Below are 60,948 nucleotides of genomic sequence, written 5' to 3'. Positions count from 1 at the left end.
ACATTATAGATTATGTTGGAACTCCATCCACGATCGAAGAAATGAAAAAATTTACACAATATCTTTATTGGGACATAAATTAGGCCAGGCATGTTTCCAATGTTTGGGGTTAAAGGATACGGGCATTCTTCCCTAGGGAAAGTCCCTCATCTTCTCTGGAACATATCCTGACATAGTCCGAGAATTGATGATTACCACAAATGGCATTGTCTGGAAGGTTGACTGGTGACCAGCTGCGTATGGTTGCGAATAGTAAAAGTGGTCTATGCTGCATGAAACCTATGACGGCTATTTTAATCGCAACCATACGCAATTTGTGATTGCTATGGTGTAAGGGCACCTTAAGGTTGACAACCCCATTGCTGATTGGTATCAGGTGTTGCTGTAAGATTAAGAAGTAACTGTCAGTGATTAACAGGAAAGCTGCCAATTAAAATTCAACTAAACAATTAAATTAGACGGGAGATAAGTAACAATTAAATTCAACACCTGCTTGGTATATTAATTCTTGCAGAGAGTTACAGAAAATCTAGAAAAACTTGAAAAATTAGTTGCATTCTTGCTGAATTTCAAGCTTGATTCATATAACCATAGATCGAATAATTGGTCATGAAATTGAAACAGCATCTAATGAGATCTTCAAAGGGTGGGATGTAGCTCAGATGTTAGGAGTTTGTAGAATCTTACGACGTCATTGGCTTAGTAATAAATCATTAAATTTGTAAGCCGACCGTTTGAAAACTGGTCATCTTTCTTCACAATTGCAATCCACCTAGTTGATTTATCATTCGATTGGTTATTATATTTCGTTATTAAGGAATTACTAATAACACTTCTGCAGACCTCGTCGTAATTTATCGTCATGATCTAAAAATGAGTCAATCCCAATTTAGAATAGGAGAAAAACGAATCTTGAAGTTTTTCAAAGTTTATCAATCAACTTGTCATCATAAAGGAAAAATATTTCTTTTATCTTAGCAAACAAAAACAATATCTATTTATTTAATACTAAAATAACTACTTTTTCATTAACATTTCGTAATAAATTTCTTTTATCTTCGTGTGGTTTCAAAGACGGTGGTATCGAGTGCTCTCTATGCAGTCCGCGTCCCAAAACAAATGTTTGTTATAATGCTGAATGCTTGCTGTATTTTGTACTCACTATGCAGTCCGCGCTTGAATGCAATGACTACTAACGAAGACACAACTCTTACGATTGTAAAGTTATCCTTCCACGCTTCATTTCCCGTGGGATATGGTCATCTGATTCTCGGAAAGAGTCCAAAATGAGAGTTACTGTGAGGATCGAATTTGTGGCTTGGAACAGAAGTGGAACCTCCGATCGTAGAGGCAACCTGCAAATAACTAATGAGCCACAACTATGTAGACCCATCAAAATACTGACGTATAGTTATTAATTAGACATTCCTAGTTTGATGAGAAAAATACTAATTGGTGTAATTTCTCTAATTTAGACTCGTTAATTGGTTTCTGGGTTTAGAGAATTATAATTCAAGGTAGTCGAGTCGAACACCTGGATGGATTGATAAGTTTGAATCTGCTTTGGTTAGTTTTTAGTACTGAATTCATGATTCATCCATTGGTTTTGTATCATGGTTTGTAGCACCTTCCGACAATATTAAATCTCCTGGTGAACCATATTAAGTCTTCAGAGTCCTGTAATTCGAAGCATTGCACCGAGGTACTATGAGTACCTCTCAATATAAGAGAATACCCCACGCACCCTTCTTCTTCTCCTGTCCTTCCATCTAGTACTTTCTCACTACATTCCCTTTCCACCTACTACCCCCTACTCTATCTTTCACTCTCTTCTCCAGTCTCATTTCTCTCTTCTTCCGTTCTCCAAGAATAAACACTGTGTCCCATCTATCCTCTTCTTCTTCATTCTGTCTCCTCTTCTTCCTCTAAATCCCAGACTCTCTTTACTACCTCTACTTCTCATTCCATCTACTACCTACTATGAGTTCTTCCTCTCCTGCCTTCTCTATCTCATCTACCACCTACTTTCATCTCCTTGCTCCATTACTTTTGACTCCGCGGTGTTTTCCGTCTTTCCTCCATCCCCTCTGCTCTTCTAAGAGATTCTCCCCGCAGATGTGTTGATAGGTGTTTTCTGTCTGAATTGAATAATGTAACACTATCAGGGCGTTAAATTACTGTCGAGAGAATTAATGGGGATTTTAATTTAACACCATTTTAATAGATAGAGCAATTTCTTGAGTGCCAGCCAAATTTTGTATGTTTTTAAGTTCCAAAACTAGTTTTAAAAACAAGATTGTGAAGTTTGTGGTTAGAGATACAAGTTGTTTCTGTAAGATGTTATGAGTGTGGGTCGAGTTTGTCAAGGGGCGAGGGGCGAAGTATACTTTGCCCAGGACGCAAAACGTCCATATGATGACTGAATAGAATAGGTGATCATATCAGGGTCGCAAGGACAATGAGGGTCGTACATGCCTAACGTTCTACCAAGGTGCACAGGCGTGTGGAAGACTAAAGAAAAACAGCCCACAGCTGGAACAATATACATGACCCTTCTTCTGTATATGATTGTCTGAATAAAAGAACCTCAGCAAGTGGTACTAGCGTTCATGGTTAAAACTGTAGTATTCTGCTAAAAACACACACGTGATTTACGTTTAATGGAGAAACAATTTGTTCTTGTAATATGTTTTGACACCAATACTTGAAATTCATCCAAACCATATTACTTAACTTGACTTAATGTGTGAATTAACTCCAGTTGGCTGAGAGGCTGGAGTGCCTGTTGATATTTTTTCTCGGTTTCAATGAAATTAAATAGTGTTTTATGTCCTGTTTTTCTGAACCGTATTGAATATACGGAGAATTCAAAGACAGTAATGAATTCAAGAGAGCAGAATTACTCAGAGAGCAGATTTTCAATAAAAGACCATCCCTTTTTTTGACCATAAACTTACTGAGCTACATTTAATACTGAGTATTTAAATATATGTGAACTTTACATCCTACTGGGCAACGTCTCTCTAATTATGTGAAATGCAGTCATATTATTTTGCAGGGTGAAAGCTAGCTGAGTTTTACGCATCAGCTAATTGTCCCAAATTTTCTCGTTTCAGATGAAACGAAATCTAAATTGAAGAAGAAGGAATATGAGAATATTAAACTGGAAGGCGAGGTACGATCCCTCCAGAACCAGCTTCAAGAGTTGAAGGAAGACACTGAGCTCCAGGAACGAGAGCTTATGGAGGTAAAGTACATAGAACATGTGTTTTGGGGGATTTGGAGTCAACACTCAGCACTAGTCCTAATGTTTGGTACACCGAACAATGGCGCGATTGTGGGTTAGCCTACCCCGTCGAACGTACAAAAAGTATCTATAGTGTAGAATAGTTGAATGATTTTGATTTTTATTTACAGGAGATTGAAATGATACATGATAAGAACGCCGTACTGAGCAATCTGCTGGATATCGTCAACGAACGCGCTGAAACGGCCGAGAAAGAACTCGACCAACAACATTCGGCACCATCAGAGCGCAGTCCTAGCGCTGTCAGTGCTCTAAGTGGTGCCAGTGTTGGAAGTGACGATGTTTTCCTAGTGCCACCATCTCTGGGAGATAAGACAACGAGCTCCGGTAAAGATTGGGATGTGAGTATATAAAATGATTTGATTAGTTTGTATATAAGCAGCCCGACAAATCAAGGGAGGTAATAACTAATAATGGAGTAACTTTTTACTGCTCGGTGGAAAGTATCTGTCGAATGTGGGGTTTGGTCGTCGTTAGTTACGGTACAGTCCCCTTCTTGTGGCCACTGAAATCTTGGCTATAAAAATAAGCTAACGATTTTCCCTTTTCTAACAGAGCCAAATGAAGAAACGAGTGAACTCTTTAGAAAGGCTCCTGGCCGAGGAGAGACAGAAAGTCCAGACTGTGGAGAAGAAGCTCCGATTGGCTAATCCAGATAATACCACTTCCGGTATGTCTGATGACGTCAAACTTCATCTTCGTGAGAAGGAACTTCTTCAAGATGAGGTAGGTCGGTTTTAAGGTGACTTTTTAAAAAAATAGTTTTGCCATGCCATGAACCATAGAAAGGTATTCTTGTGAATTAAGTGAAAATGGTTCTTTCTGTCAGTGCGCATGTCAATAGACTAAACCATGTCGCACTTTCATCAATTCTGCCCTTTCTTGCAGTTATTGGAGCACCAGAAAATGATGCGGATAGCTACCGACCAGATAAAGGGATTTAAAGAGAGGATTTCTATCATGGAAGAGGAGAATATTCGAGTCAGGATGGATTATGGTAAACTTTGCGAGGAGGTGAGACCATTCTATTCCTACTCCCCACTTCCTCTTCGAACCTCTGATGCTATTGAAAACGTTTCTCCAGGGACCGTCTTCTGCAAGGGAAAAATAAATATTGAAGTGATATATTCCAGGCACTAAACCTGAGTAAATTAGACTGACTAAGCGCTTATCGTCTAGTCTAAACCACTTTCCCTTTGCTTCCTCTCATCTCTGTGTCATAATATGTAACTTTGTTATTATATGTTTCAGCTGGACAGAAAATCTTTGTCAGATCACCATGAAAACTTATTGGAGAAATCAGCGTCTTCGTCATCACTTTCAGCATCACCTCGACTTCCTAGACCTCGGGTAGGTACTCTGGTTTTAGCTAAAGACACCCTTTATTTTTGGAGGACAGAGGACAGAGATCGAATTTATTATGTGTTCCACTACGATAAATACTGTGGCAGAATTATCCTACCACACATCAGATACCACTCTGAGACTTGGTTTATCAACTTTTCAGATAGTCCATATAGAATTATGTTTTGTATTTCCAGTCACCCCTCAGCGACACAGCTGATATCGGACGACTGAAGGAGCAGTGTGCAAAATTTAAATTGAAGGCAGAAGAACTAGAGTATAAAGTCGAGGAGGTAGGACTGCTTGTGATTCTCATCATGGTTTCCATCCTTTCATCTCTGGAACCAGTGGATGATGGACAAGTCTTCCTTCAACAAGATTAGCATCATCATCATCATCATCATCATGAATCACCTACAAGATAACTGACTTCATTATCGTTTCCATCACCATTCATCATCTATCATCCTTAATCACCATCATCATCATCATCATCAAAAGAACTGACTTCAGAATCGTTATCATCATCATCATTTATATCATCATCATCTTCACAAATTGATCCTTCAACACCAGTCCCTTTTCCTGTCTTACAGTTGAACGGAATCTGGAAAGATAAAAGCTCCACGTCAGAGAAGGAGAAGAAAGCTCTGGAAGAGGAACTGAGGAACCAGTCCACGGAAATGGCCGTCATGAGACAAACGCTGGAAACTCTCAAACGAGATCTGTGCGACAAGGAGCTGAAGTTGACAGAACATGAGACCACTATCTCCGAGAAGGATTCGATGTTAAACAAGAGAGAAGACTTCCTTCAAGAACAGGTACAACATATATTTAAGTCTCGACGGGCACGTCATCTGATAGTCTATTGAAAAGAATATTTCCACTTCCACGAATTTCTTTTGGATTATGCTTAAGGGGTTGGTTATTCTTTAAGAACATGTATAGCATTGGTTAGTTTGCTTTTCAATAAATGAATAACACAATGGGAAATTCAATTTTTCTTTTATTGTCCATTTCAGGACGATGTTCTTCGTCAAAGAGACACAGACTTCCAGACGCTTTTGGAACAAGTTTCGCAGCGGGAGGAGACAATCCGCTCATTAAGAGAGAATCTCAGCAACAGAGATGAACGACTCAGAGAGAAGGACGAATATATCGAGAAGCTGAATAAGAGTTTGGAAGAAAAACACAAGGAAGTGACGTCACTTGGAGACGAGTTGAAGGACGCTATCGCGAGCGTAAAAGAAAAGGAAGTGATCATAGCCATTCTTCAGCAGCAAATTGCAGAAAGTTCTATTCGTGACAGTGGTTCGGAAACAGACATCGAAAAAGAAAACATTAGATTGAAGGGTGTGTATAAAACTTCACAGCTGGAACTTCAGAAATCGCGGGAAGAAAAACAGAAGACTCAACATGAACTAGACAAATCGAAAAAAGCTTTGAACGAAGCCATGTTGATGTGGGAAAAGAATCGAACGGGTCTTCAGACTGATATGAATATCTTGATGGAGAAGCTTCGCTTGTATGAAATCAACACCACAATGGATCGGTCCGACATCATCATGACATTGAAGTCGGACGCCCAGAAGAACTACGACGAGAAAGAGAAACTAGCTTGTGAGGTGCACAATCTTCGCCGAGAACTTGAGGTGGATACTCGGGATCTTAAGGAACAAGTGTTATCTCTGCAGGGAGAGTTGGTGGATAAGTGTAAACATTTGAAAGAAGAGGTGGAGATTGGAACGAGGTTACAGCAAGAAGTTGATCGACTTTCTTCACAGGTACGAGGTTTTGTTTTTGCATTAGGAATCTGGTATCCTGTTTTAGACATGCGCAGCTAATTAACACTACCAGAAGGGAACTGCGACGCCTGGTTTAAATAGTAACAAATCGAATTAAAAAATCAACGGTTTTTGCTTTGCACTTACTTGGTACATTTACCTTACTGAGTTACTGCGCACTGCAAGGCGTTGTCCATCTTCATTACCACAATGAAATAGCTTAAATAACGCACGTATAACAATTTTATGTTCTTTTCATTTGACAGGCTGAAATGGCCTACAAATTTCAACAAGAAGAAAAGATCTTACGAGCAGAATATTTGGCAATGAAGGTCCGCTATGAAACAAGGCTGGATAAAGTGTCTCGAGACTACACTAAGATAATTGTCCAGACGGAGAGGCTGGAGAAGGAGAAAGAGTTGGACAAGGAGATTATCCAGGGCATCCAGAAAGGAATGGCTCAGTTGAAGGAGAATTATCAACAGGATTTGATCCGCTGGGAAGATGAGAAGCAACGTCTTGAGAAACACAGCAAAGAGGTGAGACAATACTCAGGGGAGTTTCTTGGGAGGGAGAATTTCTTAGAATATTGCATACAGAACAATTGCCTGTACAATTTAGGGTTCGTTTTGCGTTTCGGATCTTTTGCACTTCCGAGTTTTTGGGTTTTTTTTATACATTTTTTTGAAGAACCATCTCTGCATGTGTGAAACTGTTACTTTCAGATTGAAGACTCGCGAAAGTTGACGTCAGAAATGAGAAAGAAGCTGGCAGAATTTAAGGAGAGAGTTTCGGAGCAGGATCGCCTCCGCTCAGAGCTGATTACAAGATTCGCTACCCAGAGAACTACCAACGAGATTGAACGAGCCAATCTTCAGAGCAGAATTAATCAGGTCGGTGGTCAAGAAATAAAATATGAATAAAGCAATGAATATTTTGACTGTTAAAATATATAGTGACCAAAACATCAATTGTTGAGCGATATGGTAGAGGTTCGGTTTTGATAATGAATAAGTCCAACATGGCCTGGCCTTACGATATGATGATCCTATATCCTCATTAGCACAAACAGGTGCAACAATTAGGACGTAAAACTCTATTCCACTTTACGATAAGATGCAGCCCATCAAACAATCTGTACAGATGTACTATGATTGTAGTAACGCACCTAAAAACTCAAAACGTAGTAGTGTATACATCTGTTTTGTAATAAGGCTGATGTTTTATGGCGAGTCTGTGTAAATAATTAACACTCTAACCGGGGATAATGATAGTAGTGTTCCTCACCAGTTTACTGGAATTGTCTTACATACGGTGTCTGTTTTTTAAATTCCCCACAAAAGGGTGGGCCTACATACTCTTGTACATAGTAGTTATTTGACTATGGCTATACAGTAACCAGTTTTCGACTAGTTCGTCTCTATGATTTGTTCTTGGCGGACGGGAAATCGCCTCTCAACGGTTAGACTTTTGGGATCCGCTTTGGAAATGCAGCAACATAAGCTTGGTACTAAGTGTTTCGACTATTGTTTTTCTTCAACAAATATGTAACACAAACCGGAAGTATTCGAAGGAAATTAATTAGGTGTTTTTTTTTTTTTTGGTTGTAGTTGAAAGAACAATTGATCCTGTCCAACAAAGCTCAGAGTCAGGCTAGAGACCAGCATCAGCACATGGATACTACGTGGGAGAAAGAACGTGCGGAGCAAACCCGCCTTCTGTCGTCTGCTCACAGCCTTGCTTTGGATCTCCAGCAGCAGATGAAAGATCGTGACCTGGAATTCTCGTCTGCTAGAAAGGAACTCCTGAACCAGCTGGAAGCAGACAGACTGGACCTAGAGAAAGCGAAGAATGATCGGGAAAGAGCTTTGGCGGAGGTAAGGCAACTTCTGCCATCTTACTGAAATAATGCCTTACCATAGGGTTGCATTTCTTTATAACGCTTGTTACAGGCGTAATGATTGTTCAAGATGCCGGTCTTTAGACCCTCATTGAAGTGGCTAAAAAATAAAAGCTAATAATAAACGGAACGAAAGTGTTGTCCTTTTTTAATTTGACTGTTTAATCAGAATTCACAAATTGATTCTTTCAGCTGGAAGTGTTGGGCAAGAAGTTCGTCAACCTGCAGACGAAGTTTAAGGAACTTCAGGAGAAGAACGAGAAGGATCAAGAGATCTGGCTACGGGAAAGAAATGAACTCCGACGTCGTGTGATGGAGACGCAGTTGGCCCATACTCGAGACACCAAACGTATAGATGACATTCTTACCAGTGTGAGTATTGAATTCACCTCTAAAATTATGCCGTGTGATTCGAATTGTCCCGTCTTCGTAGCCCAATTAGATGCCGAAAATTTGGACGTAAAACTCCATTTAAATTGCTGGTAAAAAGTATAAATTCTCACAAATTCTCAAAATGCAGATTCTCTTATTCTTAGTAAGTGCTCAATGTTTCCTAATCATTTCTTATCTTCTTCTTAGTTGATAAAGTTGAGAGAAGTTGGAGCACTGATCGCAAGTGAACCGGAAGCTACGTCACAAGGTGAAGGTCAACAGTCACGTGATCTTCAGAGGAACATTCTGAGGTACATCAAAGAAGTAAGTGTTGATAACTCATGCTTTGGCTTTGTAAGGAAGATCAAAACATTATTGGTTTAACAATTGAGTCAAACACCTTATCCAAGGGCCTAAGCTACCAGCTTGTGTCACACTGTCCTCAGAATGATGCTGTTAATAGACCTTGAGAACAACCTAGTTTGTTTATGTGTGTAACTTTATGCCATGATTCTCGACGATGAAGTAACTATGTTTATATTACATGTATTATATTTTATTGGCTCACATTGCCTCGTTATTACCATCTGCCTTGGTGAATCTTTGCCAAGTCGGTTTATAACTTCTCTTGAAACCAGTCCCAAGAAGTTTTTGGGTTCTGTGCGTTATTTCTAAAACCAAGTGGACAGTGTTTTTTTCTCTCTTGAATATTTTCAAAAAAGTTTTGAAGTGTTAACTCGTGAGCTTAGATTTTGCTTTTTTTTAATTTGGTCTCTTTTTGAAAAAAATAATTTGGAATGTATGGCTGTTGTATTTAGTGAAAATAATTGTGATCTGTCTCCGTTTACAGTCTGTAGCGGAAATAACACAAGCCGCGGACCAATTGGCCAATCAAACAGATGCAGAAATCAAAACACAATTTCGAAGGTGAGTCGCCATTTTGGAAATTTTCTTTTTATAAAAATTGTAATGCATGCGTCTCAGAATACGAATCGAAGCAATGCTCGTATGCCGTATTTACATGTACATACAATTTTTACCATAAAACTGTAATGCATGCGCCTCTAAATGCGAATCGAAGAGTTCTGTTCGAGTAATGCACGCAAGCGTAGTCGTACCAATATAATGTCATTCATGCAAACTTTAATGCATGCGACTTCTAAAAGCGAATCGAAGTGTTCTGTTTGAGTAATGCACGTTAGACGTAGACCGATAAAAAGTTAATGCATGCGTCTGTTATCCGAATCGTAACATAACTAATGCACGTAAACGTAACTTTAGACGTAGATGTGGCCGTAACAAATTCTTAATCTCCACTCACTCTTTACGTCTTCTTCTTTCAGAAGTCTTTCCAGTTCTGAGCTCAATCTTTTGAAAGAGCAACTTTCGAGGGACAGGGAAGTTACTTCCACCCTGACAGACACCCTGACTGTTCAGACTTCCATTCATAGAAGCATTACTCACGACGGAGTCACCCCCTTCACATCCTCCCCTAATTTTATACCTCCTTCCCTAACCTTCCAATCCAATAGACTCACTGCCGATCGCCACTCTTGCTATTCCTCGGGATCTCGCAGTGCTTCATCATCTCGTGCTCACACACCGGAAATAGAACGTCAAGTTACCGGAAGTACCTTCCACTCACCAAACCCCACCATTCCAACCCGAATTCCCTCCGATTCCAATAATCCTAGACCTAAGACTTTGACGAAGAGTAACTCTTTGGAGACTCCACAGACCATGGCGACACCTACCGTGACAACGTCTTCCATATCACTGACTACTACTCCGACCACACCGACGCCAAATCCTGCCCAGAGGACGTACAAAGCCTACACACGATCCCGCAGTGATGACAATGTCCTCAACACACCGACACCAAACTTCAATCGACTGACCCCGAGATCAGCGAGAAGAAAGTTCTTTGAGACCCAGCCTCCACCTTCTCAAGGTTTCGGCTTTCTTTCGTACCCGGATTACAGACAACCATTGATGTATCACCAAAAGCAGACGGGTTCTTCAGCAGGAGACCAATGTGACGTCACTCAGACGTCATCGTCATCGTCACAGATGAAGACGTCTGCGTCAGTTGACGAGCGACTTCACCATCGGGAGCCTAGTAGCTCCGACAACTTGGACGCAGCTATAAGACCGAAAACCGTACCCGAAGAAGCAGAGCTCGAACAGGCTCAGGCCAAGTCACAAACAGCAAAGGAGAAGCGAAAGTTTTTCAAGAAGTCGAGCAGTTTGGATTCGACAGTTGGTTCATCCATTGCTAAGATCGGCATGCAGGCTATTCCACCAGCTGCACCAACTGGTTTCACCCCTACGGATTTTTTCTCCACAATTAAAGAGAAGCTGAAAGGCCGGAAATCGAAAGACAACCAGAAATCCAAGGCAGATGCCGGACCAAGCGACGAATCATCCATACCAGACACTTCATCCAACCCACCCGAATCATTCCAGGACGAATCGTCCCATTCTCTTGACGAAACACACCCAGATTCAGAGGATTCGGTAAGTGATGATCTTTTCATTTTTTCAACTACTAACTAAGTTACCGCATACTTCATCACAATCAGCCCTGGCACCGTTCCTCAAAATTTCTTAGATCAATTCTCTTCGTAGGTCCAAGTGTGCTAAATTCCACATTTACAAGAAAGGTTTTTCGTATTTTTTGTAGGATATAAAGCGTCCCGAAGGCTAAGACTATCTTTGGACATGAAAGTTAGTGTAAATGTCTTCTTCCTTCTTTTTCAGGCTTCTCGAAGATCTTTAATGCCAGTCGGAAGTGACCCAAAGAGATGGAGATCTAAATCAGCAGACAGGTCACAGCGAGTAGCCAAGCCTGTCATGATTCACTCGGATGTCATAACCCCTATACAGGTGTGGCAATTTAGTGAAACTGCGGTATAGGGAGGATTCGCGAGGCACATCTTACCGAAACCCTGAATAGACCCACCTCGTAGTGGCATTCTGACCTAGTCTCAATCTTCAAGTTCAATGCAGTCTTGATTATCAAGATCATCATCTGGAATATCTACTTCAGAAAGGTTTTATCAATCCTCTACCTTATGACAATAATTTTTTAAGATGTTTAACCCTCCATCCGTCCACAAGTGTGCGTATACGTGCATCATATTGTGCCGTCCATAGTCAAGGCGCCCTTATAGAAAATCCTTAAAACCAAATATTTGTTGTCATTTGTGATACTCTGTGTGCAATATTCTCATCTGTTTCCTAATATACATTTAGTGTTTCTTAGTGTATCCTGTGCTAAGTGTGCGTATATCATTTTTATCGGATTGGCTGTTATAGGAGATTCTCTTTTAAGAGGCACTGGCCTCCAGGATGCTGATGTCAATTTCAGTGTTTAAGAACCAATTTAGTCATTGCTTTGCTAAGGATCAGTACACCAAAGCTGTATTTTGTTTGATTTGCTGCAATGTATGTGCTATGCAAAGTCGAAATATCAAACCTACCTACATGTCTTCAGTGTTTATTGCATTTTGAAATATTCAAGTATTGGAATTAATTATTAGTATTGAGGTCGATTTAGAAAAGTTACCTCTTACCTATTATTGAACACAATTCTTGTGTTCTCCTAAAATCTTACCATGGAATTTTGTCCTGAGATATATTCTTCCCTCTATCCTCTCTATACAGTTTCATCATAAAAATTCCCCCGAGCAACAGAACAAGGTTTTTTTGTTTCTCTGAATGTTAGGAGTCTTTTATTGTGTGTTATGTTTTTGATATTTATATATTTATATAAAGAGTTACCCCCCTTATTGAATTTTAAATTATCAGCCGCTACCCTTCTTTACCGATGAAATTAACATTTGTTTTTTGATTTGAAATTCTTTAAATTTCGATTCACTTTTTAAGGCAATTATGATGGAAATCCGGCTGAAATTTCGATTTGATTTGAAAATTTAAATCGAAGGGGAATAACTCTTGCAATACCATGTAACTTTTGAAGGAGGTGTACTTAACTTTGTAAGATTGTAAATAATGGCAGTTTGGATGAGATGCACATATCCTCTCCTTATTCGAAACATCGTGTTGACTTAAATATCATCATTCGATCTTCATGTTTGGTGTGGCCACAACAGTTGACTTTTTCAATCGAGCGTAGAGTTTCAGACGGGAGAGGATGAGTGCGTTGTTACGTAAGTTGTGGGTTCGAATCTGTTAATGAAGATTGTATATAGTAATTGATGTATAATTACGAGTGAGTTTGTATATTGTGAATATTATTTATTTGTTGTGGTAGTACAAAACAGGTATAGTTCGTAACCTCAACGAAATGAAATCAACCAATCCTAAAAGGTGGCCATATCGCTCACGGACCTTTACGTGCCTTATAGAGGTGGATTATTCCTTTATCTTTGACATATGCACATTTGTAGATGTTTTTAAAAATCCTTTACTGATTTACTTCACATAGATCATTGTAGCTCCCATAACAAAATATTTCTGTTATTCTGGAAAGGTTCCTTTACGATCATGAATCGATTAATTTTATTTTTAACTATGCAAAAATGTTCTGAAGCGTAGCGTAATATTGTATAGATTCTTTACAACAAGACAATTGGAAATGATTAAATATTTAAACAACTATGTGTTTGTATTGTCGTTAGCGAGTCACAGCTGATAAATGGGACTTACAGATCCACGAAGTCCCGAATTCGCCACCTCAAGGAAAGAAAATTCCATGTATGTGATCTGGTTGATTGTGAAACAACTCCTTGTGTTTGTTATATTTTGTATTGGTGGAGGCTTTACTATCATTTAATTTCCTCAAATGATTCTATGTTTTAATTTGTATAGGATGAAAATGAAATTATGTCTCATTACGAAGACGCGAATTCATAACAAAAGCTTCAGTTATGGAAGAAATGAAGGTGAGTGTGTTATTTAGGCCACATAATTATGTGCACGTGCATTTTGTTACGATCATTGCAATCCATTGCTTATTGTGGCTAGAGTCCTTAAAAATTGCAGATGGAAAAATCTTTTTCTGCACAGTCACCTTATCACATAGTTTTGTGGTTAGGCATATTTAGGTCAATCTCGACTTTACACGTGCATAAAACACATAGAATAAAGTTCAACATTAATGTTTTAGAAAGGTTTAATATAACAATAATTTTAACTATGGACGGATTTAACAATGATAGAAATATGGACGGGAATTGTCAAAAATATTGATAACAAATAACAGCCTAAAGAATACTAAAAAGAGTACTTTTTGGGATAGAACAAGGCACAGTCAATATCGAGATTAATAAAGATAGATAATTTAAATGTTGCACGTACGAGTATCCAAAATTCGACCTTTTTATAAAAGTATGATAACATGTAAATATTAAAATGGTTAATAAAAATAGACACTTCAGCAAAGACTGATTAAGTGAAATTAGAATGCACGTACGAATATCAACGTCGACTCTTGTAGTAAGTAAGATAGCATATTGATTTTGCAAATATTGGCTACTTTCTTATAAGTATAAGATTGTACGTGCGTTTGTTTTCGATGTCGACTCTTTGACAAATAGATTGTGCGTACATTGCACAGAAGAAGATAGACAGGGCACTTTTATCGTCGACTTAAAAAAGAAAAAAACAGTATAAGAATACTAAAGTAAAATATAACGATGGCACTTTAGTACTATGTCCGTTTTCCACGAATGGATAAATTAGCCAGGGAGCCAAATTTATCTCTGTACGTTAACATTAAGAATTTTGCAGCATGAAATCGCCATGTCTTGAAAGAAAAGTGTACTAGCAATGAAATCTGATTGACGGTCTGCCTTGTCAAGCTCAAAAAGTCGAAAGCTTTGCCCCTTTTTCGTGAGTGAAATGAAAGACGTAAGCCTGATTTAATAAATCGTAATAAAATTTAAAATGAAGATCAACTTTCGCTGTTTAAAGGACCATCTCATGGAAAACGGCAAGACCATAAACCCGACAGGAGAACTAGAAAGAATAGTTATAAGGCGGAGGTGGGGACCAAGGAGCATCCGGGTTGGCTGTATAGGACGCATTAGGGGCTGATGGTTGGTTGCCTGAATTATTCGGATTCCAATTCGGGTCAGCAGGTTTAGAACAGAGTGGGACTTTACTGTTGGATCCGTTCAGGTCAATGGACGAGTAGCGAGGAGGGTCGGAGAATTCCAAATTTGAAGGCGAGATCGGACCAGCTGATCGATTCGAATCTGGTGGTGATGACATACCATTTGGTCTGCCTTGATTTGACGGTTGTCTTGGTGGACCCAGTGACGAATAGGACGGTGGAGGATTAAATCCATTAGCAGTTTGTAAAGGAGTATTGTTGAATTGTACCGTACCGGACTGAACGTGGAACACACCCTGCATGTTCGGCCGAGGGATCGTTGGTTGAGTTTGATTGAACAGTCTCGTCGTACTGGTGTGTTGATGCGTCTGTCCGAATAATCCTCCTCGGTTTCCGAAACGGAACGTCGTCGATGGTTTGATACTTCGATTCTTAATCCCTTTGTTTAAACAGCAGCAACAAATGGCGCCGATTACCAGCGTCCCAGCACCAATACTTCCAATGGTTGCTCCCAACGTTGCGTCGCTTCCATGTCCTGTACAGAAACGACAAACAAGTTGGCATTGGATCATTAAGGTACGAACACCCCTCTCCCAGGAATATAACCCGAAGTTTTATAATGCCTGACCAACTTATGGAAAGTAGGCTACTACAGTGAACCACTCTCTAGAATATAATTAGTTGGATGATGTCTGGTGTTTCTATAAACTACACGTATAATAGTATAACATTCTCTGTTGAAATAAACATGCATTTTTGACAAAATATTTAAAAAAATGTGCGCTCTTAGTTCAAAGCTTCTGGGTTGTTCACTCACCTGCGGATGGCGACGTAGCAGACGCATATTTGGCGGCAAAACCACGGAAATGATTCTGTTGGTTCGAGGTAAATGTGACAAACATATAACGACCGGAGCTGTAAAAGGTCGGCGATTCATCTACTCCACAAAGGTTGGCCATCTCGGTTGCGTTGGCATCCTCACCTGGAAGGACAGATGGTTTGAAATCAGAAAAATGGTAAATGAACCAATCAGACTGACAACAATAAAATAGCACCCTTGTCCGTGCTAATGCTGCTGTCCTGGCAAAATTTCACTCATGGCAAACAGCATGCCGCTGTCCGTCCTATAGCCAAATCCCAATGACCTGGAAAGGGAAGGGGATGGGACTGCTGACTTACCATCGTATACGGTGATGTAATCCAAACGACAATTGAGGTCTTCCTCAATGTGCAGTAAAGTTATGTGGAGATTCACGACCTTGGAACTCTCCTCTGTTTTAATCTGCCAGGAGCAAAACTGGTCACTGAAATCAGAATTCAAAATTGGCCGTGACAATCAAAATGGCTTCGGCTATATCAATATTATTGTGACCTACTTAAGATATACATGTATATTTCAGTATGAGTTATTTCCCTTATAGTGAATATTCATTTTATGTCAATATTGTTGTGACCTAGTTTCGAAATATAAACATGCTTAACTTTTCAAGTACGAGTTATTTCCCTTGAAGTGATGCCAAAATCAAAATATTATTGTGACCTACTTTAGATGTATACAAGATAAATTTTGGTATGAGTTATTTCCCTTGGGGTGAAAATCAATTCAGATAATTAATTTGACGGTGTTCTCTTGCCTGATGGGCATGACTATCTTGAGTGATATTTAATACTGAAGAATTATTAATTGGATAAAATTATCAGATTAACTATTTCGACGATGATATTTTCAACATCATTGCTAGAAATTTCCAGTAAGAGTAAGATTATTGAACGTTGTATAGCGCTCATTACTGTTCTGTTGTGGACATTGTCCGACATTCGTTGGTAAATGATGGACACAGCTTATACCCCGACCCGAAGTTAACAGAACATCCGAGGACCACCCACATATTTAAATTGTCATACTTACTCGTAATAAGTATAATTGGGGTGTTTGGTGCTGCCTGGTGAATAGAAATAATTCACAATACCAAATCTACCAGCAGTTAAATATTCAACACCATCGTGTGATTCACATTCACAATCTGGAAATAGAACGATCATGTAGTAACAGGCCACATACATTTTCAAAGGGGGCTAGAAGGCTGTTACCTTGTGTATAATAATGGTGACATTTGAAAGGGGGGCAAAGCCGGGACAGCTTTTAATCACGAAGTGAAGTGGGAATAGAAACGCCAGATAACGCCCCGACATCCAGGTACACATTTGTATTTACTGATGACAAATCGGATTTCAGATTGTCATCCTGAAAAGTGATACGAATAAGACTGGACTGTCTTAGTCTATTTTATATAATACTACCTATATTTGGTATAAAAATCAGCAGTATTCCCAGGATCTGAGAGACCCAAGATAGTCTCCAATCTTTCATTGTAGTTGTTTTGAGAGTATTAATATCTTCTTGGTAATAGTTACATGTCTTCTTCGATTGGCATCTGAAATACAACAGAATATATTTTAAGATGTGCCGTCCGATCGGACAGACTTGGTTTATGTCCCAATTGACTGAGGGCAGACATCAATACGTATATGCCTACCAGCATCTGATTTATTTTAAGATGGACTGTCCCACCAGACAGACTTTACAGTCCAAAACAGTTTGAACTAGCCAATCAAATCAAACCTTGCCCTTCTCGTTCTTCGGTCATGGTCCGTGTATCTCTTCCAAGGAACCGGAAGAACCAGATTTGTCGGCCTTGGTTTTCAACCCCCTTCCTGCCCCCTTACAGTTGCGGGCCTGAATTCATAGTGTAGCAATAAAAGAACACAACAGGGGTCCAGTTAAATCGAGTGCGTGCTATAATTAATATTTGTGTAGCAGCTAGATATAAAGGAATGGATACTGTGTATGCACCCAATCAATGGTTTTGAACTAAGAACTTATTAGATATAAATACAATAACCTACTCAATGAACTAGTACTGTACACAAACCATACATTATGCATAATTTATATTGAAAAATGTTTCCATCACAATGAAAAACAGAATAAAAGGTTTGTAAAAACGTAGGCCAATTAAGACTTGTAAATAAGTGCATGTTTTATCATGGTGTATAGCGTTATCGGTTCATGGTAAAGATTGCATGACATAGAACAACATCCAGAAATAACCGTGTCTCTTATAGTCAAAGATCACAAAATTCTATGAATGCCTTCTGCAGTAAATCGATACGACGAGAGTTATATTTTTAATATTTAATGGTCATCGATTTATGATACGACTTTTGTCTTGTTGCATTCCTATGGAATATGTCCACCGATGTGGAAACTTTCAAGATACTTTTGATATTATTGAACAGTGCGTTTAACAAGGTTCATTTCATCAGAATATAATATGAACTGTTTTACGATGACAACATCTCAAGTTATACTTCATAAGCTTTTAACAATCATACTTAGCTGTTATTTGTCATTCCACACTTGTACCAGAATGTAGAAAATAAATATCCACTTCATATTGTTTTTGAGAGCAAAACAACTCTGGTTATAAGTCTATGAAGACGGTTACAGCGTTAATTTCTTTACATGACGTCATTTGCTTGGTTACGCCGAACAAAATCTGTTCGTTGGTTCTAATTTCGGTTGGCGCCCGAGTCATCTTTCCTCATGATACCAGTTAGATAGTCAAAAGACTTCGCCAAGGATTAGCTGGTAGACATGATCCTCGTGAATCTAAGTTGTTATCATCGCAAAATTTTCTGACAAGCACTAGCTGATAGACATGATCCTCATGAACCCAAGTTCTTATCATTGTGAAAGTTTTGGCAAGGACTAGCTAGTAGGCATGGTCCTCGTGAATCTAAGTTGTTATCATCGCAAAATTTTCTGACAAGCACTAGCTGATAGACATGTTCTTCATGACCTAAGCTCTTATCATTGTGAAAGTTTTGACAAGGACTAGCTGATAGACATGATCCTCATGACCTAAGTTCTTATATTCGTAAAAAAAATGTTATTTCTTCTTTTCAATCTATAACTGTGTTTTAAGATGATATGAAATCAATAAAACTGTAGGAATTTTAAACTGTGTATTGTGAGACATGGCCCATTGTTCTTATAGGATATTGAAACAATGGACCGACTCGATCCCTCGATCAATATACATATATACAGATTGAGTTCCTAAAGCTTGGGGAGACGGAGGGGAGGGGAGGGGGCAGAGAGTAATTGAATCGAATCTATGGATGGAGGTTATAGTTACAATGGACCGACTCGATTTCTCGTTCACTATACTGGATTCTGGATCTGCTAAGATGCTGTTGCGCCAGCATGAGAGAATAGCTATCCTGGATCAGTCAGGACTTTTTCATATTGTTTCTTCCTTGAATTCGTCTCAGTGATTGTCCTTCTGTGGCCCATATACATATATACGAGTCAATTGCGTGATAATTTTACCATTCCTTGACGTTCATCTGGGTTATTTGATCGTGGTGAATTAAACCAAACATAACATTTTAGTTTACCAATTTTCTTGGTTTTTTGTTTACTGAATTTCTATAGCTGAGAATAATCATGGAACAGTATTACTTATACTTCCTTTGCCCTTCCCCCATTTTGAAAAATTCCAATCACCTTTTAAACCGCCATTCTTTGACGTTGTGTCTGTTGCCCCCTGAGCTCTGGATTTTGAGTTTTGATCTACGATAAGGACTGTCGTATGATTATTACGAGTTAATCTATATGTATGTACATAACTCACCTTTACCGTTTGTCCGGTATCCGTAAATATTATTCTAGGAATGGCTTCCCTCTCTGAAGTTGTTAAGGTATTGATTGACAAGGTACTGCAGCCTACCTGTTCCAATACTGCTAGCCGACTCTTAGTGGCGAACAATCAAGCTAGAGAAATCCATTGATCGGTGCTTTGGAACCTGTTTGATTCGTACATAGCTTGATCAGGTTAGAAACTGTAAGGCAGGATCAGAAAGTTATTATTAGGTTCTTGTGCTGTGAATAATAAAATCTGTTGATATTATGTATATTTAAAAGAAACTTTAACTAGAGTCTGTCAGGCATTTTATTTTTTCATCTATGCTTTTCAAATTACAATGTACATCACATTGCATCTGATTCATAAGAACGGTAACCTTATCCGGATCAGATTGTTGATCAATCAAACAGACCATGATTAAGAGGCGTGTTGTCGTGCAATAACAATCTTGAGACAAAAGGTTGTTAAAGGTACCAATGATGGTTGGGACGTCCGATAAATCTTTGAAGCCGGGGGCGTTACGTTTCATCAATACGTGCCAGATAGGTTGAACGAGGATTGGATGACAAGCTCTTAGCCTAAAGGGTATCTCAATCGGATTAAAGGGGCAATAACTAAATAGAGAAATAAATAAATAATATTCGCATCCCTCGTAGTTAATATTGGACCATTCTTTAACTTTGTTATCTCCTACCATTGCACATGGTCCCCTACCACCGAAACCAATCTTCTCAAACCCACTTCCGATCTTTCTGACACCTTGGTACTTCAACCCGTTGATGATCACGTGGAAATTATGAATCTTACTTCTTTCAATAAAGTATTCATTTGTTGGAAGAATATTTAAAATCAGTGACAATGTGTTGCTTGACAACCATACGCCATCTTGTATAGAGAAGAAATGTATAGACTCTTGTTTCCAGTCATTCAACAAACAAATTACCTTTTTAAAAAAATGTCTGGTTAACAGAGAATCGATCAATTGTCAGAATAAAGGAAATCAATAATAGAGTTTTAAATCAAACAATGGACGACTTCATTAAAATCGATTGCTTACAGGAAATGGCATTAAAGCTCTGGACAATACAAGCATTGTCTGATGCTTAGAGCCATATGATTGGCTCATTTTCATGCAGACGTGTCAAGAGCAAATCAAACACCGGATATACCATTCCGATTCGGATAGGTTTTGATTTGGTGAGATCCGTTTAAAGCTTACTGTTGTTTCCTGAAATCGATTAGATTTGATTGGGTTTATAACTCCCTATTCCCTAATACATCAGCTGGGAATGGACTTATAGTGCAGGAGCATAAACCAGCCTTGACTAACATGGCGGCCATCTCACAGACAATCCCATAATGTATCTACAAAGCAGGACCAAAAGGATGAAGCTTTGGGCTTACATGCTCACATCGCAGAAAATAGCAGACCTTAATATATATTTGTTATTCTTCAATTACAAACAGACTTTGATGTTGCCGGGAAGTTCAGGATGGTGGTTGGTGTAGGCATAACTCAGGACATCGAATAACTGGGGATCGTGCTGACTCAAGTAAGATCGAGCTTGAGCTTCAGTAGAACAAGGATGGGAAGTACCACACCTGAAATTCAAGCCAAAATTGTAAAGCACAAGGAAAGAGTTTACTTTTTCTGAACGGAACACCAAAGGCATCATTTATCGTCGGGTTAACACCGAGAGGAATAAGCGAAAACGTGATTAAGAAAAGACATCCCCAATTGGAACATTTAAATCTGTATTTCAACTTTGGTTGCAGAAGTCAACATTAGAAATGTGAAAAGAGAAATTTGAATCTGTATTTCCACTTCCGGTTAGTTTGGTTGCTACTTACATATTGGTACCTCCTGTGACGTCAGTTCTGGTTGTTGCCATGAAGAAAGCTTCAGTGGCCTCGGCCCAATATTCAGCTGAATTGGCTGTAGCGTAGACACCGGGTTTCCAGAGTCTGGCGTATTTCTCGTGACTGTATGCAGCATTGATCTACAGAGGGAAGACGTAGAAATTTTAAAGCGAAGGTCATTTGATTGACAAATGTCTGTTCAACAAACTTGAACATATTATGGATTGTCTTAAGTATTGATGTCACCAATTCCCAAAAATTAAAGATGATGACTTAGAGGTTAAGAATTCTCAGAAATAATCAATAACAGTAAGTGTGTCCTGAACTACCCACCTTGGATCTCCATTGTGAAGGCATGTATCCCATAACAAGATGACCGAACTCATGGACCAGGATGTTGTCGTTATGGTGATAGGGGTCATATCGATCACACATGACCACGTGATCTAAGACCACACTTCTGGAGTTGGTTAATCCAGCAATGCTTGACCATTTTCTGCCGTCGAATGTACAAGTATGGGCACAGCTTCCGGAACATCGACCTGAAGAACAACATACGCATATGACCTGCGGACAGCATTTGGGCGTTCAGAATGTGAATCGAGATGAACAAGTAGAAGCTTGTCTAGATAAGGATGAAGTGAAAGATGGTCCTACCTCTACATTGTGGGGTGTCAGCCAGATTGTAGTTCTCGGGATAGGCTGCCATAGATTCAGCCTGGGTGAAGATTCCCAGACCGTGAGATCGGCTGACACCATAGAAGACCTCGTATGGCATGTGTCGAACCATTAGGCTCACTCCATGAGCTGCCTGAAAATATTTAAAAGCATCATTTAGCACAAAATAATAGACCACAACAGCCTGGGACTAAAGTGGTATCCATGAGTAAGCTACTACAGCGCGGCATCATCTGGAACGAAATCCGAAGCTAGTTGATGTGTTCCTGTAAACATACAAGAGTGACCACTCCTCAGAACATAATCCAGAATAAGTTGCTACTTGCTGTTTGAATTTCTAGTTTGTATCTCTGGGTTTAGGGATGTCTGGTTCTTCTACAAGCCGAAATTGTGTCCCAAACTGGGTGGATTATTGCTTCTTCGAACAGGTTGTACATAAATGAACCAACAAGCTCGGGCCTTACCTTGTCCAAGGCTTGGTCGCTACATCGATGGGTGGCAGAGACGACGATATGGGCAGCGCTGGGTTTGCTGCTCACAACGGCCCCACCTTGTAAAACATATCGTTCTTTAAACGAGGCTCTCTTCAAGATATGAAGGGGGAGGGTGTAGCTGAAAATGAAATGTTATGAAATTTTACGTCCTACTTATCTTCATATATGATTAATGCTAAGAGCAGTCCTTTGTTGGTAATTTTCGCCAATGTGGCATGTGCCTCTGGCCGTATTGACCTCCACCGTCTGATGCCAATTCGTGCCACGGTCCTACAGAATGCCCAATGCCATACTGCTTTGTGTAAAAACAGAGAAAAGCGATGCGTTCAAACTTTAGGGAAACACCATCCCTACCACCTTTGTTCCGACGCCTTTGCCTTTTCTACTTACTTTTGATTCAGAAAGTCATACTCCTCTGGTCGAGGTGGAGGAATAGCCCATACTCCTAAAAATAATAAATTGATCCTGTGTAAGCCTGCTAGATGAGTTGTATGGTACTGTTGCAGGTCAACAATCATTACAAATTATCTGTAAGCAGGACATTGGACTCCAACTTGTTCAACATCGATCATCATCGAAAATACATTTTTTGGTAAAAGCGGACTTAAGTTAAAAATGGATCAGTTGTTTGATCCCTTTGCTGCCTAGAATGAATGGAAGGAGTTCATAATAGAGAACCAAGCCGGATTAGGGAAAGAACACCAACTTACCGGCAGCAAGTGCCACCAAAACCAGCGTTCCTATCATTCTTGTCCTGACGATATTTCTAAAGTGAGTAAACGGGTGACCGGGTCATACGAAACAGTTCAAAGATAAGGCAAAAAGGATTGTCAACTTTGAAAGCTATAATGTCATCCCAGTAATTTCATTGGTTGTTACAAAATTGGTTTGAAAATCAGCCAATCGATGAAAGGAACGTTCCTTCCATGACCAATCAGGTTGGACGCACCTGTTCCTCTGATAAATAATTTGGCAATGGAGATAAGATAGAAATTATGAATGGCCAGAGCACATTATATTCGAAAAAAGATTTCTACCATACTGCTCTAAAAGACGACCATCTGAACCAAACACTGCCAAAAGAGATGTTTAAACAGCCCTTTGTATCTGACTTCGAATAATGTTTTACTGCTCTGAATATTACGATCAATTGAGTCAATGGACACTGCCAAATGGAATGATCATACTGCCATGCTTTACTGGCTCCTCGTTATTGTCAGGATCCATTTAGATATTCAATGATAAAAATGTATTGTATAATTCCAATGATGAAAACTTGATTTGGAATTCACTGACTATCACCAGAAGACAGACTGACAGAAATAAATCAAAACACTCAGTAAAGTCCTGTATTTGTTTATTCAAATATTGATTTAGATACAAACACCAATATTGCCGGCTATTTCAGGATGGCTGTTGGTGTAGGCGTAGCTCAGGACCTCGAAAAGCTGGGGATCGTGATGCTTCAAATAGGCTCGAGTTTGAGCTTCGTTGGAACAGACGTGAGACGTTCCGCACCTGAAAAGATAAAATGGGTTTATTAATAAATACCTCAATAATATCATTGTCAGATTTATCGAAATCTGATGAAAAATTATCAAACAGACAACATTGGCGTTTGTGTACCACAAGTATGAACGGTTGATCTGCTGTTGCCACCGATGACGATGTTAAGGTGCTGATGATGCTGGTGCTGTTGATGCTTCTGCTACCGATGATGATAGTGATGATGGAGCTCTCAATGATGCTTCAACTCTTGGGTAGACCTCATTGTAATGAGTATTCTACCGGATGATAATGGAATAGTCTGTATCACTTACATGTTTGTTCCTCCAGTCACGTCAGTTCTTGTGGTAGCAAAGAAGAAAGCCTCCGTAGCTTCAGCCCAGTATTCGGCGGAATTGGCTGTAGCGTACACATTGGGTTTCCAGAGTCTGGCGTATTTTTCGTGAGTATAGGCAGCATTGATCTGCAAGCAAGGAGAACCTGTTACTACTAGATGAAATAGGTTTTAATGTAATAGTTTCTATGAAAAGTCTAGTTGTCTGAAAGTGTCAAAAATTGGGATGCCGAGACTGTGAGAAGATACGGACCAATGATGATGCTGTGCTAATGAAATTTTACAACGTAGCGTTGTGTTAATTACTTAATTGTCATTGATCCAGACAGGAAGTAACACTCCACTCCATTTACCTTATTTCTCCACTGTGAAGGCATGTATCCCATAACAAGATGGCCGAACTCGTGGACGAGGATGTTGTCTTGGTGATGATAGGGATCGCGACTATCACATAAGACGACGTCGTCCAGGACGACAGCTCTAGAGTTGGTCAATCCAGCGATGGAAGAGAATTTTCTACCATCAAAGGTACAGGTGTGTGCACAGCTTCCAGAGCATTTACCTGTAAAACGAAAGGACAATACAAAATTACCCTCAAAGATATGAGTTGCATAGTGATAGCATGTGCCCCTGAAGAATGATAATTAGGCTCCCACCATAGTAAATAGACCCTCAGAAAATATTTTGAGTTTGCAAAGTGGCAGCATGTGCTGCTGAAGAGCCGCAATAGAAATTATCATTGCAAAGCAACAATGAGAAATTTCTTTTTTGGCCAACGTACTTTAAGAAACCTATTTAGTACATAGATTCAGATATTTTGAGAACGTTCCAAACTTCAAGCAATCGTATCACAAGAAATCGTGTTGTACCTTTACATTGTGCAGTATCGGCAAGGTGGTAATTCTCGGGGTAGGCTGCCATGGTCTCTGCTTTGGTGAAGATACCAAGTCCATGTGATCTGCTGACTCCATTAAAAACTTCAGTTGGCATGTGGCGAACCATCAAACTTATTCCATGAGCTGCCTGTCAAAATAAGGAAGATAGTAAGACAATATTTATAGACTAGACTAGACTCTACAAAAAACAAAAACTATCATCAGAAAGAAAACGCCGTTCTTAAAAAATGGTCTACAAATAACTGAAGTATGAGATATCTAAATACTCAGTGCTTAATGACCACTCTCTGCCAGATAGACCCATGTAAAATTATTAACCGCTTTTTTGTTAGAAGTAGAACTCAAAATTAGCAGATGTGATTATCTCACCTTCTCCAAAGCGTTATCTGAACAGCCGTGGGTAGCAGACACCAAGACATAGGCACTGCCTGGACGGGTCCTGACCACGGCTCCATTGTGAAGTACGTATCTTTCTTTGAAAGATGCTCGCTTCTGGATAGGCGATGGTAGATCGTAGCTGTAACCGAAATAATTAGACATACGTCCAAAAATACAAGACTTGGGGCCTTGGAAGGATGAGTTAATACGCATCTGACTCGTGGACATTTGGCTGACTGACTGCTGAACGTCAATAGGTCAGACCAAACTTAAAACTCATTTGGGTTGATGCAGAAATCTTGGATAATAGGCGTATTTCATTGGTCCAATATGGTCTTCGAGTTGTCGAACAATGGAGAATTGACATAAGTCCAATATTGTATTCAGCTGTAGGGCGTATAACTTTGGGCAATAATGTACAGAATTATGGGACTTGTGCAATGCTTTATCAACAAAGTAATACAGTATGCAAGCAAACACTGATTAATTTCTAGGACTTGTCGACTTACTCTTGGTTGAGGAAGTCGTATTCTTCTGGTCTAGGTGGGGGAATACCCAATACTCCTAAAATAGAAATGGAACGTAGTTTTGCGTCTTTCTATAGAGAAGTCATCTTCAAATGGACATGATGTACAGAATTGTAGTCTCAAAAGCTCTGACTTAACATAAGAATTTTCTTGCTTACAGGACACTGCACTGAATCAACGAACGAACAACCAAACTGACAAAAAGTTGACGAACCGGAAATGACGACCACCAAAATCAAAACTTCCTTGATCATGCTCCGTATTGTTGTGTGCATCGTGTAAAATCGGTAAGTTTGCCTTTTTATTGAGTATTAAAGATAAGCCCGGTCATAACCGCTATACCTAATCTTCTTCTGAACCAATTAAAGCGTTTTCATTGGTGGAAGGTTTACTACAATATGAGCTGTAACAAATAATATTGTAGGATTTCCAAACTAATGTGGGCCTTAGTTTGAGATTTGACTTAAGAAATGATTACAAGATAAGACATTATGCTGATTCATACAGATTATATGTCAACTTGTGGGTTGTAATGAACGTTGCAAGCTGCCGAACATAGATAGCTAAAACAACGACAAGCCGACGATGATATTAAACCGTAATTCAAATAGTGTTGCAATTTGCGCGGATACTTTTTGCGAAATGGTAGTCGCGAGCTCTAATCTTTATCAGTTGTAGAAAGACTGATGACCTCGAGAAGGTTGTCTTGCCCAAAAAACTGATGACCTCGAGAAGGTTGTCTTGCCCAAAAGACTGATGACCTCGAGAAGGTTGTCTTGCCCAAAAGACTGATGACATCGAGAAGGTTGCCTTGCCCCATTTATTTAGTCAACCAGCTAAAAATGAGCCTTGAATAAATCATTATTACTCAGTGTTCCAGTGCACCTTGATTTAACAATTCAACTCCCTTTGATGTTATATCCAAAACAGTAAAAAATGCGACCAAGGATTGCTGGATAAGATAGAATGAGTATTTAATTATATATTCTGAAACTGGAGGATGATGACCTGAAATACTTTCAGTAACTAATTGTTGTCTTATTCACGACTTGGTTTAACTCAGTTACTGCCCTTGAATTGTATTTACGACACGGGGCTTTCACAAGACGTGAACACTCTCTCTGACTTCATCCGCCATAGTTTGATTCCATGTAGAACAAATTGATTTTCTGAATCCGTACAAATTACAATACTCTGAAAGTTGTATGTTATCGTTTCAAGACAGAGAATAATGTTTTGTCAGTTGGTTTAGAATTTCCGCCAAGGGAGAAATAAAAAATTAATTAGAAGTCATGTCAGGTTACTTTGACTCAGATCATTGGCTTTTTCCATTTTCGAACTTGGAACATTCAAAGTAACAATATCTGGACGATTTGGACATTTGACATAGGTCTATTTATCTGAATGACTAACTGACATATGAGCAAAGTTGTGACGACTCGTTGATTTACAAACTGACTTATTTACTCACAGACTAGCTCATTGACTCACAGACTAGCTCATTGACTAGCTCATTGGCTCACAGACTAGCTCATTGACTCACAGACTAGCTCATTGACTAGCTCATTGACTCACAGACTAGCTCATTGACTCACAGACTAGCTCATGGACTCACAGACTAGCTCATGGACTCATAGACAGACTCATTTTAAATAATTAAAGAATTGCCTTATTGGCAATAGCAATATCTGGTGGAAGGAGTAATCTCCTTAGCAGTCCTACCACTTAGTAATTCTGATTGTTCCCAGACAATGCATGTTTCTTCGTAAACAAATATCTATCGCTATTCCGCGTTTACTGTTATTCTATTTTTAAAAACTCGACTAGTCATTGGACAGATAATCGAGGTCAATTGGGTTGAAAGGTCAAGGTTAATATTATTGAGTGGGACATACTAGATTGACGAAACGAAAATATGGAAAATGAATAACGAATCGACGGTTAAAATGGATAAAGAGAAAGCTCTCGACTGGATATAATGAAGAGAAATGTGATATATGCCCTAGTGATAGTTGTTATTGCCCTGGTATATTCAGCATGTGGGAAGGAATCGACTAAGCGTTATAAAGGTGAGATTAAATCGACTTTGTTCTCGTCTACTCGTCGCTTTATATTAACTATTTACACTATACGCTGTATTGGTTGTAGTCTCGCCGTGTAATCATGAATTATGTGTGAAATAAATTTAGCCTACTGAAAATATCACCCTATGCATTCGCCGAACAGGTTTTGAACTTTGTTTTTGGGGTTATATGTGGTCTCATCGAGTGTATTCGCAAATATGTGTTTAAGAGTTTTAGAATACTGAGAATTTCATCCTTTCGGCCCTATATTTTCATCACTTCATCTTTTTAAGCTCAGTATTGTGTCTCAGTAGTTTGTTAAGTGAAAATGTTACGTTTCTTTTCATACTGATCGACATTGCTATATGTACCACAAAAACGAAGCTGAAATATGTCCTACTTTTGGATTGTTACTTTCTACTCGTTTATATTATATAATAAACTAACGAAATAAGGCACATGATTCTGTCAGGTCCGGAAAAGTAACACGTAAAGAATTATTTTGTTGTATTTCTGAAAAGTGATTCCGTCTAATCGGAAGCTTATTTTTTTTTCAGATGAGTCATTCCCGGATAGTCTGGAGGTATTTAATAGAACTATAGCGTGTGGGGATCACACCCCTGGTAGCTTCCCCTCCAAAACATGGACTTGTGCCAACATCAGGTATGCTTCCAGTCAGTGGCGGAGCCAAAGGGGGGACACTTTTTTTCATGTGTATTGGGGACAATACAAGCATCGATTCAATCTATTCCAATTTCCAATCAGACGTCTGTGGCTCTTGTCATTCCTCTGTAACTAAGCGTTTTATGACGTCACTATCACAAAGGGCCTTAGATATTATTAGCAGCTTTTGAAACAGTGACGTCAGGGTTTTTGTTAGGTGAAACTAGTTAGTTATGCGAATGACATGTCGAGTTGACAAAACCCACGTAAACATTAAGTGTAGTCTCATAAAAAAGTAAATCGATATGAATATAGTTATATAATATTAAAGAAAATATTATAGATACTTCTTTCAATGCAATATCCACAGTTGTTAAGTTATTCTTAATTTGAGATCTTTTTTTTCTACTCGAGGTCGAGTGATATAACAGATCTTTGAATATATGAGGGCTAAATTGATATTACAAGCCTTTTTGTGGGTTAAATGCTTTGAACATGATTTTTTTTTATTATAGTGTTGATGGAAATCGTCTAGCGTTTGGATACAGTGACATAAGCATTGGTGAATGTACGGATACAAAAGGCAAACACGAGTTCATGACTTTGTGTAAGGAAATGCTGAAGCAAATCGATATCTATAATCCAATATGGTCGGTTTATGTAAGTTATTATTTTTAAGAATAAAGGGGGGAATAACAGAAAGTGCTTAATACAATTTAAAAAACGATGGAAGCTAACTCTGGGCATTCTGTGAAGAGCAACATGTTAACAATATTGTACCAGCATCACTGCCTCTTTACTAAAAATATCATACAAACAGTGCGGTTGAATTGGAACAGGATATAAAATTAACAACGCATGCGCATATTGATAATTAACTTCCGTTTCTTTCAGGTACCAAAACCCACTTGCAAAAAAGATCTAAACAAAAGAGCAATACTGGTTAAAAAGGGAAAGAAATATATATGGGAGGATAAAGAACCAGGCAAAGGATACGTGTTGATTCTACAGTGTATGATTCAAATATAACCTTGACCTTCCGGACCTTGACCTTTCGGCGCCTTGGCCTTAATTTAAACCGAAAAGTCGCTGTTGTTTCTTTTTTAATGTATATGGATTAATAACTATGCCCTTTTAATGCTAATAGAACCAGAGATCACGAGAGACAAACAAAAAATGACTTATATCTTTAACGTTGTTCTTATGACCTTCACCTCTTGAGAGCTTGAACCTTGGCCATTGATCGAATGACTTTTTAAAGACCAGTGGTATAAAGTATCGGTATGGTTTCTTTTAACGAATCGGGTTCTTCCTTATTTTTTGTTGTTGTAGTGTTATTTACTTGGCATGTTTTGCCTTAATGTTGTGTTAAGTTACCTTGAACTTGTGGTAGCGACCTTGAACTTGTGGTGGCAACCTTGAACTCATCTTATCATTCCCATGTCGTTTTGTGAGACTGTAAAACATCATCGAAATCGCAATAAGTCTTATTCAAAAGTTTATTCAATTTGAAACTTGAGAAATTTGGTCTTCCTTTTTATCAACTGGACTTTTGTGATAAAAACTGTCTCGTGGATGACGGAGTACAACATGAATTTATTGAAAGCAATAAGTGTATCCAAACAGAGTATATTTTGTCATTCCGTATAATTTGGGTAGTTAATCATTTTATTGAAATACTTGATAATGATGAAATAATAGCCTTTACGGATAACCTCCCACTTTGATTTTAGTTAATGCTAGGCCAGGCCAATCCAATATGCTGGTTGGGGTTGTTGGTGTGGGTGTCGCGACTATTATACTTATCCTAACTTGTCAGAGGGGGTCGAGAGTGTACTTTATTTAAAAGTTTATCAAAGTGGTATCTGCACACTGTATATGAAATCTATGCAGCAGATAAACGCACACCCATTAAACTGTTGCCATTATAGGGGAATTTTGTGGAAGTTTGCCACCAGCTATGCTAGAAATATAGAGAAAATAGCAGTAGTCTGGATTAAATGGGTAAATATAGAGTTATTCCCCCTCAATATAAATTAACAAACTTGATGTGTATTCATTTATTACATCGGTATCCAATGATGCAAGAAAAAGTCACTGAAATCCGCACTAAATTCATTACGTAGTTGAGAATTCGGTACAACGAAATGTCGGAAGTATATCACAGTTCCGTTGGCGAGAAACGCAGACCACCACGAAAACGTACCGACCGTTGTAATTGAGTGGTTCATCGACGTCAGGATCGCAAAATCGACTTCTCTTTCGTTTCCGGTCATAAAGATCGCGTCGTTTTTTCCCTCCAAAGCAGTTTTCGTCCATTTCATATCGTTAGAGCAGACGATGAAAATAACGTGCGGGTACCTATCACGAAAATATTGCATACTTCTGAATATATAATGTTTTGGTGCAGTTCGATATCCGTACAACTTCTTTACCTTTTTTATATAATCCCCACGTCGGACGTGCAACCCGACAAATACCAAATCGTCTGGCACTACGTCACCGATATCTCCATAATGCCTGGCAACGCTTTGACGTAGAATTTCAGTTCCCTTGTCCATAAATGGTTGCCTGATGACGTATTGCTGTCTGATGTCATTGATGACGTTTTCAAAATATTTCCAAGACTGGAGAAAATTTCTTATCCTGTAGTCTCGATTTGGCTTAAAATCATACACATGTGGGTCAAATCGACATGGCTTTTCTTCCACGATAACTTTCCTCCGGCTACATTCACACACGTGGTTGTAGGTCAAAGGTGGAGGTCGCATGTCAAATAAAGTCAGTATATAGCTCCTCCGATCAATCACGAGACCCATACCTTTGGATTTTGCGATCCCATAAGCGGAAGCGTACTGAAAAAGGTGATTTCCAAGTCCCCCTTCAAAGTAGATACACAACGTATGCTGTGGCCATTTTAAAACTTCTTCCCGGACGGCGATTGGTGAGTGAACCTTTGGATACATCCGGGAATTTAACATGGCGATCAGTCCAAAATTGAAGATGAGACTTATTACTAGCAGTCCTTTTTGGAAATCTGAAACAGAAATGATAGCGGATTAAGCTGGGTTTGCAAACTAACTGCACCAACAGGACACTATAAACAGCATCCATCCGTAGAAGGACATAGTAGTGACAGTTTTAAGACATCCATACCATTTTTACTTGGGGAGATTCTCTGTTTTGAATACAACTAATGCAGCAGTGGTATTCAAAGTACGTGTTTTCAACAACGGGTCTCGTTATTTGTAAACAACTTACATGGATCGCTGATGCTTTGAAGTATTTTGGACTGAGCATGTTGAACTCTTTCATGATTGACCCAATTCTGAAGACTCTCCTTGAAGTTTCTAAGATGTTGTAAAATTCCAATTGAGTTCCACCATTTTGCCCAATTGTATGAATCTGTTAAGGTTTGGTAAACTTTGTCTCGAACAGTGTCCATCTTGGGCGCGTTCGAAATTCATGGTTGGGTTATTTCGATTGAAAGCGCGTATATTCCGCATCAATTGCTTTTACGTGCCTAGGCGCGTTCGAACATCTACCCCAAGAACAAAATATAGCACACGCTGTTCGTCTGAAAGAGGTATGTATTTCATTTAATTAAAAAATTTGCATGTGCATTTATTCCCATGAGTTCAAAATGCCAAGAGGATATTGCTCCTGCCTTCTTTGAATGTTTTATCAAGTTTTATTTCCGAGATATTTATATACAGTCCGTCTCAATCCCAACAAGAGTTTACTCCCTTGAATTGAGAAAATTAAAACTTTGAAATATATTTACTCATCCACCTAGTTAGTACCATCCTTGAATTGTCTAAAATCTTTAAAAATAATTTGAAATATGGCCCACTTCGGAAGTAATGAATTCAAATTTGTTATAATCGTCTTCAAATATAGGTCATCGCATCAATATTTTTTTCAAATTTGAATATGTTCGAAATGCAAACAGAGATTGTAACCCATATGTGACATCCTACAGCATCATTCAAGTCCAGGATGAACTCGCATTATCTGAAGTTTGACTGTATGAAATTATTATCTAATACTCAACTGATAGCAACTGGTACTTATCAACGGTTATCTCCCTTACTAGGTTACGTTATCTGTGTTTAAACAATGGCGGGATTAAGCGGGTAAAGATCGTTATCACGTTCTGTTTGAAAACCAAACAATGCATTGATAATGGCTCTATATTTGTTTAGACGTATCTGAAGATTTCCAGTGCCGTCTTTAAAAACCAGGAAGACGTCCTTGTAATAGTAAGGATGTAGGACTATCTTGTCACAATGTCCTGGGTTAGTGTCCCATGTCTGTAGTGTTCATTTGATACACTAGCGCATTTTGGAGATATTTTTCAAAGCCTGGCAATAACTGTTTAGGTGCAATAACACGGCAAATTGATTCCCATGCCAAGGGGTTAACAAATTTGACAGTTAAAACGTCAAAGATGCCAGCCATCTGACGCACTTGTTGCTCCACCTATGATTGATGTCTGCACATCTGCATCATGTCAGCGCACGTACTTTTCATGCAACTTGTAAAAAAGACGGCAAGTGTGAATAAAACTATCAATTGAAGTCTAAAATTGGGAACAAAAATATATATCAAGGGCTCCTACTTTGAATAAAAGCCATATTTTTCTCCATTTAACCGCAGTTTTATGTCTTCATGCTGTGTGGTCGTATTGGTGGTTTTACTTCTTTTTGCTCTTAACAATACTTATTCATTGAACGAACAATTTAAAGAAAATTTGAGTTTGAAATTTAAAAAAAAATGGCAGACGATAACAATAACAAGAAACAGAAAGAAGTAATTGAAAGACATGAAACATCTTGCTTGACTCAAAAACATGGAGAGACTGTCGGATCGTTAAAAAATCATCGACATTATCACATGTTTAATTATCAAACACTCCTGAAGAAGTCGTTCACAATCTTATTCTAATCCGTTATCGGCCATTTTGAATGATACGGTTGATATAAAATATAGGATTGTAGATAAATTTTCCGAGACGAAAGAATAATTATCAAAATTATCAGGGTTTTTGTTTAGTGTAGTGAATGTAGAGCCTATCTAACAATGATTAATATAAAGACCATATTTTATAGCTATTACGATAATTCCCAGCCATTCTTGATATAAATATTTCAAATTATACTTATATATTTTAGTTCACCGGTCGCACGTCGTACTGACGACGTCGTACGGTTGTTGTTACAAACGACGTGCGACTAGTAATAGTTTTTGATTGGATTACACTACTTATATACTATGATATGCCTTGACGCTTTATGTCACAAATTGTTGGGATTAACGTCATCTTGACTTGTGCTTTACGTCATCTTTACGTCACATATTTAATGACGTCATAGCTGTATGTGTTTTTGCTAAAATTGTGTTGATGACCTTGTGCTATTGGATATGTTATACATGGATTATCGCTTGGATTTTAATGTCGTTACTTTGGTTACAATTTCTTTGGATTTACATAAGATGGAGATACTCCTTTGTAGAGTAACTATCCGAATGATTGTTCTTTGATTTCAGATTTTAAAAAATTGGATTGTATCTATTATTGGATAGTGCAATAATGGCAAATCTATTCTATTTCGGGTGTGGGAAGTCACATTTTCTGCAGTGGTTCACGCACTGTATAGAAATGCATAACTTGATTAACCTAATCATGTTAAACCGGAAGTGGTGACAGATGATGAACCAGCTCCTCTTGGAAAAAGAGATGACAGATCCAAAAGAACGACATCCACCTGCTGTTAAAGTAATGCCCAGATCAGCTCCAGGGGCAAAGCGACTTCCGCTTACAATCATGCACGGGGGCGTCTTGTGAGATATTTGCCGGAAACCATCAGATATACCTCCAGATAGTTGCAACAAGATGTAGTGATTACGAAGAGTAATTTTGAAGTCGATGATCAAGATATGTAAAAGTTGACGTTTTACATCAGATTCTGAGGAACTGTCGGTGTTGTTACTGTCCATCAAATACAATTCTCTACAGAGAATAGCTAGCTGCTGTCGAGGGAGGTAGGATACCTTTTTGTTCTCTTTTCTAATGTCTGCTTCGGAAAGACTTTGTTGGATTTTAGCTACGCTAGGGTAGGCATCTCTTTCGGAAACTCCAAATGGCTTGTTTAGTTTGTATTTTAGATTTTTCACATCTTTTTCATTATATGTATGCACGTTACTTTGATAGTTTTGTGGAATTTTGTGATTTGCTACAATCTTGTCCAATACGTCCCCAAAGGCCCCTCGTGGTCATAGAATTAGGTCACGTTGAAAATGCATGTGCATATTGACGTCAAGGACCACTTTTTCATATCCTCTTTATTTTTGTTCATTGATCAGTTGAGTTAGGGTTAGTTAGTTGATGAAAAGGACATCATCGCCCTTAAAAACGCGTCATTTTTCTAAATTAAATAAACAGTCGGCTTCTTGAAAAATTTGAAATCTGGGTTCTTATCTCTGAAAACGAAATATTTGTTTATAATAAATGCCTATCAATATTTAGGAATATTTTTAAACAGCGCTTGATATTTACTAACACATATCTTCAATATATACACAAAATACTCGCATTAACTTCTATCTTTGAATGCACGTGCTGTTATCTCTAACCTCGCGAGATTCGTGCCGAGAGAGATAGCCGAATATTTTGACAGAATCAGTAAATATTATGGAATGGCGAAAGTCAGCGAAACGAAATGATTTATTTTGACAAGGAAAATGAAATAAAAGTCAATGTGTGATTCCAAGTAGGGCGTCGATAGACATTTATTTTTTACTTACCATACGTCTCTTCTCACCCCAGCCAGTATATATCACTGATAACGCCCGCTCGTGAGCCCCTCGTGGAGATCATTCCATTTTATTGATATATCAGAAATTTATCTGCTGCTGATTCTATGATGGATTAAGGTCTTTAGACATACGTCGAATTTATGGTACCCTTTTTCCCAATTAGATTTGAATATTGTGAGAAAGATGTTCAATTCGAAATCATCTGTTTGGATTTTTTGAAACTGATTTTAGAGGCAAAATATTTAACTAAGAAGCATTCTTACTTCAAATACTGTAATATGTAATGTCTTTGTGATCTGTTATTTGAATGATATTGCAACAGTTCAGTTCAAAATAAAAAAAAACTAATTTAGGTCTTTGGAGTCGTATTTTTGGTTCAAATTAACATTTTATAGAAAAATTCATATGAGACATGTTTATGTGATATTTTTTACAAAAAAAAAAAACAAAAAATTAAAGAACATTCTTTGGCATAAAAAACTAAAAAATGTGAAATATGAACAACATTGACACTTTGTAAAATAAACTGAGAAAAAAATAACGATAAATATATTTAAAAAATTCACATATTTAAAATCACACAGCGGGGAGCACGGCGTGGAACTGTAGTGACACACGCGACCCGAATATTCACATAACTTTAAAAACCTTCCATAATATTGTTTTTAAAAATATTTCTAAGTTATCTCACCAATCTCTAAGTTAATCTTACAAAATGTAGAAAAAATGAAACCAAGATAAGACTAAGTTGGCCTCCCCGCCGTCAAATTTTTGAAAAGATAAAAACTAAAATATAAAGCGTCTGTTTATCCTGCGATCTTAATTTATGTTGAAGAGTCTTGGTGTTTTATATGTTTATGCTGTATATATTATTCCTAACATTAACTTATTGTTCCAACAAATACGTCAAGTTATGGTTGGTTGGTTAACGTTCGTTTCCAGTGGATGCTGATATCGCAAACTAGGTAGTTGTTGGTAGTTGTAGTAGTTGGTAGTTGGATACGTGAAGTTATTCTCTTTGGTCACTTTTATATTCTTGAAAACTGTACTTAAAATGATTTTAGTGTTCCAGACATTTGATTCGTCAATCACTAAAATTGATTTTAAATTCGGTTTTATTATCAAGGAAATAAGGTGGAGTTCTACGTTCTAATTTTTTCTAACATAAAGAAACAAGGAACAATGACCAACTTTCAGAAAGAGGAAATCCAAAAGAAAATAGAAACATGCTATCAATAAGGAAAAAAACAAATATAGTACTGAAATGAAATAAGGTGGAGTTCTACGTTCTAATTTCGCCATCCGGGCATTACATAAAGAAACTGATATATTTTGATTAAGACAAGAAAGTTGTAATTCAAGACACCTTGATAAATTTGTTGATGGGTTTTATTCCTTTTTGACTCAACCTTATCGCCTTGTTGACACTCCAGACGATTAACTGGATAATCAGATAATCTTTAGACGGGGTCAACCAGTTCTTTTCCCAGGGTGGCATAAGTGTCTTGGTGAAACTTGTTTGGAATCGACATGGCTTCGTCTCCCTTATAAAGCACTGTCCTGACATTTGTACGGAATTGTACTCCGTTCTCCCTTTCTGACCTTCCTGTTCCATCCCATCCTATTGCGTCTCATTAAATCTCATTTCAGCCCATATCCAACCCTATTTTCCCGTCCTCACCCGTTCTCTCTTCAGATCTATGTCTCGCCCTCGTGTCTCATCTGTATTGATTCTATAAAAGCGATGCCAACGAACGATGTGAAATTCTCTAAAGCGGCCATAATAAATAAAGAAAACTGACTAAAAGTTTTAAAAACATCTACATTTTTAATCAAAACACAAATAAACAAGGCATGATATAAATCATTTTAAATTTTTACATCAAAAATTCTAAAAAAGACAAAATCATTGACGCTGTGTTCCCACGAATGTCACTCTGACGTCATTAATCTTAATTTCGTACAAATTTAAGATGTCGTAAAATAAATTAGGGACAAGAAAAAACGAAATATGATCTGAGAAACGCACCGTACATTATCTCACTAACGATATGGCCTGACATTTATATGTAGTGTAAATTTTTAACTCGACCATATCTTTACATCATTAAAAATGAAAATACAAACTTTTTAAACAGAATAGTGCAGGGTTGAAACTCTTCGTGTTTTTGTTTTGAGAGAGATAGTGAGAGATTGGCACTTGATGTAGATTCAATACAAAAGAGTACAAACTTTGACACAATTTTTCTTGTGATTTTATAAACCGACAAAACTTTTGTTAGTTAGATTCATGTCTCTTTTCCTATAATTTTATACATAACTGCTTTTGAGGTATTAAATAAAACCACCTTCAATAGGCGACCAATTTTCAGCATTCTCCTGACCGCTTGCTTGATACAAGTTTTGACTGTATAACCAACATCTTCTAATAAACACTTGTTCCACTGCCGTCTTTGGTGTTCTATTTTATGGCGAATTAAACCAAGTTCTTTCATTAGAACTCTTTGAGTGAAAAAAAACTCTGCGAATTTTTGAAGTTGTAAATTCCCACACAGCGGAGTACTTGAGAAAATACGCCTACAAAATTACGGAAAATTTGTAGCTAAATTAAAACGCTGAATCCCCAAGCTGTGACACATGAAATATTAACGCCTCCATCATTAGTTCACAAATTTTCTTTTAGTTCATTACTTGAAAATTAGTATTTTCTCATTGCAAGTTCAAGAGAAAGAATTTTACTTGTTAACCTTTCTTGTGGTTTTAAAAAATCGTCAATTCTTGAAATATCTGTGTGTAACAGTCTCTTTTCTTCGTGGTATTTATTACCCATTTAATACCGGATCGGCAAACCTAAATGCATAGTCGGATGCATATTTTCAGTTGTAGAAATTGTTCGTCTATCATTTTATACTGATCAAATATCTTCATGCTGATTTCTTCTTCCGAATCGCCTGTGGTTCTCTGTCACATTCATATATATTTTGTCATCTGTATAATTTTGTCGTATTGTATAAATTTCAGACTATATTTCTATTTACATTTTATATTTTCAGACATCGACTCGTATCTATTTTTTCTTGTCAAATATAATTTGAAGTCTAAAAGCCAAAGAGAACAAGTCATAATATTCGAGACTGGAAATGTTCCCATAGCCAAGCTGTGTTGAAACGCCCTAAAATTCACATGAAAAACCTTTCAGTTCATTTGGAACATAGATGTCTTTGTTAAACACGAACCCTTCCGCCATTTACACAAACTGAGATTGTGAAAAAATTAAATTTACGTTTCGTTTTATAAATAAACGTTTTATCTCTAGCAGATATTTTAATTAACCGGCTACAGATAAACTTTGTAACCTAGAGATAAAACGAAACGAAATACATCTTGAAATGGTGACGTCACGATTCATTAAAAGACAATGGAATATCTAAGATTGTGTTACAATTAGTAATGAAAGTTATTTTATTGTCTCGAGTTCGTTTGAGGAAAGGTGGGGCTATTTGGAGATGGCTTTCATGAATTAATATTAGAAAAACTCAGAAATTTGAAATTATTCGTTGAATTGTTATTTTTTATTGGGTCTTCCGTTTTCGTTCTATTTGCCAATTGTATACCCTTGATTTTGATCATATACTCTTCGACTTGTAGATTATGTGGGCAAGGGAGGTATTCATCTGTATCTTTATCTTCCTTGTCCGGGGTAAAGATGGGTCATGCATCATTAGTCTATCTACAGTTTGTTTACTTTTCCCACACCCTATGATTTGGGTACAGCCGCACCTGGATGGTTAATCTCTAACCGTTATCTTCTAATCCAAGGGGTTTAATCGGGATAACTGGACATAATTTTACGGATGATTCTTCGGAATTAATTTTGGAAAAAGTCTGAGATATTTCAGTATTATGAAAAAATCGTTATCAAAAATGTTTTCCAAAACCTAAACGGCAATAATAATACAATTGATCATGCAGGCTTATATCAGTCTGCAATATAATTTTTAAAAAAAAGCTTTTGTAAGGCAGAGGTTTCTAGTTTAAAAACTAATATATGAAAACATATGTAGCACTCATTTGAAATAAAAAATACTTAAAAATGATCAAAAAATATCGCAGGTTTATATTGCAATTTATCCAAAATGAATGAGATCGTTTGATATATATCGACCGTCGTGTGAAGGTTTTCCTTCCAATTACTCTTTAATTTATGACTAATTAGCAATGTTTACATCTTCATTAAGGGATTATCGTTGGCCAGGGAGGAGGGAGGGTTTCTCACGTTGATTATTGCTTTAATCTTTTGATCTGTTAATCTTAACACGTGTAACGGCGGTTTTTTTTCTGGTTTCACGTCGAGGATTTTTCATTTATGCAAATTCTATAAAGAAACATCAATAGCATTGCAAATTCGTGGCTGAAATAAACTCAGTGTTGCAAATTTAAACATGCCAGAAATCTTAATTCCTACTATTCAGCTAAATGTTTCCTCCTTCTGATTAATTAAATCCATGCAATTATGTTGGGCAATTTGACAGTGCCTTTGGACAGTTAAAAAGAGTCAAACTTCTTGTAAAATACAGAATTAGAATTGAGATTATTTGTGAATTTAGTGACATGGCGCGAGATTGAGGGAGAGAAGTGATAAAATACCCCCAAAACGGCATCGTTGTCTGTAACTACAAAAATAAGTTCCATTATCATTCAGTTTTCAACACTTGAATTCACACTGAATAATTCCAGATAAGAAGTCATAATGAAACCCACTCATTATTTTCTTTATGATAATTTTCATTGAAGAACAATATCTTTATCATTATCATTTTTACAATTTCAATACTTCTCTCTTTTCAGGTGCGTGCAATCTGATTGGTTAAAACTGGATATGAAACCATGGTTAAAGCACGAGGGTTATAGAACGACATCTTCATCATTTCACACTTTAGTGATCATAGGCGGCGCTTCTTGTTAATCACGTGATGAAAAGAGGCGGTCAAATGATTTCTAATCAACACGCGTTACATGGAACGGTATGCAAGACTTCCTGTCAATAATGTATCACGTGATATAAAAGGGGAGGAGTTTAATGGTGTATGTTTAAACTTTATACCGATGTATATAAGTTTAAGAAATCTTTCCGTTATCATTAAATACTGATTCTACTTATCAAAAGTCAGATATCGGCCCGATAGCTCGGATAAAATAGTGATAACGCATGGACTTGAAACTTTAGTTCCGAAATCTATTAAAACTGGTGCAATTTTTGTCGTTTTGTGAAATCATCTAAGGAATTCGGAATTTTCCCGACTTATCGTTTTGTGATTAACTCTTCGTGACAATTTGTACGTGACAATCGGTGAATCGGACTTTCCAATATTCGGACAATTTTCTTCAGGATTTTTCTGTGTTCCGTATGGAGATCGATGGCTGCTATTGAATCTTCGTGGATTTCCCATCCCTATTCCAGAGACCAGAGCACTGCCCAGACTTCACCAACACCCGTCAAATCAGAGTCATCCAGCCCAAGTACCCGATCACCCTCCCAGAGTACCGAAACCAACAACCATCACCCCATCCATCGGGGCATGCACCCAGCTCTTAACCTACCAGAATACAACTCTAAGTTATTACCCAAAGAAGACGTTGAATATTATTTGAATTATCTTGATCATCCTCTTCCGACTTCGTCTCATCTACCACAACCTACGTCTGATCCACATCCGTTAACGTCAAGCATGTATCAAGGATCCGTCCACGCTATGTCCGTACAACCGTCCGGTTACCCACATGAAACTTCCAGTTCTTATCTGCATTCTAGTACGAGTCCGTTATACGTTCCGACTCCAAGAACGATGCTACCAATGCAGTACTCAGCCGGACAATCGCCACCAGGACGCAGCATGCTTCCCATGAACTATCCAACGCAGACGTCATCATCTTACAACCTACAAAGCGACGTTTCTTACGGATCCAACCCATCAGTTCCACAACGATTTGGTTTCTCTCCTACTCCGACCTCTCCGATCAACAGTACGACTGGTCGCACTGACACAGGATACAGCAGTTCCTTACCAAGAGCTCCGGGAATCAACCCCTATCCGACGTACATGGGAACGGACATTGGGCGATGGAACACCTTCAACAACATGGCTTTACAACAAGGATTCTGTCGAACTGGCCCAGGTGAGTCAATTTCCGATTCTCATTTGTTTTATCTTGGCATTTTGGACCTAAAATAATCTACAAATCCCGACCAATAAAGTCTCGAAAAATGCATATTTTATCGGGGTTTTCTATCCTTTCAGTAAATATTAATTTGTTCTGTTTTAAACATCTTTGATGGATTATTAGAGTCCTACGATTAAAAATGAGGTTATACGATAATTTAATAACAGCAAATTCATATAATATATATATAAAAAAAAATATAAATATGACAGAGTTAATGAATAAATGAAATAATAACTTTCTGTTCTTTAAAATTAATTTAAGAACCGTAAATTATGAATGGAAGAGGTCCTTAAAGGAAACTAAATTTTTGTTAAAAGTGTCTTAGCTAGAGTAAGCATTGGATTTACACTGTTACACCTACCATCTTAAAAACAGTGTCAATTTAACAGTAATATTAAAAACAAGTGTTAATATCACAGTGATATTAAAAACAGTGTTAATTTAACAGTAATATTAAAAACAAGTGTTAATATCACAGTAATATTAAAAACAGTGTTAATTTAACAGTGATATTAAACACAGTGTTAATTTAACAGTGATATTAAAAACAAGTGTTAATTTCACAGTGATATTAAAAACAAGTGTTAGGACATAAGATGCTATTAGTTCTGATGGAAAACATATGACAGACGAAACCTAGAATTCGGTAATTATATACACATGTTTTCTGAGATTGAAACATCATAATTCTTACGACAACTTATTAACCAAATATTTATAAAATTTCTTTATAATTTGTTTAAATAATTTTAGAAATATTAAAACAGAATATTAACCGTAATTATCTAAATATTTCGCGCTGTTCGTTCTTAAGATTATTGTATTTCTCGCAATGATCACTAGCTTAATTTGTAATGGCTAGGTTCTTTCCACTATTTTGAATATTATTTTAACTACCAGTATTTTTTAAAAACTTGGAATTTTTATCTCTAGAAAATCAAAATTAATTTTTTCATTTTCTCCTTTTTGAATAATTAAATAAACTACATAATTATTGTCTCACAAAATATGTTATAATTAAAATACTTCGTTAACTTTAATTGAACTTTATAATATAATACGTTATTAGTCAATAAAATACGTTATTATTTAAAATACTACGTTATAATTCAATAAAATTCGTTATTATTTAAAATAAGACGTTATAATTCAATAAAATTCGTTATTATTTAAGACACTACGTTATAATTCAATAAGATACGTTAATATTCTATAAAATAATTTATCATTTCATAAAAATACAGTATTATTTATAATTAATACGTTCTTATTTAATAAAATATGTTATTCTTCAAAATAATTCGCAATGCGTAAACCAAATTCGTTGATATTAAATCTAATTAATTAGATATTTGATATACATTTTAGAAGCAAAGGAAAATCATTTTTTCGATCTAAATTCATTTAAAAATTATTATAGATTTCGCAACTTTATTTTGAATTACGAAAATTCGTTTTTAAATTTCATCACCCCCTGTAGATTGTGTTTGCAGACTCCAATTAACCCCTTGTTCGCGGGTTTTATTTCAATTTTCAACATAAACACAGTACAATTTGTCCCCGGAGTAATCAACGACAAGTATAAGGTTAAAATTGCTTCAACAGTGATGAGATCTTGCCTAAAATTTGAACATGGTTCTTTGAGATTCTCAAGGGGGGAATTTCACGAGAATCTTTGAAGTGTACATGATCACAGGTTCTCGTGGTCTGGTTCGACGATGATGGATGTATCAGACATAACGATACATTGCCTGTCCCCCCGGGGATGTCTGTTTACACCGTAACTGAGGGGGGTTGGGTTCAAACTGACAGGTGATTTTAAACAGAATCTAATAACGACTCGTTCTCTAAATTGAATTTTCCTTGATCGAAGTTGAAGTTAAAACTAAAATCTCGTTTTCGCTTCTAGCTCGCTTTTGTGTGCTTATTTCAAGAGTTTGCCGAATTGTAATATTTCTTTTAGAGAAAGGGTTAGGATTCTAGTATAGGTGAAATGACAAATTATATACGATATTAAAAGTCATTCTGTGATATCTTCTAGGTGATACATCTCTTAGCTAAGTTACGACACATATTCTAATCTTGAAACGATAACAATATTTTCATAACTATAGTGTATTATTCTCTGTATACTCTAACCTTTGACCCGAAACATATTAACCTTTGGTAAAGGTCAAAATATATCGCCAATATTTGACAAAATTAATTGTTACTTATTGAATTGATCTCCAGATATACGCCTCGGTTTAAGTCACGTGCAGTTGTATATCATCTTAATATACGTGAAAGTTTTATGGCGTCATTGAAACATGTGCACACAAAATTAATACGTCGTTTTGTTTGACGATAAACTAATTTATTTTTCAAGGGCCATAATTTTTATGTGAATTACATTCGCTTTTAATTTATTTTTTCGATGTTTGCCTCAATTTTACATTCACAATGCAGTGACAAATATGCTATTATTTTGTTGCGCAGGTGATGCTTCAGTGGTCTGATGTTTTAAACGATTCTCCTGCCAGCGTTTATTTCTTCTAGACATACCTTCGTCACTCTATATATGTCGAAATTGGGACAGAATTATTCATATTTTGCTTATCGTTGAAATCAACTGTAAATTTGCATAAACGTGAAATATTCCAAACCTAAATATTTTGACTGGTTTTCTCTGTGATATAAACATTTTCTCAGAATCCACTTTACAGTTTCTATAAATTTCGACATTAGAGTAAACAGCAAGAGATTTACGATGGTATATTGAAGATATACTGACGGTTCCTGATTCTTTACGATATTTGTCCCCGTGTCAAACTGTTTATCCTCAAAGTTTGATTGTATAGATACAACGTCATTATTATTTTATTGTACATATTGCCCTCTTGTGACGTAATCATAATTTGATAATATTTTACCGCTAAAATTTGGCGGTGTTATTATTTTCAAAACAATTTTGAATTTCTATACCTGTACAGAAAAAAAAGCACCGAAACGGCGCTATATCATTTTGTAGGATAATAAAATTGAAAGTTAGAATTCCAACTTAAACGTGCTCAAATAAAATATAATGGGTAAAACTATTCTAATAATTTGTAGTCAATATTGTATAAAACTACACTTTCAACCCAGAATGGAAGAATATATTTTTATGACAAATGGTCTATTAATGTAACTGTCTGTGTTATTCCCCTCGAAAATTAGAATTTGTGAAATTTAATGAATTTAAAAAAAAACTTAAAAATGATTAATGGGAGGCTAAGCCAAAGTTCGCGTACTGAGTGAATTTCATGACTGCATGATTTTTTCTGCACCTTATTAGGCTAATAAATTTAAATGTACTTGTACGACTTAGTATTGTATGGATTTCTGTTATCAAAAGTGAGGGAATATCATGCAATAAATTGTGGATGAATTGAGGTCAAAACTCTAACGACCCTAGCCGAGTCTTTCCAACCTGTGTACATTTTTCTTTCACGTTAACGTCTCTGCATAAGAGTTATACTCGAAACAATTTCTAGGACAGCCGACAAAAACCTCGTCATAGAAAAATAGAAAAAAGCCGATTTGGAACAGGTCTGTTTCTGATAATTGTGTGTCATTTGGACGTGAGTGGAGTCACCTCGTTTTAATAGTGATAAACGACCACATTAAATTACTCTGGTGTAAACTTATCTGTTCATTAAATATCAAAATAAAACATTCCCCGCCCCAATTACACTCAATAATTAAAACAAGAAACACAAATAAACAAAATAGATTACTCCTGGGATCGTTAACGTCATATCAATAACTATTACGTCATAACGTACACGACGTCATTAATTTTAAATTACGTCAAATTTTTCAAAATGGCTACCATTTCAAAGGAACACGAGTTACTTTGAATATTTTGATTAGTTAATTCAGTATTATTTTTAGAAATTTTTTGACAATTAAAAATTAATATTGATGTATATAATTGAAGAGGTTTTTGACCAATTTGAAATTCTGCTTTTTGTTTAGCCTACTTTCCGTTTTTCAAAATTTGTCAGTTTACTACAGATTTATGTGTATAATTAATTTTTATGAGAAACATAACAACGTCTTGTATTTTGTACGTGTGTGGTTTCGTTTATTTTCTGCTACAAATTATACAGTAACGAAAGTTTTTCTCAAACAGACCAGAGTCACGTTTTGTGGTTAAGGATGGTTGCAATTTAAATCAGCCACACTCCATTAAGTGTCGGTATCCTTAAAAAAATATTTGGACAAAGAAATTGGGAATTTCTGAGTTTTTTGTCTATCAGCATGCATTAAATTGACTGCGTGCTTAACATTATTGAAGTAAAACATAAATTTCAAAGATTATGATCAAATATACGAAAGAAATATTATTTTTACAAAATATCAAGCCAACAATCCCATTTATATGAAAAAAATCGTGAAAAAGAATTAAATTTCGTTTCAAAATATCACAAAAACTCCTAAATTTGAAGTAACCATACTGAGAAAGGCACGTGACTATGTTTTTAAGACCCGCATGGTGCCTCTATTTAATGTGCCTGTATTAACAGAATTTATTTTTTTGTTTTGCAATAAAAGATAACTGTTCGTATGGCCAGCTTCAATTTTGACGGTTCCTGATAAAATTTGGAATCAATTTACACGATTTATCTTTACTGAAACGAATCATTAAATGTCATTCTGTCTATGAAAGAAGAAGGCTGTTTTTATACATTCTTTGAGGTTTTATGGGTGTTTGGTCCAAAACAGAGCGTACATGCTATTTTGGTGGTTGTATTCCATTGTAGGTAACTTTATCTCAAATGTGCCTGAACTGCAAAAAAAAAACAGAAAAAAAGTGCAGTTATTAACCATCATTTTGTCTAGCTGTTAATTTGGAGCTGGGGATCGTTTGTTGGTTTGGATCGTTAGTACTTAAGAGTTTTAATTATTACTACCTATTTCTGTCAGGTATTTTTCCTTGGCTTCGACAACACTTGATGATCAAGTACGGACCGGAAACGATGTTAGGGACTTCATGCGAAGTAGTTTTAGATTTTGATTGACATATTATGGTTTCTTATCATTGAACAAGTTTGAACTCCGATCCTTCATTTGATTTGACAATTTTGACTCTCAAATATTGTCCTAGTTGGTAGTCTTTTAACTTTAGCTCAATGTACATTCATCAGAGAATGAATTCTGTAATGTGGATGTGGTTATCTGAGATGTTAATCTACAGCTGGTAAAGAAAGTTTTTAGACGACTGAACTGTATCTCAATTCGACCAACAACCCTTGACACTCAGAATCCCACCATCCCTTATCTGAAAACTGACCCCCAAGAAGCATATCAGAGGTTCGGGTACACAAATTAGGGCTTGACATTATAATCCTAACGGGGCATTATTGATATAGTCCAATCTTTAGATAAAAATTACATGAGAAACATTGTTGTGCTTCCTGGCAACGTGGTTAGTCATGGACTCGAGTGTTGGGGTGGTCAGAATATAAGGTTACCTGCCCAGTACAGAGAAGTATTCAGTGTTCAGTAATAGTGGGCATTTACTTGCTTCGTCAGCGAGCACTGTAGTTGTTATTGTGTGGAATTGGAATGCATTTTTGGGTATTGCGTTGCTGATCCAATTTGGGCAAATGAACATTGGCCATAACCATGCACTGAGCAATTATGCCAGAGCCGTTGTTCCAATTTGCGTTTTTATGTCTTGGTAACGAACATGAAGGTTTCAAACTTAGTAATATTGGTTATATCTAGTCTATTTTTCACCCAGTATAAGTCTAATTTTATAGTTACTTGACCCGAAGACTAAACCCCCTTAAACCCTCATTTTTACCCTCTTCAACCAGAAATTGGGGGTTGCCCTGCTATTAATCACACTTATTAGAAATTACTGGGAAGAATTCAATAACATAACGGATATTATTGCCTTCAGCCTAAGTTATAAAACTGTCATAGGTCATTTCTGAAGTGTACATAGGACGTTCATAAAATGCATTATAGAATGTTATTGGGTTCGCCAAGCTAAACACAACCGTAGATTGACAAACGCAATACACGAATGTACAGTAGAATGACTTAGGATGCCCCGGAAGGCCTGGGACATGGACTGTTTCCGTTACATATACCATCCCTAATTCTTAAGATTTGAAGTAATTTGTCTTGAGACTCGTGATACATTTAGAAACTAATTCTTTGTTTGTATCATTCACAACAATTACCGTGGTTCCCTGTCTAATGCCCCCCCCCCCCCTTCTCCTGCAGCCTGACGCTCTCAGTATGGTTAATTTGTAGTTAAAGGGCTGTATCAATATTTAACCTGAACTTTATTATATGACAGTAGCTACAACCGAGTTTTATCTCAACGTAAATTTACACAATCTGCTCATATTCCTGATAAGATTTTAATACATTGTTTACTAAATACGTCATCGTTATCTGTGCACATGTCATCACAGAAATTGATGACACGGCATAAGCAGATAACTCCACATGTAGGTCTTTCTTGTATTAAATATTTTACTCTTAGAGCAAGTAACAGGCTTGGAGATAGCAAAAAAAAAAACTGTAGTAGACATGAAAAGGTTCTGCATGGCACTTTTTTCGAAAACGATTTCTCTGATTTGTTGTTGGTTCTCTTGTGTAATTTAGTACAGATTTTTTCGACCTCTAAATACCCTTGTTATCGCCATTTTGAATTCGTTGAAGCACTTAAAGAACCCACAGCGCCCACAAACAAAGATGTCAGTAAAAGTTAATTCGAGTATTTCTCACCATTTTATTTCATGTATCGAAGTTAAAATTAACTAGTTGGTGTATGACATTCGACTTTAACCCACTCCAGATCTGATTAGACCTAATTTACTAACTCGTACTTACTCTTTCAGCGGATTGACACGGCTACACGCAGCTTATTAACGGTAATTAGTCTCCGCCATGTTACAACACGTGACCTCATGTACCCTTAGTAACCTCCGTGTCACGTATTGGCGCCGTTTCCAACGTGGTAATGTCAAAACGAGGAACATGGATCCTTATCTCGTTCTAATTGGAACTTCATCATGAGTTTTGTATCTAAGTACGAATTAACACGGTCGAACATGTAGTCAATTTCTTAATGAGATATTTCTTACTTTTTTAATCAAAATAAATTTGACGTTAATGTGAGTTGAGGAAATATGTTGAAGTTAACCTCCGGTTCGTAGGTCGCCATTTTGACATTTGTAAAACGACGCTGTAGTGTATAAAAATATAAATCTATCTTGTGATATCTGATGTAATACCGCTGTAATGAAGATGAATTTAACAGTTCTACAATCTTGACACATCTTTTTTACGAGCGAGAAGAAATACAGTCCAACATTATAATAGATATTTTTTTGAAAACCATAGATACATATAGAAATAGTTAAACACAATTTGTATTCGAAATTAAAGAAGTTTTTTTTTATACTTTTAATGTTACACTTAAAACAAACGATCAATGAATAAATGTTATGAAATGATTTGAATAAATTAAATGAATAGAATAAATTAAATAAATAGAATAAATTAAATTAAGTGAATAAATCAATTAAATAAATATATAGACTTAAATAAATTAAATAAAAAAACGAATAAATAAATTAAATAACAAAAACATTAAATAAATTAGAAATAGATTCAAAATAAATAATAATAGAATACATTGTATGAATTTAATTAATAGATAATTAGAATGAATTCAGAAAGAAACATGTACAAAGTTCTCTAATTACAACTGTTTTGTTTCTTAACCTAGCCCCAATGTACAAACGAGCATATATTTTATGTCATTTTTTATTTCTAGATGGTCAAGACTACTACGCCGATCTGGAAGGTCGAGAATGTGTCAACTGTGGTGCTCTATCGACACCGTTATGGAGACGAGACGGTACAGGACATTATCTCTGCAATGCTTGTGGTCTCTATCACAAAATGAATAGCGTTAATGGAGCAATTTTGAAACCTCAACGACGATTGGTAAGTTACAGCTTGATATTGGCATTATTTTAATAAATGAGTTCTATCATGTTATTGGTCAAGACTTAAACATCAAAGTTTGTAAACATCTGTAATAACGAAATTTGTTAAACAATAAAAATTGAGCTGTAAGATTTTGGATTCTAAAACTTTTTCTGTTTTTTCAGTCTGCCTCAAGAAGGATTGGATTATCATGTTCCAACTGTCACACTAGCACTACTACCTTATGGAGAAGAAACAACGAAGGTGAACCAGTCTGTAATGCCTGTGGTCTTTATTATAAATTACATGGGGTAAGATCTATAAATAGTTCAAATTTATTTCTCTTCACCTGATTGGATGTCGTCTTTACGTCATTTCCCTAGTTACGTTAAATGACAGTCAATCTATAAATGGATATTAGTGATCCAGAACAGATCTGGACTTATGTAAAAGTAACATTTTGGTGTTGTTCGTGTAAAATAGCCACAAGTATTTGTGTAGTTCCTGAACTTAAGATCCCGATTCTATCTCTTTCTGAAGCTCTAATCTCATCCTTTGTATTATAATTTCAGATAAATCGCCCATTGGCAATGAAAAAAGATGGAATACAGACCAGAAAACGAAAACCTAAAGGTCAAGGAAAGACCAAGTCTTCATCCAAATCGGATTCAGTTGGTAAGCCAAGTTCTTTTGATTACTATTTAAAAAAATAAGCTGCAAGAAGCATAGATGACCATATTATCTTTTCCTTTACCAAATATTATGCGATTGAGCCTAGATGCTTTCCCATTCTACGTTGCTTTCTATATTATCAAATTCATCTTTTTCAGAAGTAAAATCAGAACCATCAAGTCAAAGCAGCAGCCACAACGAAACTCCATCACGCCACCTACCGACGCCACCAGAAAGTATGTCCGGTCAACTAACCAATCATTATTCAGCTAGTAGCAATATGGCGTCGATTCAAAACAGCTCAATGACTTCGTTACCAAACGGATCTGTGACGTCATTAAGTCCAAACCTCTCGGAACAAAGTTCTTTGAGCAGTCCTATGCACGGCCACACCCTGTCTTCGCCTCCAAATAGTCATCTGTTCGCAACACCTTCACCACCAAAAGCAGTTCCGGTCAACATGGACAACGATCATGCGCACTCTTATTCAGGAAGTCACATGAACATGCATTTAATGGAACCTGGCTCTGGAAATCAAGTTCCCGTTGCAGCTAATTAGAATTGGATTCTGGTAGATTTCTTGGTATTGTTGTGACTTCGTGGAACTGCCTGAAAATGTTCTACGAGAGATTCCTTTCTTATCCATATTTAGATACGATTAATTGGAGTTGTGACGTAATCGACATAGTGCTGCCATTTTGAATAAACTGTCTCCTTGAGTGACGTATCAGATCTCACGATATTGTACGAGATCTCATGTTGTTTTGTGCGTGCATTCAGATGAAACTGGATGACCTAGTTTCTGTTTTCTGTTGTGCCTTTTCAAAGCCTCCCATGCAAAACAAATCAACGAAAGTCTCTATGATGTCGATGAAACGTAGGTTTTTTAGGGTAATTTTTTTCAGTATTTCATTACACTCAGGTTGTATATATAGTGCCATATATTCGAGACTATGTATAAGAATATATAGTCTCGATCAATTTGTTGTGTTTGATATTTAATATGATTGTACATATAGAATTTAATTTTCTAAATAATGCTATTTGATTGGTTCGATTTGAATCTAAAAATAAACACCAATCAAATTGATCTAATTTCTTATGACATGATGTGCCTTGCCATATGCAGTACATTTTAAAAATGAGTTTTGCGTTATGATTGGTCGAAGTTTTGTCCAATCATATTCAGAGATTCTGCTATAATGCTAAAAGCTACCATATCTTGCCAATGTGCAACATATAGCATGAAAGATATACATATTTGATTGGTTGATTTTGTTCAAATTTAAACCAATCAAATGCACTTATGCTGATATCATTTAAGTGCCAAATAATGCCCCATATCAGTAATTATGTTTTACGGAAATAAAGTGCCTTTCATGCCTTTTGTGCCTTTTCAATATTAGTGTTCATGACAATAAAGTGCCAAATATTGTTTGTTCTCTTTCGAGACAAACTACGACTCCCTCCATATATTATTACCAGTAGATTCGAACCCTGAGCACCGTGTACAGTATTAAGAATTGTTGTATATATATTGTTTATGTTGCATGATTATTTGTGTACAATTTAAATTAATTTAATTAAATATATATGGAAACATTTCTGTTGTTTTTTGTTATAATTATTATCTAAGTTTTCACCCAGGTCACAATTTTGTTTCAGTTTAGTTCCAATGTTGGCTACGGTACACTTTTAAAGACAGACCCATTTAGAATAGTAGGACGTGCAGCTTTTTATTTTATTTACACTTTAAGAAACTATACATGTAGTAACGTTTTGGAATGATAGAAAATGAATGTTTCGGACTAAGTAAAACAAAGTCGATGAATTCAATTCACGCTTGGTCTAATTTCAGAACCGATGCACGTGCATTTCGGCAATTTACGTAAAAGTGTGATAAATTTCCCTCTTCATCGACAGATTAAGAGATAAAAACACATAAGGTAACAAAATCTTTTTAATTAAAAGTAATCAATGATATATATGGATTTGCATTGCATTATTTTGCTTACGCCGACTGTTCGCGGCACATTTGTTATGAGCTGTACCATATTGAACGACCAAATAATTGTGTTACGTTTAGTTAAATCCGTTTTGTAAGTAAAATTCTTTGTCATACGGTACAGGTTATATGAGATAATCCATCGCTTGGCTATGAATTGTCTGCATTTTTAAAAGCATATTGCCCAGTCCCGAGGACCTCGTAATAGTTTAAAAGTTATTTGTAGAGGGGCCTTTTGGACTCTTTGATTCTTACTTTTATGCGTATAAAAGACGAGATAACTAGCTGATTCTTATTTTTATGCACATCGATAAAGTATAAAGTAGATATCGTATACACACCATCAATTATGCATCAAATTTGAAAAAGAAATGTGAATATTTACATAAAATAACAGATAAATATCATTTAATAAATATTTAAACTGTTAAGAGATCTAACATAAATATATCATACGATATTTATTTTCAATAAAAACAAAACCTTGACACCTGATACCACTCGCCGTCGTCTTATCGGGTAAATAAATAGCTGTTCTTTAACAGAAAAATGTAAACAAATTACACGATTAAGATGTAATAGAAATGGTTAACATGTGATGTCTTGAGAAAATATGTACATGTATGTGACATTCTTTCAGTAAATATAACCTTTTGTTAAATGATACCATAACTTTGTTATAACGGTACATTATATATGAAGGTGTTTCTTTTGGGGATAATTGTTGATTCGTCCCAGTCCTAAATGAATGTCCCACCATTGACGGTGTGTATGGGTGTGTATGGGGTTAAGTTAATGGTATATTTAATCATCAATAATAGAACTTATTTTCTATGCATTATATAAATTTGAAAATGAATTTGCTTCTTTTCGGGATAATTGTTGAGATGTCCTTGCCCTAAATGGATGCCCTACGTTTTACAGTGTGTATGGGGTTAAGGTAATCGCATATTTAATCATCAATAATAGAACTGATTTCCAATATGCCTCCATATAACAAACTGTTCAACCAGAAGCAACTTAGTTTTAGTGACATTGCAAAACCAACAGACGTCTGACTGAAAATTGGAATTGTCCAAATCGATGCTATCAATGACCAAATACACATGATTGTTGTAATTCTGCCAAGTCAGGACGACCAACTCCACCAACCTTATGTATATATATAAATAGTTAGCATGATTAATGGCCAGCCAAGCAAGTTGATGTTAAGTATCAGATAGATATCAAAGACTTGATTCTTTCTAAGATCACTCGAGTTTGTAAAGCAAGTGCGGCAACACAAGAAACTCTGTGTTTGTAATTTGGTGAGAAAATATTTAGACAAAATTCCCAGTGGTCGTGAATGATGGCTAACAGCCGCCTTCGTACGATTCCGTCAAATTAACACTTTGGTTTTCGGCTTTCAAGACGAATTGAATTTGTCATTTTGTAGTGAGACGTGGAGCTATTCATTTTCACTCTTGTGTAATGTTTAAGTTAGCTAATTCAGTTTAAGTCCCACCCCAAGATTATTCCTTGACCGTCGCTGGTATTTTCATTTTTCTAATCTACCTCTATTCTCTTAAAGGTCCCCCTGATTCGAAGTCTAACGAAATTTTGAGCGAAACAAAGTTATCTCATTGAAAAACATATATTGCCCTGAACTGCCCGTATTAAAAACAAGGAACATTGTATGTATCAGTTTTTTATATCTATAAGAAGCCATAAGGTGTAAAACTTCAATTATTTCATATAGACTTTGAAATATATCAGTCTTGTAGTACTCTCCTTGAGGAATATCTAATTTTCCCACACACCTACTGCCATCAAACTGCCAGCTTGGCGGACACTGGCACAGACTAATTGCTGGTAACAAGGACCTGTGTTCTAGCACCACGCCATGTTTTGATTGGCAGTGGACAGACTGAAGTGCCTGCCGATTTATCACCCAACTTTCAAATTGTGGTAATTAAAAATAGACACGACATGGCTTCTAGGTTCGTTCAGATTTCAAGCGCATGTTTTGTGAAAAGGACGTGTAGTATTTGTGAAATGGTAGCAATTAGAAGGTTGGTATATCAGACCGATAAGGTCGAGTTCCTAATCGTAAAACTGTCCTTGAAAAATTACCATCATGTCACAATGCTTGGTGTTGTCCGTCCTCATCAGCCAAACAGGTGCTGAAGGTAGAACGCTGGGTTCTTAATCGTAAAACTGTCCTGTAAAAACTCGTCCCGTGTCACGCTGCATGGCGTTGCCCGTCCTCATTAGGCCATAGAGACAGAAAAGTAGGACGTGAAACTCCATTTCGTTTCATTTGAATACTGTGAAACAGCGCATAAGCACTTAGGGTGTAAAACTTCAATTTTATTTAGTCTTATCTTAAGACTAGATTTTTGAGTGTCCATTTTAAAACTGGCTATAATTAAAGCACTCGAGATGGTTTATTACTGCCAAGATGTTTTAATATCGTGAGAACACACTTGTTACGCCCATTCTTATTGGTTAGATACTTTACACGTGCATGCTGGGTAGAAGAGATGATGCGCCACCTGTTGAGAGGAACATTAAAGATTAAATTTTATGAGTTTTGTTTGATTCTGTTCATCACCTGCTTTGTGATGGTAGATTTTAGTGTCTTGTACCGAACCGCTGTTGATAAAGATATAAAAAAGTATGTTGTTTTGAATACCGATAAGTAAGACGTAAAACTCCATTAATTTATAAATTATATAACAACATACCCTTAGAAAAAGAAATTAGGAGGATAATGTGCATGGTACCGAAAAGGTGTGAAATTCCATTTATCTTATACCACAATATTTCCTTGGACAATAATTGTAGATTTTTGTGAATGGTTTGTTACAAAACACTGTTATTTTCTTTAATATCCTCATATAGAAATAATAATCCGAATGATATTATGCCATCTTCAGGAGGTTTGCAGGTTCTGAAATGCCCTGGAATACGAAATAAAACTAAATCTAAAAAAATAATATTGTGCCCTCTTCAGATGATATGCCTTCGACAATTGGGCGCCTAATTTCTGAACCTCTGCATAGTTTTCTCTGGATTATTCATTAGTATCTCGATGTTCCAATTATAACGGTTCATCTTCGAGAAGAAAATGAAAGACAATAGAATCTCAAGCACCCAGAACAACCACAAAGGGATATACTTATACAATAACAAATACAAAGCTGGCACACGTGCCACTATAGTTACTATTCAATTACCACAAGATGGAGCCACTTTAAAAAGAAAACAAAAGGTAATTGAATAAGCATACAATGCACGCGTATACCAAGTTTGATGGACGATCTTGATTGCAGTAGTTGATCGTCTTCTCCATGGGTGCCACCCCTTTAATCTTCGATTCTTTACTGTTCACCTTTTGTAGAATTATACCCCTGGTTGATCTAAGCTGCAGGTGCTTTCATTGAAGAGAAAGAGGGTCGATTTTTTATTGGCAGACCTATATTTTTGTCAAATGAAGGAGTTTGCATCTTGAATACTGGTTTTGATTAACAATTCCGCTGTGGATAATGTTCTCCACCAGGTTATTTCGTGTTCTTTAAGACATTTTTTTTTATTGAAATGACCAGACGATTTTCTGTTGTTTCTGTTGTGTAATTAAAACCTGCTTCTTACAGCAACACACCTTCTCCCAAGTCATTCGAAATGTTAATACCTCCAGATGGCGCCCATTACAGGTACCAGATGATGTCAGGTACACCAATTGCAGAAACCAGATTCAAGTTTAATCGTCTGCACTTCATTAAAACCAAACGACATTTGCCCAATTCGCGCCAAAAGTGGCAGAAACATCATCAATATCACTTAAACTGACACCGCTTGTTTAGAAACGTCAAACGTCACGTGATGACAGCATTACGTCATGGCGGCACTAAGTGATGACGTGTTATGTTAATTTTATTGCACGTGACGACAGATAAAATAAAGCAGACGATAAGGAAATTCTCGTTAGTACGAGATCTGGTAATCAAACAATAATTAATAAGAAATTAACAAATTGTAAACATTTCTTTTGTAAGGATACTTTTTATGAATACGTGAGTGAATAAATTATAAGAGAAACGAGCGAATGAATTTATGTAGACTTGCCCAGTCTTCTAATGGCGGTCTTCACGTCATATTTATTATTTTGCTAAAAAAAAGTTGCTGTGTTGTCACGAAAGACAACATCAATGAAGGCAATTATATTTCGTTTCGATTTATCACAGTTGGAAATTTTAATAGATCGTTGATTTCGTTTCGTGTTTTACTCTGTTGGGAGTTTTGTAATCTTTATGCGGGGCATCAAGACGATGACGGTTGACAATACCGGCAATACGGTCTGGGATATTTTGTCTAGATTCTGCTTTAATGTTAAAAGATTCAAAATTCAAAATTATCTCAATCGCCCTGTTTTTATCTCACTTTGTGGATCAAATCAGTCATCATTAACCCTTACCCAACCAAGTTTAAAACATCAAAGATTAACCCTTGTTAATTAGATCTTAATGAAGACGATTGGTGGCTCAGATAGGGTTAATGTTACCCAACTGTGAATCTAATATTTTAATCCCTTGGGGGTGAGGTCCGGTGAATCGTGGGCCGAGGTTTTGGAATGTATAAGGCATACGAGTTATTGTGGAGGCTAAAACAGACATGTAGGAGTGGAATTGGGGTCTTTTATTCTTGGAATTCCAGGAATTCCAGAATAAATGGAATAAGGGAAGGGCTTGCTTTTAGATTTTGTAATGTAGTTTTGATTTTTTGTGAATCTTGAACTCTGCTTCAACTATTGTATTTGCGTTGTCTTGTTATTAGCAGCAACACTGATTAACACTGATTGTAAATTAACAGCTTGATTTTGACCTTTTTTCATGACTCCTTTTGCAATATTTGTTGAAATGATATACATTTTGTTGTATTCAGAGGTGAAACAATCGGTTTCTAAAGCTTGAAATTAAATCACCATAAACCATGAAAATTCTATGAAGTTTTACGCCCTTCTTTTTTTTTTTATCAAATGAACACATTTTTCATTGACAGTAATAACGATGTTAACATTATGTTATTGAAATAAAGAACGCAACCATCACGTGCTCGCCAATAAATCAACTATAATCCCACAAGACACCATCAACTTCTCAACTTCTCAAAATTCCGCAGTTTTTATCCTTAATTAATTCTACACTTGCGAACCTTAAAGAACTCGGATAGCTTTGAACCTTAAATGTAACTCGACGTGCATGCTGGGTGCACGACAATTTTCACACACCACGCTTCGTACATTTTACGGAATAATTATCTAAATTGATGTAAGTCTACAGGTTGTAACTAATCCGGAACGAAGAAAGAAAAACCACGCATCGTTAAAATTCCATTTCGTTTCGGTATCTGTCACTATTCCTTCAATTTACTTTCTCCCACAGAGACAAGAGTTTTCAAGTCGTTTTCAAAGAATTTTTTTTTTTGCGTTTTATTTCTTTGTTCGATCGTCGTTAATTACTTGACACAAATCACCATTTTGATTTGTCTATAGTAGGACTAGGTTGTAAGTTTTCACTCCCAATAACACAAAACGAAGATATGTAAAAGAATCTGGATTTTTGAAGTTTGTCTTGAGCAAACATCACACCGAACAACTGTCTGAACTTAGAATTTGTCCGGTGGGATTTCTAAGTTGATAGAAAAACAGGAAAACACGCTTCGTCAGATAAAAAGTAAAGAAAACTTCAAATGTTGATGGTTTTGACAGAATCTTTTTATGTTTCGTTCCGTTAATTGTACAAGTGATGAATTTAACAGAAACCGGGTATAATTTCGTTTCGTATTATTTTTTTGGTATTATCATATCTATTGTAAAGCGAGGATAGAATTTATAATTTGCCAAGATTAGATAATCCTATTACTTTTAGAGGTTTATCAAAATTTAAACACTTCGGATAAGATAGGAAACGAAATAATAAGATTACTTTTTTATTTTTTACTATAATTTGTGAATGGAATTCTTTTCTAATGTAGATATTAAATGTGGTAATTAGAATTAAGGGAATACAATTTTGAGATTTATTTTGCGATAGTTTGCAAAGACCTTTTTGTACACTAATCTAGAAAAAACTGACTTTCTTTAGTTATGTTCTAAAAGAAACGTAATTTTTGGAATAAGTACCCCCTAAAGTATTCTATTATACAGTGTCTAGTTTACAGCGTTTGGAACAAGTGACACATTCTTCCAAAAATGATGCATATGAGGATGAAGTAAACATATTTAGAACCTCCTATAGACAGGTGTAAAGCTGGAGCACTGACAGGTCGTAAACGAGACTTCATGCTGTGCACGCGATGTACGTGTAAAAATGTGTTATCTTGTGTTATCTTTGTAGTATCTTCATGCTCAGATTGTAAACTAACATTAAATGCTTCATTAAACCGAGCCTGGTGGATTTCTTTTTTTTAAAGATATTTGACATCATTATAGCTTGAATAGTTTTTGGCTCTCAAAGGGTAGAGGATATGGGGTGGCTTACCTTAAAGGTGCCAAGAGGAATGGGTCTGCTAAAGATTTGAAAATATCATGGATTTTATATACAAGAGAAGCATTTTTAAAATTGCTATCTTGGAAAGTTTTTCTTGGCTCTTGAGTAGGGGGTCGAGGACTGGAGGATTTGGTAGTTTTCACAACCCCCAACCACAATTTTTGTTTGTAGTACTTTTTTCTGCCTTGGGTAGTTTTTCTTGGGTTGGGGGTAGAGGACGGGGGTGTGGTTTCTCAATGAAAATGTTCAGAATAAATGTTTGAAGTGCTCTTTTTCGGTTTTAAGAATTCGACATTTTTCAAGTATATCACTGTTTACATTTGCAAAGACTAATCTTCCAAGAATTAAGTTATATTTCAAGCGTATCATGAACATTCACTTTTCATTTTGTAGTCGTCAGCTTTCATGAAACTGATATCGCTAACACTTCTGTGCATAAAGAACATGTGCAGCTGTGGAGTATTTAGTGAAAACCATCAAAGATTTTCATGTAAAACGACCTACACCAGAGCCAGTAGCAGCTTAACATCATCGCAACCCAAATTACTTTCAAAAAATATCTTCGTTTCGATAAACTTTAAAACCTTAAATATTTCATTACCCCGCTTGTATAATTCACTGCCTTTATACAAGATAAAACTAAATTGAATGAAAACCTAAAAAAAATTCTTTCATTAAAATTTCGCCATTTTCTGATAGCCTTTGAGATATCTCAGCAGTTTGATGTTGTGAAGTTATCTCTTACACATATCAACACGTTGATTTCGTTTCGCTTTAGTTTTAATAGCCATTCCTCATTTTTTATCTAGCCTTAATGAAGTGACTGGTAGATAGTATCTATCATACTGCACGTGCCAACAGGGAGACGACTGCTGCTGTGAAAACCGTCAGGTGTCGCCCTCGAAATATTTCCTAAAGTGAATCAATTGGAAGTGTGAGAGATAAGTTTAAAATTAACGTGCCGATACCTCAAATGTTTCTCACATTTCATAATTTTTTCATAAATAGAGTTATGGCCCTTTGATCGTTGTTCTGGTGTTTTTGGAAGTTTATATGGACATAATTTATTGTTTCAGGAAAGGAAGAAAAGAATAAAAGAGAGAAGAAAGGTTAGAAGGAGAAAGGTGTATAATATAGGTAAGAATTGATGGGAATCTTGAATAAAAAAATAAAATTTTGTTTACCTAAAACATACAGTAACAAAAACCGCACTATAGAAAGACCAGAGTCTTTCAAAGCTATGAAAATAGCCCTATCTCAATAACGATATTTCCTTTAAATCTTAAGGTGTGGTTCGTATATGTACTTGGCCAGTTATCGATATGCTAGATAATCTCCCTTTCATTAAATACCATATATGTTGTGGAGCCTTTATCCGTAATGATCCCATGTAATCTGCGGATAACAAAGATTAAGAAACACGTAATAAGAATATGCATTCAAGTAGGTAGAAGTCAAATGACCGTAGGATTATTACGTTAATATATTCGAGTTTCGTTCCCACCGTCCGTAACGGAATTGAAATAAATCAATTCGGCTAAAAGTTAGCTCATAATGAAAGATTTATTAGATAATAATTACTGTATTTGGGTGGTGACGAGATCTTGAATATCTGACAAATACGGAAAATATCTCAGTGAAGGTACTGGTTACCATATGCGTTCCGTTGCTCATTTGGATTCCTGGCGTTTGTGATTGGATTTACTAACACTGGTAGTAACGGTAACAGCAGCTGTTGCAGATGAACACGGCGACCAACGAAGATCAACCGTAGTCAAAAGTATATCACTACAGTAACCTGTGAGTTGACACCATAGCGT

General features: G+C 36.6%; 6 protein-coding genes across 6 annotated transcripts; 2 read left to right on the top strand and 4 right to left on the bottom strand.

The window, feature by feature from the left end:
• Positions 1-14,689: 14,689 nt before the first annotated feature.
• On the bottom strand, positions 14,690-16,850 carry LOTGIDRAFT_167555 (hypothetical protein; the record flags this gene model as incomplete). Its single annotated transcript, XM_009065051.1, has 4 exons — positions 14,690-15,321; positions 15,604-15,768; positions 15,966-16,090; positions 16,696-16,850. The coding sequence occupies 4 exons, from the start codon at positions 16,848-16,850 to the stop codon at positions 14,690-14,692; spliced, it is 1,077 nt and encodes a 358-aa protein (XP_009063299.1).
• A 4,072-nt stretch (positions 16,851-20,922) lies between these two features.
• Positions 20,923-23,304, bottom strand: LOTGIDRAFT_235630 (hypothetical protein). Its single transcript, XM_009065050.1, has 7 exons — positions 23,241-23,304; positions 22,921-22,975; positions 22,501-22,648; positions 22,016-22,169; positions 21,692-21,900; positions 21,350-21,498; positions 20,923-21,100 (listed from the first exon to the last, which is right to left on the bottom strand). Exons 1-7 carry the CDS (start codon positions 23,275-23,277, stop codon positions 20,956-20,958), a joined length of 897 nt encoding a protein of 298 aa, XP_009063298.1. The 5' UTR covers positions 23,278-23,304; the 3' UTR covers positions 20,923-20,955.
• Positions 23,305-23,870: 566 nt separating this feature from the next.
• Positions 23,871-26,451, bottom strand: LOTGIDRAFT_235629 (hypothetical protein). Its single transcript, XM_009065049.1, has 7 exons — positions 26,386-26,451; positions 26,154-26,208; positions 25,636-25,783; positions 25,240-25,393; positions 24,724-24,932; positions 24,351-24,499; positions 23,871-24,048 (listed from the first exon to the last, which is right to left on the bottom strand). The coding sequence occupies exons 1-7, from the start codon at positions 26,444-26,446 to the stop codon at positions 23,904-23,906; spliced, it is 921 nt and encodes a 306-aa protein (XP_009063297.1). The 5' UTR covers positions 26,447-26,451; the 3' UTR covers positions 23,871-23,903.
• A 1,589-nt stretch (positions 26,452-28,040) lies between these two features.
• On the top strand, positions 28,041-30,616 carry LOTGIDRAFT_235628 (hypothetical protein). Its single transcript, XM_009065048.1, has 4 exons — positions 28,041-28,240; positions 28,792-28,897; positions 29,413-29,557; positions 29,792-30,616. Exons 1-4 carry the CDS (start codon positions 28,150-28,152, stop codon positions 29,924-29,926), a joined length of 477 nt encoding a protein of 158 aa, XP_009063296.1. The 5' UTR covers positions 28,041-28,149; the 3' UTR covers positions 29,927-30,616.
• A 344-nt stretch (positions 30,617-30,960) lies between these two features.
• LOTGIDRAFT_129925 (hypothetical protein) lies at positions 30,961-31,863 on the bottom strand (the record flags this gene model as incomplete). Its single annotated transcript, XM_009065047.1, has 1 exon — positions 30,961-31,863. One exon carries the CDS (start codon positions 31,861-31,863, stop codon positions 30,961-30,963), a length of 903 nt encoding a protein of 300 aa, XP_009063295.1.
• Positions 31,864-49,792: 17,929 nt separating this feature from the next.
• On the top strand, positions 49,793-50,553 carry LOTGIDRAFT_69716 (hypothetical protein; the record flags this gene model as incomplete). The annotated part of the gene is made up of 3 exons (XM_009064961.1): positions 49,793-49,939; positions 50,107-50,232; positions 50,494-50,553. Coding segments are annotated over 3 exons (333 nt in total), but the record flags the coding sequence as incomplete, so codon positions are not given.
• Between the last annotated feature and the right edge of the window lie 10,395 nt (positions 50,554-60,948).

Source organism: Lottia gigantea (genome assembly GCF_000327385.1).
Source record: "Lottia gigantea unplaced genomic scaffold LOTGIsca_67, whole genome shotgun sequence".
Classification (NCBI taxonomy): domain Eukaryota; kingdom Metazoa; phylum Mollusca; class Gastropoda; family Lottiidae; genus Lottia; species Lottia gigantea.
The sequence above is the reverse complement of the archived record's forward strand: the minus strand, read 5'-3'. Positions and strand labels throughout refer to the sequence as shown.

Bases quoted from the DNA above. Each gene is read 5' to 3' on its own strand.
- LOTGIDRAFT_235630 (XM_009065050.1), bottom strand. From the start codon at position 23,277: ATGATAGGAACGCTGGTTTTGGTGGCACTTGCTGCCG. The intron at 22,976-23,240 runs GTAAGTTGGTGT...TATTATTTTTAG, and splicing joins TTTGGTGGCACTTGCTGCCG to GAGTATGGGCTATTCCTCCA. The intron at 21,901-22,015 runs GTAGGACCATCT...GTTGTTCTTCAG, and splicing joins TGACACCCCACAATGTAGAG to GTCGATGTTCCGGAAGCTGT.
- LOTGIDRAFT_235629 (XM_009065049.1), bottom strand. From the start codon at position 26,446: ATGCACACAACAATACGGAGCATGATCAAGGAAGTTTTGATTTTGGTG. The intron at 24,500-24,723 runs GTAAATGGAGTG...CCTTGCTTGCAG, and splicing joins CTTCACAGTGGAGAAATAAG to ATCAATGCTGCCTATACTCA. The intron at 24,049-24,350 runs GTAAGTGATACA...TTATCTTTTCAG, and splicing joins GTGACTGGAGGAACAAACAT to GTGCGGAACGTCTCACGTCT.
- LOTGIDRAFT_235628 (XM_009065048.1), top strand. From the start codon at position 28,150: ATGAAGAGAAATGTGATATATGCCCTAGTGATAGTTGTTATTGCCCTG. The intron at 28,241-28,791 runs GTGAGATTAAAT...TTTTTTTTTCAG, and splicing joins ATCGACTAAGCGTTATAAAG to ATGAGTCATTCCCGGATAGT. The intron at 28,898-29,412 runs GTATGCTTCCAG...TTTTTATTATAG, and splicing joins TGGACTTGTGCCAACATCAG to TGTTGATGGAAATCGTCTAG.